The 72,089-nt window shown below is 45.6% G+C and overlaps 3 protein-coding genes across 3 annotated transcripts; all 3 read right to left on the reverse strand.

Moving 5' to 3' along the window:
• Nucleotides 1-8,773: 8,773 nt before the first annotated feature.
• LOC119391661 (glutathione S-transferase 4) lies at nt 8,774-17,875 on the reverse strand. Its single transcript, XM_049414922.1, has 5 exons — nt 17,669-17,875; nt 15,935-15,993; nt 13,715-13,856; nt 11,041-11,211; nt 8,774-9,022 (listed from the first exon to the last, which is right to left on the reverse strand). The coding sequence occupies exons 1-5, from the start codon at nt 17,807-17,809 to the stop codon at nt 8,885-8,887; spliced, it is 651 nt and encodes a 216-aa protein (XP_049270879.1). The 5' UTR covers nt 17,810-17,875; the 3' UTR covers nt 8,774-8,884.
• Nucleotides 17,876-29,662: 11,787 nt separating this feature from the next.
• On the reverse strand, nt 29,663-33,317 carry LOC125756100 (glutathione S-transferase 4-like). Its single transcript, XM_037659326.2, has 5 exons — nt 33,063-33,317; nt 31,648-31,709; nt 30,841-30,982; nt 30,154-30,321; nt 29,663-29,884 (listed from the first exon to the last, which is right to left on the reverse strand). The coding sequence occupies exons 1-5, from the start codon at nt 33,201-33,203 to the stop codon at nt 29,747-29,749; spliced, it is 651 nt and encodes a 216-aa protein (XP_037515254.2). The 5' UTR covers nt 33,204-33,317; the 3' UTR covers nt 29,663-29,746.
• A 10,291-nt stretch (nt 33,318-43,608) lies between these two features.
• On the reverse strand, nt 43,609-48,421 carry LOC119390771 (glutathione S-transferase 4). Its single transcript, XM_037658472.2, is given in 7 exon segments — nt 43,609-43,649; nt 43,652-43,745; nt 44,995-45,047; nt 45,050-45,161; nt 45,678-45,819; nt 46,319-46,377; nt 48,281-48,421. Coding segments are annotated over 7 exon segments (642 nt in total).
• Between the last annotated feature and the right edge of the window lie 23,668 nt (nt 48,422-72,089).

The following is a 72,089-nucleotide window of genomic DNA, read 5'->3' on the forward strand; positions in this document are numbered from 1 at the left end:
ACAGCTTCGCTGGACATTCACGTTCACGGGGCATGATGACGGCCAATTTCTTCGCATAGGCTCCCCAAGCATCGCTTAGTGGCGCTGCTCCTCTTGAAAGGCAGCGCGACCTCTTTCATAAAAATACAAACTGGGTGCAAGCAACGCAAGTTTTCCCTTCTCTCCAACGCGCTGCCGCTCGCTTCTGTGCACGTGCAGAGCTCTCGCGGTGCGCTTGCGGCGCCTCATAAGGTACCACTTGTGTGCGGCTTCAAAAGGATCTTAAATCTCGCCTGGCACTTCCGTAAAGCGAACTTGATAAAAGGAGAAAGGCTTGACAATCACGTTTACGGTGAAAAGCAGACGATCGACGACAACGATGCCCGAGTCAAAGCGAAATGCATTTCCGAAGTCGCGATTACACCGTGTAAGACGTACACCTCGAGGTAAGTCTCACTCTGTCATGTTAAAGATGAATAATGGTCCACATGCACTCCGAAATGAAGCCGTACACGCTATCGATGTTCTGCGGTGTGCACGACGAATCATATGATTTTTGTTTTGATATGGCGTGCTTACAGTAGCAGCCGTGTACTTTCGTGAACAAACGTTCGCGGCGTGCGAAAAAAAGAAATTATACGGCCATGGCACTGTTTCCTGAGAAGGTTAGAGTCAGGTCCTCCGTGCCGCTGGAGGATCACCCGCCGATTAAGACGCGAGTCAGCTAGCTGAGCTTCAACCACTGTGAAGCAAGATGAACTGCTCGCCTCGTTTTTTCGCCTCTCGCGTCGTGCTTGCACTCTCTCTTTATGAGAATATCGACTTGACAGGCGTATAAAACCTGCTGCACGAACGCGGCTAGAAAATCGCCCAAAGTCAGAAGGTGGTTACTTCAGGGTTGAAATTGCAAAGCATATATTAAGTGCCAGTTATATTTAGCGGCTTAAATATATATCACCCTAATAAAGTGACGAAAACAAAGCAAACCTGCAGAGCGATGTCAAAGCTTGCTGAAAGTGCACAGACGTCCGTTCCGGCGTGATAAAGCAGCCTTCCCGACGCGTGAATTGCAGGCGCCGAACTTCTGACAATGTTCCGTGTTCAGTTGAATTCAACCAACCGCGCAACGCTAACGCTATAACGCGAGTGTGAACGTTCAAGAACGACGGGTAGGTCTCACGAACACGGGGAATCAAAACACAAAGTTGTTTCACCTACAACCGTAACTGCATGGACTTTCATAATGCGAGAAGACAGCGAGTAATTATTGCTGTAGTCGCTGCGTGCATGCGCCGCGTTACGTTCCGATTGAGGTAGTCAAAACGAACGAAAGCACTCAACTCACACAGCCAAAATAGAAGGTGAGACAGCGCTGTCAGCTGTCCATGCTTGCCGCATTTATTTCTCGTGCGACACGCCCGGGAACCAATACAGTTTCACACGTGAATCGCGTGCCTTGGTGTTGTCTGCACTGTTGTGGCAAGCCACGACACCGCAATACTTCGGACCTCGCTTGCGCTTCCGCGGGGTCGCTTCTGCCAACGTGGAAATGCAGCTTCGCACAGCAACCCTCTCGGCTAAGCGTGCCAAGCTGTCGGCACGGCGCCCCAGTTCCCCGCACCGACTCAACAGCGCGTGCGCGGGCGTGTTCCCGCTGCCGACAAACAGGTTGAGTCGGCTGAGCTTGTACCAGTTGCGACAGAGCTTCTCTCCAGAGCCGCAGCGCGGCGCTGTCGTCGCGCAGCAAACTTGCACTTGGGTTCCCTATTCGCCACGAGATCGGGCTATAGGTGGCAGCACCATCGCCGCGTTTGTGTGGATAGGCGGTCGGCGGCACGTATACAAATGTACGCAGCGACGCTTCGCCGTTTGCGGTTTGAGTCGATTGTTAGCGAGTAAAGCGCGTTGACTGCAGCCTAATGGTGATGTATGTGCCCTCCATTGCCACACCGATGCACGCAACCGTCCTAACGTATCTAATATTGTGAGAGAAGTGCAATCTGCCAATCAATGGGGTACTGGCCTTCAGTCACATTCGTGTTTTGCCCTGTGCTCGATGTTTTACAGCGAAAGCTGTTATGAGATCACAACAAGGGCCGTTTTTGGCGCCGTAGTTGTCCGCCGCCGCCGCCGGTGACCGTAACCACTATCGCTCCAAATAAGAAAAAAAAACGAAATAAGAAAAAAACATCCATGATGGAACGAGGTTTGAACCTGGGCCCTCTGCGTGTGAGCCCAGTATTCAACCTCAGAGCCATGCCGGTGCTTGAAATTGCTTAGCGAAATGACCCTATACAGGCTTCATGTCGGGAAGGAACCATGTTAACATATGTTTTGTAGCGTGGTAGAAGAGTAAAATAACAACCAAGTGTCACACAACACGAACTTTGGAAGCAGGCGTCACACAATACGAATTGCGCAACGAGTGGGTTGTTGAATGCTTCCAAACCATTACAAAGGGCTCTGCCATAATTCTTCATCGTCATCAGCCACAGCATCAACAAAGTACACATGATGCCTTACAGGTGTTTAGCAGGTACCACGGTTCTGCGCACAATGAAGAAAAATTGCATAGTGGCTGCTTCCCTACTTCACAAAAATTATGATTTGTAGGGTAGTGGGTTCCTCGCAAGTGCACTTCTATTGGTTGCCAAGGGAGCCCATAAGGCTCCCATGATCCAGTTCCTCAGGGTCTCAATAAAATTAATTCCCTCTCTCTCTCTTTCTCACGTTAGCGTATGTTATAAAACGTGGTGGGAAAGTGCAATAACGACCGGGCGTCACACAATGGAAATTACGTAACCAGTGGGTCCTTTAAAGCTTCCAACCCATTACAAAAGGCTCAGTAATAATTCTTCATCGTCATCAGCCGTAGCATCAAGAAACTCTACATAATGCCTTACAGATGGTACCTCGCTTCTCCACAGAATGACGAGTAATGTCGTGATGGGTGGTTCCCAACTTCACAAAAATTATGATTTGTGGCGTAGTGGGTACATTCTTAGTGTACTTGTACCAGTAGCCACAAGAGAGTTTATAACGGGCTCTAGAAATGCCCTTCTTCGAGCTTAGGCTGTGACTGTGCTGCGCTTTTCCGCGCAGGCCTGGTGTTTTTTTCTTCCTTTATTTGCACGTGTTCAAATTGTGTTTTGCCTATACCACAATATAAACTGTGTTGCGCGAGTGAGTCATTGAAGTATTACAGCGAAAGCTGTTATGAGATCGTTTCAGTGGCCGTTCTTGGCGCCGTAGTTGTCCGCTGCCGCCGCCGTCGGTGTCCGTAACCACTATCGCACGAAATAAGAAAAAAAAAGGAAATAAGAAAAAATTTCCAGGATGGAACGAGGTTCGAACCTGGGCCCATGCGTGGGAGCCCAGTGTTCTACCTCAGGGCCATGCCGGTGTTTGAAACTGCGTTGCAAAAAGACCCTACACAGGCTTCATGTCGGGAAGGAACCACATTAACATATGTAATGTAGTGTGGTAGAAGAGGAAAATAACAACCAGGCGTCACACAAACGCGAATTCTGTAACCGGGCCTCACACAATGCAAATTGCGCAACGAGTGGGTTGTTGAGTGCTTCCAACCCATTACAAAGGCCTCTGCGATAATTCTTCATCGTCATCAGCAACAGCATCAACAAAGTACACATAATGCCTTACAGGTGTTTAGCGAGTACCACGGTTCTCCGCAGAATTACGAAAAATTGCATAGTGGCTGCTTCCGTACTTCACAAAAGTTGTGATTTATAGCGTAGTGGGTTCCTCGCAAGCGCACATCTATTGGTTGCCAAGGAAGCCCATAAGGTTCCCATGAACTATTCCCTCAGGCTCTCAATAAAGTTAATTCCTTCTCTCTCTCGCTCTTCGTTTCTCCGGTTAACGTATGTTATAAAGCGTGGTGGGACAGTTAAATAACGACCGGGCGTCACACAATATGAATTACGTAACTGGTGGGTCGTTTAAAGCTTCCAACCTATTACAAAGGGCTCAGCCATAATTTTTCATCGTCATCAACCACCGCAATTATAAAGTGCACATAATGCCTCGCAGATGGTACCTCGCTTCTCCGCAGAATAACGCATAATGTCGTGGTGGGTGCTTCCCGACTTCGAAAAAATTATACGTTCTTTGTGCGCAAAACGTTTGAGAAAAGAAGACAGATGTCTTCTTTTCTGAAACGTTTTGCGCACAAATAACGTATTTTTCCTTTTAGAATGCAGTACCAACCAGCCATAGTAGCCACCTTGTTGCCCAAAAATTATGATTTGTGGCGTAGTACGTACGTTGCTAATGTACTTGTATTAGCAGCCACAAGAGTGTTTATAACGGGCTCTACAAATGCCACTCTTCCAGCTTTCGCTGTGACTGGGCTGCGCTTTCCGCGCAGGCCTGGCGTTTTTTTTTTTTTTGGTTCTCGCTCTTGCGACTACAAATAAAAGATCCTTGATTTCTGCGTAATTAGATGAAGTAGAACTTTGTGCACTCTGCTTTTCTGTTTGCATGATATGCGTACTGCTGTAGAAATGCTTGGGTTCAGGTCTTTTTTTACCGCTAACCATCCTCTGCAGACGCTAGTTCATGCTTAGCGGTATCACAAGGATTTCCAAATCGCCAACACATCACGAGATGGTGTCGCTAAAATTCTGCATTCACACCTCGACATTTAGTACTTTTTTTTCGTTTAGGACTACGCCGAATGAACTACGTGACGTGCTTGAACGAGAAAGCGGTACCCACATTTAAATGATTTCGGCGAATGGACAGTACGATGGTTAGACTTAGAGCCGTATTGACACGGGCGTGTGTTCACTTATTAGAGTGCATACAAGTCTCGTAAGGCGGAATGCTTATGTATATCGTGTAGGCATACGTACAAGCATTTGATACTGTGCTAGCACAAAGAAATAAGCTATAATCTGAGGAAGCCCATGACGTACGCACATATGCGAACACGATGTGGCTAGCAGACGACGCAAGGAGCCATCCACACCGCGGGGTTTCGTCCGCTCGCCGCTAGGTTCCGACTCTGCTCGATCTCGCCGTCAATACTATTCGCCGCGAGATCGGGCTACAGGTGGCAGCACCGTCGCCGCGCAAGTATGAATAGGCGGTTGTCAGGCGCGTACACAAACGCACACAACAGCGCTTCGTTGTGAGCGATCTGACCCGATTTCCCGCAAATAATATGCGTTGACTGCAGCTTTCTGGTAATATGTGCGCCTCTTCATTCCCGAATTAATGCACGAAGCGCGCCGAACGTTACTATCACTTCTAAGAGAAGCGCATTCTGTCCACGAACGGGTTGCTCGCCTTCGGCAACAGTCAGCGTTTTCACAATGGATGACGTTTTCTTGTTCTATTTGTACATGTTTAGCTTGGGTTCCACCTACTACGCACTGCTGTAGCGCGACTGAATTAAGTATTTACTTCTCGTTCATCTGGATATTCCCAACAAAACGGAAGCCCGTATTCCTTCACGATGAGTTCAAATAGTAGTTCGTTTCTTGCGTGCTCAAATATTCATCCGCATTTCTTATTCGCTTCTCCATAAAATGTAGGACAGTTGACAGGTTTACTGAGGAAAGCTACGCGGCTGACAGCGCTTTAACACTACGGGTACGCGTACGCGCCCACGCACACGCTTGTTTTTATTCCAGTAACAGTACGCAAAGGTAACTGTACAGCACGGAACTTTATTTGATTGATTACTTGCGCGACAGTAGTGGAACAAAGACCCGGTTATTTGACGAGACCAAAGCACGTTTTTTCATGCGAATAATGTCCGCTGCCTTCCGTCAGTCTATGACAACGCAACACAAACGCTCAAGATAAGGTACACTGTAAACCACTTTGCACCCTTAAGGGGGTTTCAAGCAAGCAAAACCCCCTTTTGCCTAACCAAAATTTGCAAAAATCAGGGTGTAAGGGTGCTTTCCTTCCCCAAAACAGCCTTTAGGGGGTAATGCTCTAGCAAAACACCCTTTAGGAGTTAAGGGTGTTATGTGTTATCGAAACACCCATGGCCCATACCACAACGTGCCAGATGATAACTGGGACTCGCTGATTAAAATGTCGTTGGATCTTCGGCTAGTTTAGATTAAAAGATGTGTCTCTTTTAGGGCTATCTACAAGCGTACCATAAATTTACGCCTATTCTCTTAATGTTTATTGTTCATTTATACGGAACAGAAATATCTCCACCGGCACTGAACGGAGGCTTAAGATACTATGGCTATATATACCAGATGGTCAGTGTAAGGCTGTGTAGCACGAGCGCTCCGTCCATGTGGCATTTTACAATACGCTTTGTTGTGTGTGCGGTGTGGCGCGTGCGTACACCTTCTATGCTGATGTCATCTATAATTGCATGTTCCCTGACTGGCAGATTTTTTTTTTCACATTATTCAGAGATAAGGGTGTTTAGGCCATTGGAAACACCCTATTTTATGGTGTTTTGATACGTGAAAACACCCTTTTCCTAGGGTGTAAGGGTGTTAGTTATAGACACGGCAAAACCCCCTTCAAGGCCAACTCCGGCGATTTTTCGAGGTCGATGGATCTCAATGAAATTCGCTGGGTACGTTCCTTTGCACGTTTCCGTCATTTACGCCAAATTACAGGCTTGAGACATGCGCAGATTGTTTGCAAATGAATTTTAAAGATTGTCTGCAAACGCCCTCCTGGCTTCCCACAATTATTGGCAACATTGCGTCTGTGACGTCAGTATTGGTAAGGCGGCGGAAGTGACGCAGCCGAGGGCACCGCTAACTTCGGCGCTTCGGCCGCTACAGCGAGCGTCTGATGTGCACAAGGCGACAGACAGCGTTGGTTTGGCCGGCGCTTCGCTGGCCGTCCCGGCTGTCACAGTTTTCATACTCCGCGCCGGCGTCACCGGCATGCCTTGCACGACTTCCGGTGCGTTCGTAACAACGTCTACGTCACACGTAGACAGTACACTCGGTTGGGTTTCGGTTTCGGTGTTGCGCTTTTTTGCTTATTTAAAATTATTCTCCAATTTGCCGAGTATTTCTGCTATCGGGCCCGTAACAGGAGCGTCTCAGGAACATAAAAGCACCATTACTTTGACATGGCCGAAAAATCGCCGGAGTTGGCCTTTAAGCGTGTAAAGTGGTTTACTGTGAGAGAAAAAATAACGTGGCTTCGCGTGAAGTTACTGCGACATGAATCTGAAGTACGCCGTTTGGATTAATTTTGTCCATCAGGGCTTTTTAACGCGTACCTTAATTTAAGTACACGGGTATTTTTGTATATATTTCGCCACAGTTTAAAATTGCGCAAGGCAACTCAGTTTTGTGGTTTCCGTGTCATTACATTTTCTGTTCTTTTTAGGGGACAATTTAAGTACCCAAGTGTCAGACGTGACTTGACAGAAATATTTCTCTGTAGTAGGACCAGGACCTGTACACAACTAAAGCTCGTCGCGTAACCTATAAACGACAGTGCCGAAGTTACACACCTAACCACAACGCGCAAGTGCATGAGAGCCTTTTTTTTGACAACCGAGCCGCTAAAAGGCTCTATTTACATGAGACTCAATACTTCTCATCTTTAGGACAACGTCAAGTGCACTTGGCAATGCGCTTGGACCACAGAGCGGCACCTACACTGATATGACTCTCGTGAACGGAGGATACGACGACCACACACAGCACTCTCGACAAGTGCACTCACTGATCTTATTACAGTACATATACAGCCGGTCAAGGCCAAATGCTTCTTTACATCGTGTTAGGCATCCGTACGAGCGGGTAAAGTAGCACTAACGCAACGGAACAAACCGCCTTTTGAGGACCTGCATGACGTACGCGCACATGCTAACACAACGAGGCTAGCAGACGACGCATGGAGCAATCCACACTAGGCGCGGTTCAGCCAGAAGCCGCCAGGCGGCGACTCCGCTCGATCTCGCGGCCAGTACTTAATTATCAAACCCGTTTACTGGTGTCAGTGCTGTAGGACAGAAAATTCCTACCTTCTTGAAATGACACAATGCACGGATACCATGAAGCGAATTCTGCTTATGGCAAAAGAAAACCTAGCGGACAGGCGAAAAATACTACTTTTCCTGTTATCACAGAAGCGCGGCAAATGCACAAGCACTGGCGTGTCCAGGGGGAGAGGGGGAATATAAACTTTCCGTGCATTTGTGTCAGTTTTGCATGCGTGTATGCACACACACACACACACCTACAAACACACGCGCGAACATACAAAAGGGATGGTTGAACACCCCACTCCGAGAAAAATTTCTGGCTATGCTAGTGTGCAAAAGCCTGCGTATTGTTGAGTGAGCCTCGGACACATACCTACTAAACTAAGACTTGCGACGCTGGTGGAGTGGCTCATGGACTCTTCCCCAGACATCAAGAAGGCACTACTCAAACACTTGAAACTTCTAGGCCTGTCTGATGACTAGATGTTGCTTCAAGAGTTGAAGATCGGGCGACTTGGTTTGTAGTACTTGAACTGGTACAGCGCATTGCGGGAAAAAAAGAAGAAACGGCCGAGCCAGCTAGACGAAAGGACATACCGCTCTGTTCTTTCCTCTGGATGCCTCGGCCGTTACTTCTTTCTTCCGCGATGCGCTGTACCAGTTCAAGTAGACCTTGCTTGTTTCAGCGGACCCAGACAGAGGTTCGCTTTCTTTTTAATAAAGTTGTTATCTCTTTCTCTCTCTCTCTCTCTCTTGCTCGAGCCTTATGGTATGTTGGAAAGCATCAAATGCGTTCACACAAAGTGCCCACACAACTGAACTGTATGTGTAGAAAGATTATCAGTATTATTTTTTCTTTGCTTTTTTTTCTAAGCACAACGTGTTTCACATTTTATTACAGTCAACTTTGCCGAAGATTCATTCGCACGGTTTTCTAGACATCGTGGCTCACTTCAAGTTGAGCCAGCGCTCTTGCATGGCGGCGAGAACTGGCTTGTAGATCTCGTCGTAGCCAGAAATGTCGGGCAAAACGCGCTCGTAGTAATCGCGCAACTTCGGAAACTTGGCCTTGTCAACGAAACGCATCTGAAATGCAAAGACAGTTTACAGAATGCAATTGCAGTTTCTCGTTTGGTTCGCTGAAAACTGTAGCAGAGCCTTAACCCTTAGGGTATTCATAACATGTACGGCTTTTTTATTCTTCGTTTGATCATTCTATTGAGTTATGTTTCTATGTATTTATTCCACATTAGGGCACGCATCTGCAACGCAGCGAGCGCGGAGCGTCGGCGTCGCGAGGCGAGAGGGGGTTGAGGGGGGGGCGACTTCAGCGATCGGCGCTCGCCCGTTGCCGATCGGGCGAGGTGGCTACATACTACTACTACTACTACACAGAGGAGGGAACGACCCACACCCTAAGGAGCTTCGCCCCTAAAAAGCGAGTGTTCTTCACTTCGCCCGCTAACCTCTAGAACTGCCATGGTACATAATTTGTACCGTCTAAAGTTCAGTGTGTGGAAATGCATTCCATACGCTATAACACGCGCATGCTGCTACGCTAAAGCAGCCGTGCCCACTGACTCTATCTGTATGACACGCGCTGAAATAAAGGCCGTATGCGTTTGCAAATAGCGCATGTTTAAGTATATGACAGGAAAATGAAGGGTACTATGCCGAGTGCTGTGTTCGTCGTTCTTTTTAGATAATATTTTGCGCTTCATATTTCTGCAGCACTTACGTTGTGCTGATTAGAAATGAGCGGACCTCAGTTCCCGACATTTGCAACGTGACCTCGTCCGCCGCAGCTTTTTACAGAAACAGGTGCTTGGAAGATCAATGTGGGTTTTTGAAGTATTCGAGGTATGAAATAAACATCCGCTTGTATTGTTAGCTTTGTTCACATTCAATTCTATAGTTAGCTGTGCAAAATTCTGGGCGTTTAAAATTCTTTCATATTAAAAAAGCGGCCGCACTTCAAGTTACGCCTATAGAAGGGATGAGGGCGATGCGAAAAGCAATCTTTGCGAATAATTCTGCTACTGTAAAACCAGTAGATGCCGAGCTTACACGTGCAGAAGCAAGTTTCGGCGCAAAAATTACTAATCGTGACATTGCAGTGGCTAAGAAGAGAGGCTAAGCAGTTTATCATATAACCTTCGAAGTGACGCACAATGCTGTCACAGTCTTCACTTCAACCGCGCATCGAAAGCACACATGGTGTTCTACTTTCTGCTCGTTTCTGTAGCGTCGTAGTCATGTTGAGATAGATTAAGGTAAACAATTTTTTATGTAGGAGAATATCATGTATTGACCGGACCTTTCCATGTGAGCTGCATTAGATGCGTGTTCTAATAATATCTGGGGTTTAACGTCCCAAAACCACGATATGATTATGAGAGACGCCGTAGTGGAGGGCTCCGGAAATTTCGACCACCTGGGGCTCTTTAACGTGCACCTAAATCTAAGCACACGGGCCTCAAACATTTTCGCCTCCATCGAAAATGCAGCCGCCGCGGCCGGGATTCGATCCCGCGACCTTCGGGTCAGCAGTCGAGCGCCATAACCACTAGACCACCGTGGCGGGGCATGATGCATGTTCTAAACAATCCTCTGAAAGCTTCCTTTTATTCGAAGAATTCTTAACGAATATTCTATGTATCACTTCGTTTTTCCTTGGGTAAAATTTGGTAGTATACTTACTTAAAACTTAGTGGGGATTAGACATGTGGCTTTATTGTATTCGAAGGTGTTAGCATTTCTATGCGGCATTCTTTAGCTGACGGGAAGTATTCGTTCCGCTAATGCGGAGACATTGTAACAATGACGGGGTTTTCCATGCCAATCAACGGGATTATCATGAGGTTCATCCTTGCGGAGGATCACGGAATCACATCGATAACGTATCGGTCTTTGATGCGCACATAAATCGAAGTGGGCGATTTTTCTTAATCTTTTCTTTCACTTTGACCCGCCAAAGTACAATTGACTTTGCCAGGATCGAAGCTGTCTGAACTCAGCAGCGCAATGCCATACTAACTGAGCAACTGCGTCACACCTGCACGCAATGTTAATGCGCGCACATGGAAGCGCCATACGTAGCTTACCTCGAATATTCCAACCATGCTTGAGAACAGACAAAGATCAGCAAGTGTCAACTGGTCGCCAACCGCAAACTTTTTGTCACCTATGAGGTGCTCGAAACTTTTGAGCACATTTTCTTCGAAAAACGTCACTTCCTCGCTGGTTGGCTTTCTCTTTTCACTCATAAGGGGTCGCTGCACATAAATTACAATCTCAATTTTATTTTCCCACCTTGCAAGACCGATGAGGGGTTTGTAGATAAAAGCTGCCCAAGGGCAGCTTGTGAAGTCTACAAACCTAATGTTCAGCAGGAAAGCAGTTGTAGAGTTTATACAGTTGAAATCAGAGATAAATACACAAAGGAAACACAAAAGTATACAACAAACAGAAATATGTACACATAAGTAAATTTAATGCATGCTATTTAAATGCACAATGTTCAGTTATTCGCGCGAAGAGGAAATAATAATAATTGTTGGGTTGAAATTAATAACTGTTGGGCCTCCCATTAGGGGGTCCTGTCAGTATCTCCTCAGGATCCAATAAAGTTCGTTGTCTGTCTGTCTCTCTGTCTGTCTGTCGGGGTACTACGTTCCAAAAAAACGATATGATTATGAGGGACGCCGTAGTGGAGGGCTGCGGAAGTTTCAACCAGCTGGGGTTCTTTAACGTGCACCTAAATGTAACTACACGGGCCTCAAGCATTTCCGCCTCCATTGAAAATGCGGCAGCCGCGGCCGGGATTCGATCCTGCGACATTCGGTTCGGCAGTCGAGCGCCATAACCCCTAGGCCAGCGTAGCTTTTGCGCAAACAGGAAAGCAGCAAATCGAAACGAATGAGAACGTAACCGTTAATGAGAGACGAAAGGGTCCTGTCCATTGGTCGCCACGTATCCTTGGATAGCCGACTGCTATCCAGCAGCAGGAATCACAGCAGCAATTTGAAGATCGGTGTTTTGGCGCGTGCAATTGAATAGAGTAACGGCTCCGGATCATATACTAACGGTCATTGCCGCCCTCATTTAAGTCATCCTAATGAGCTTACCAGTGTATCGGATATATTTTATTGGAAATCGCCAGCATTACTTGGTCAATGGGAAAAAAAATACGGAAAATATATAAATGGTAAAAGAGGCCCGGTATTACATTATGTCTGTGATGTTACGACTGATTAAACCTGCAATATAATTATATTATTATTATATTGTATTTTATTTGCTACGCTGAAATTGGCGCTTCAAAATACAGAATAAGGCGTGTAAAACGTTGCGGCGAGCCTATATTGTTGCGTTTTTGATATGCCCAAGTAAAGTTTCAGGGTACATATTCCGAGAATGTGTTTACCAATAAATATTTCCTCTACTAAATATGTTATTGCTCATAAAATGCTTCCCTGTTTTTTTTTATTTTTGCTTCCAAAAAAACCTATTCTCCATGGCTAGAAAAAAGTGAACAATTTGTTATATCTATTCAGACAGAACTGTCTGGGACATTACAGGGTGAATAAGGAGGACAAGAGTTATTTTTGCGAGTACTTCCTACCCTAATATTCAAAATATCTAATAAAATAAGACAACGTCTGGGCGAGGCGATAGCGGGTTAGCACTTGCTGCTTCACGAAACTCACATAATGAGCTGAATTCCTGAAGCTTACGAAGACTGTACTAAAGGAGCACATCGATCTTATTCATCTAGTGTGTTGCACTCGTTCTATGCACTGCAAAGTTATAGTCACATATATTTACATCGGCAAATGTGTAACATGGATATTTTGCGGGGTTTATAAATGTATGATCTCCTTAACTTAAGGTGTCGCCAAAGTAGGCGTCCATTATCACTGAAGGTAGGCATGAAAACACGAATACAAGAGAAGGATGGAGAGTTGGCGGTACCATGCCTGCGCATGCACAGAAAAGTCGTGTGTTCACTTTCTTTTCCGCCGCAGTGCGCACTTTTCAGTTGACAGTTGGCGTTTGCGTTGTCGTCATGTATTCAGTTCTGTGCGTGCGGGAGCTTATATATCTACCTTCTTTTATAATGAATCCATGCTGGCTAGCACAACTTTCTGTCATTATAAGTAAGCGTAAATACACGAACCATGCATATGTTCGCATCGTCATACGTCATCGCGGAACACCTCACAGTTTGCTCTCAGATGTAAGAAAATAAAGCAAAGAACAAAAAAAACAAAAAAATCACACCATCTCCCGCTAAAGGGGACCAAGAGGCGATGCGAAGCAGTGTTTCGGCATGTAGAGCCCGCGTTTCAGAGGTGGAGTGGTGAGAGGGAAAGGGGACAGGGGAAGTGGAGAGGGGTAAGGGAAAGTGAAGGGGGAAAGGGAAGGGGAGAGGTGAAGTGGAGAGGGGGAGAGGGGTGCGGAGAGGGGAATGAGAGGCGGTGGGGAGAGGTATTGTGGAGAGGGGATGGGAGAGGGGAAGTGGAGAGGGTTTGCGCATGCGCAGTAAGGGTGGTCACGCCGCACACCACCACCACCGGATTGAACTCCGCTATAAGATGCTTCACATCTAAAACATGGACTGCGATAGCAAGGTGTCCGAAAATTGAAAACAATGAAGGCCTCATATTATCAGCTCGAGAATGAAAGCGTGAAAATCTTAGAATCCAGAAAATCTAATAAAAAGGGAGGCCCATCGTGACCGAAATGCAAGAATTTTGCAGCGAATCGGGTACTCACGAAAAAGGTCATCTTGTGAGGTTGGATTGTGCAGGCAACCGTGGCAAGGACCTGGTCGATGCGAGTGCGGTGCTTCACGCACTCTGGATACAGTTCTGACTTGGGGGCGTACTTACGCAGCAAGTAGTAAGCTATGGCGTTGCTGGAGATCAGACAGGAAAGTAGATAAGTGACGCATCTATTCGCTGAAATCACTATACGAAATACCTATATATTTAAGCTTTCAATGGCAGCAGTGGCATCCTAAATATGGGTGCACGCGCAGACAACGTTTGATGGAAAATCATGCATATACGCTAGTGAAACCTCTGATTTGGTGCCTGCAAAACCACGTATGCTAAATATAGGAAAATTACGTTGCATTATGGGAGGCACCTACATGACAGTTGCCGTGAACTTTATTTACTTCCCAGACATGAATCACGTGTTCGTTTTTTAACATGAGACTTGCTTAAGGCTATCTACTTTGCATGAGACTTGCTTAAAGCTGACTACTACACTGATTCAGATGGACTTTGAAGGTTTTCCGGTGAGAAGGCCATGGGCAGGGTCTCTCTCCAACGTGAGTTTCTGACATATATGTTCGTTTTATACGAATTCGCTCTAATATGCACCCGAGAACTCTTATCTCCTTTTCCCTTCAAACATGTGCAGATACCAGGACGCTATTCAAGATATCAGAATGCGGCTCGCATAAGGTGTTTTAAAAAGGCACACAATGGTAAAAGCAATCCAAGAGCTGGGACAACGGTGTATATTCACGTGAAGTGTAAGGTGCAGGTATGTCACGCGGCTTGTTTCGTTTGCCGAGTGTCTTTCCAACGTGTTCAATTTGATGCCGCCATAGTAAAGCAGACAGAACGTCTCAATATATGTATATATATATATATATATATATATATATATATATATATATATATATATAGATATATATATATATATATATATATATATATATATATATATATATATATATATATATATATATATATATATATATATATATATATATATATATATATCAAGACAGAGAGAGTATCAGTTTAGAATGCTCGGTAACATTCCGTAGTAAAAAGCTAGGAGCATGAACTTCATTTTTTAATGGTATCAGTTTTTATTTGTTTATTAGTATTTATTTCGATTAGCTACGTTCACACGAATGGAAGTTGCATCGGCGCGACTATCTGAAAGCACAACGATAGTATCTGAGAAAAACGTTAACACCTGTGGTGCAGAATTACTGAATCTGCTTGGTAACCTGTGCAAGTAGGCTGGGCCATCTACGCTGATTTTCGCTTATACAATAAAAGGTCGTTAATTAGAACTCGTTTAATTCGAACTTATATTTAATTCGAACTGACGCCCTGGTCCCGGCCCTTGCCTGGTATTCGTATGGGGGAACACTCCCGGTAATTCGAATGCGTCGGTATCCGCAACGGTTAATTCGAAGGAGCCCGTGGTTTTCATCGCTCCTTCCAGAAGTCCACCCAGAGTGATCACAATTTGTTGCAAAAGCAAACCAAACCAAACTATATTTACCAGAGATAGAAAACAACGAAACACTAGCATTTCTCAGCAGATGAAAATTCGGACGCTGCACTGGAGCTCTTGGGCAAGCTGCAAACGATGCTAATGTAGTCGCGACTGAAGAAACGCTAGCAAATGTAAATTACTCATTACTTTCAATTGTGTTTGTTTTAACCTTGTCATGTAAATAAGCGTTCTTCGGAGCATAAATAGCGCCTCATATTTCGACATTAAAGATCACTGCTCACATGAATGCAAGTCGGTGCTTTGGTCTGGCGTATCAAAAGCTGATCAATTAATTCTGTTCGATGTTAGAGCTCCATGAACCTAATAAACGAAATCATCTGCCGTAAACGTGTAGTAGCGCCTAATTCTCGATAACGAGTCCAGAGCTGTCTTATGTGGATTCTGCCGTCGTAGTTTGGCGCCATGTCCGTTCATTCTAGCGGCCGCCCGGTTGTTCGAACTCCGCTTAATTCCAACAGTTTGACAGACCCCTTCGAGTCCGAATTAACGAGCTTTTACTTTAGTACGTTAACGTTTCTTGTTTAGTTCTAGACCTGTGGGAGGCCCACATTCAGCACCCTAATTTATTTCATATGCAACGGATGCAACGCAGTTTCAGACCCTAAGGTACATACAATTTGTGCTAGTTTCCAGACTTATTGGAAAAAGATTCGTACGTGTACCGACCTTTCGTAAACGATAAATCCCGAATCATCAAGCGTCGGTACCTTGTGGAACGGGTTTATCTATAGAAAAAGAAAATGTAGTCATATGGTAATGTGCACTGTATACTAACGTTTTCGTGTGCAGGGCCGTCAGTTGAAACGGTGACTTCAGTCGTAATGCTTATTATAAAGTTACAATTTCAAAAAAAAAAGTTTTTGTAAAAAAGAGTGCCCAGCAGGTATGTTTATTCCCATCTGTCATTTTCGCCAGGGAATATTTGATGCAACGTTTTTTTTTTATTAAGAAAGAAGTGAGAGTCTATTTAGAAGTATTTTACAAAATGAATTTCATATTGGGTAAAATTACCCTGAATCTTAATGCACTGCATAAAAGGCGCCGTTTAAATGTGATATGACCGGTCATTTGCTAACATGCTGCAATCGAGCTCGATGAGGATTCATGTTTCCTCCTCTGAAATTGATTCTGAAAGTTGGCTGGCTCAATTTCCTCTCCCTCGATGTAAGCATGGATACACACAGCATGCATTTGCACACATCGTTATACGTTCACAGTTTGGTCTCAAAGGCAAGAAAATAAAGAAATCATGAGTATTGCTATAGCAAGCTGTTAGAGATTTCAAAGGAAAGAATGCATGATTTTAACAATGACAACTGAGGTTTTGATTTGATATGATTAGATGGCACACCGTACTTTACTTTAAAGTGGAGTTGGGCAAAAATAAATGAAATATAAATTAAAAAAAACTGTGCCCTGCCTGCACCACCTAAGTATCGCAGGCCAAAATCGATAAATTAGATAAAAGAACAAAATGTACTAAAATTTCTATTAAAAGAAAAAATACAAAAGAAACAGTAACAGTTTGATCCCACCACCCAGCGAAGCCGCCTCCAAGGGCATAATTCTCTAGATTACATACTACGGTTTCTCTTCATCTTGACTTACAACTGTTTTGACACAATGGATCTCCGATGAGCTCGTCTTGACTAACAAGTCTTCCATTCTTTTCTTTTACTCTTGTCTCTCTTGTGTAGGCTTTCCATTCCGGCACACCGTACTGGAGGGCTCCGGAAATATCGACCATCTGGTGTACTTCAACGTTAACTGACATCTCACAGTATACGCGGGCCTCTATTACTTCCCCTCCGTCGACATGCGACCGCCATGGCCAGGATCTAACCCGCGACTTTCGGGAGAGCAGCCGAAAACCGTAACCAGTGTACCACAGAGGCGCACGAGGTTCAACAATGGCTCTGCAAACTATTTTGCGGATGCACCGCCAACGCGGCAGTCGTTTTATGTGGAAATTGAAGAGCGTTACATTGCTATACAGGATAACAGATTTCAGAAATTCGTCACAAAAATTAGAAGGCTTGCCCGAAGATGCCTAGCGTCGGGCACTACAATAGCAGGCAAACGCTGGGATAGCTAGTGCTACACCCTGAAATGGTACTTCAAGGTAAAACGCCAATTATTAAAAAGTTATGCACTGCGCTTTATTTAAGCCCAACAAAGAACAGGGCCCGTATTCACAAAAACGTATTACGCTAAAAATTTTCGTAAGATAATATGTCAGCCGATCACGAGTCGGAATATGTCATTACCCAAACCGGCTAACAAATTTGAAACCGATTTACGAAATAAAAGTTTTCTAAATTCGGACGCACACGTATATATGCGGTTATAACCGACGCAATTCACTCTCAGATAACACGGGATGATACCATGATTCCTAACCTTAAGGTATTCTGGTGTCAGATGCTCCTTCTTGAAAAAATCAAGGTTCTTGAGCTCGAGCTCTGCGCCGACCTTCTTGGCCACAGAACGGACGAAGGCGCAGGGCGGACTGCCGATTATGCTGTACAGGGTGACGGGCATGGCGAATGGAGTGATGGACGGCAGTTACGGAGCCACAAACCTGGAACGAACAAAGCCGACGCGACGGCGACCGCTTTAGTGAGTGCCTTTTTAAAGGGCTCGCGATTTCCTGTGACAGTGCATAATCTGTGCACCTCGGCTTCCTGCTGAGCCACAGCTGGTGCCCATAGATCGTACGTTGAACAAAATATGCAATGAAAAAAAAAAAGAAAGAACCTGGCAATGCAGGCCGAGTGCGCGAGCACATAGCGTACGTAAGTTCTATTTTAGTCCAAGTCGCTATGGTACCCTTTCGGCTTCATGTATTCGCATATGCATCACATTTGGAGTAAATTGCGATTGGTATTGTTTTTATATGATTTGATCGATATTACACCAAGTACATAGAATAAATAAAACATACAAGCTTAGAATTATAGTCAGCATACTGTGTTTTTCAGTGGAATTTCTATTTGAAACAGTATATTAACACTCACCTAAAAATATTACGTTTGAAGCGTTTCAGGTGGTCTTTGAAAGCATGGCTTCTTTCTCGCAATAATTAGGCTATCATTCAGGTTTCGCGAAAATTTTAATGATGTTCTTTTATTAATCTTATGGATTGCCTTTTAAAACATACCCACTCTCGCCTCATTAATTAATTTCGAATATAGACTTAGCGCTGCCTCTGTATGTGTTCTTCGATGTATATTTGGAATAATTTCTTACACTTATATATATATATATATATATATATATATATATATATATATAGTGAAGCAAAACCTGTATTGTAAATCCGTCCATGTGCTTCCTAAAGTTGCTTTGTTTGATCCTCATACGAGACCTTCCCACAGTCAGTTTTTCTGCCTCCTTCTGAAAATGTTAAGCCTTTATATATGCATTTTATTTTGCAATTCGGTTAACACATAACATGCACTCGCGTTGAATTAGGACGGATCTCGATTGCCTACACTTGATCAACGGGAAAGTATGATGAAAAAATTGTTTAAGTGAAGAAAAGAAGGTCAGTTGGTTATCGCTACTGAACTCACCCATGTAGCGATGATGATGATAATGAAAACATTGCTTTATTAAAGTGCGAAGAAAACTAGGAGTGTCTCTATTCCAGGGCACCTATGACAAGCTCTGCGATAGCCCAGGCCCGCCGGACGAGCGCCCGACAACCTCGGGGGCGCCGTCACGAAGGGTGCCTTCCCACTGCTCTGTGGTACGGGTGGACCGAAGGATTGGTGGGAGGGGAGGGAAGTAGGCAGCGGTGCCCTCTACGGTGACGTGAAAGGTTGTGGGGATGACGCCATATCCTGGACAGGTGTCGGTATAGAAGTTAGATATAATTTGTGCAAGAAGTGCAGATTTGGGAAAGTTCGGGCCTGCAGACCCATGTAACGAAAGTTTTCTCTAATGCCGTGTTATACAGTCACTTAGTCATGTAGCCCTCCGGTAGGAATCACAGCAGCGCTTTTATAGCCTGCTGAAACCGGGACATTGAAGACTACAGCGCACAGTGGTGGGCAACAAACAGTCTCCTACCTGTTAACGTTTATGCTGTGGAAAGCACAGGTTTTTGGTGTCCCAAGAAGTGGCAGTTGTTGGGATGATGTTTACTACTTGCTGGTGTGAAGAAAACAGGTATTTTCGAAGAAGCCCGAAACGCTCGCTTCATATCTTGAATCGATGTGCATATCCAAAAGACAAACTCATAGATGACAGTAACATTGCTCACAGTGAAGGTAAAAAAATTATGATATCGAGATCATCAAAAACAGCATGCGCCGTAAATGCTTTCCTTCCTATCATAGGTGACAAAATCAGCTTATTATCTGGCCATGACAAAGCAATGTTCTCACGAAGACTAAAGCGAACCTGAACCTGACCGGGCTTACTTGAATAGAAACAAGAAATGTATTTCAATATATCAATACACCCAATTTATGTTTTAGATTGTAATCAACACATGTACGTTGTGTTTGTGTTTTTTCGGCTTGATAAGTGTTATATCTTTCTTTTTCGAAGGAGAGTTGAGAACTCCGACGAGATTGCAGCTTGTAAGGAATTCTGTTGCCACCATTGGATCCTATCTACTGCTTACAATGAAACTGGGAAAAATGTGTTTTGTGTGGAGAGTTCGTCTCAAAACCATCAGGCTCTGCTTACCTGTAGATAAGAGAGATATTTATTCTGACAGAAATGCTGAGAGACGTGTAGATCAAGATGCGTACGTGTGCTACTGTGATTTTCTTTAGGCGTACATTCCCTAAGGGAAAACTTACATTACAGTGGTTTTCCTCTCTAGTTAGTTCTAACGGGCCCGTCTGGTATACCAGACAGCAGTTCCCAGTGTTTTGCAGAAGAGTGACCTGTGCCTCAGCAGCGTCGCCACCGCCACGAGCTCGTCGTTGCTGTGATTGGCGGTACACGTCTCACCAGTGCCCGTTTACCCGCGTCCCCTAGCAGTGAACCTATTGGCAACTGGTCGAAATGCGAGGTGTGTTTCAAATTAGTGCTTACTTCAACGAATTTTCGTCGCAAAGAGAGCGTGACCGCTGTGGACAATCGGCCCGGAATGACCACGGTACTGAATAAGCGATTCAACAAATGACAACGTTCGTTTGTAGAAATTGTGAATAGGTAAAGTTTGCAATGACTGTATCGAACAACACCGTACTCAGTGAACGTCAACTCGTTAGCCATACTTGTCCGCTTGAAATTTGACGGCGTTCCTGCCAGCGCCGTCCGTCACGCGAGAATGAATACTTAATTTTTCGCAGTTTCCCGGGGCACCTTAGCGTTGTTCGATTTATTCTACTTCAAAACACCGGCGTTTCGTTCGGCCAGCAGCACCGCGGTGGGAGAAGTTTCAATGGCGGAGCTGAAGGTATTCGTTCCGCCGTTTTGCGTGACAGAAGAATAAGCTGCGCCTAGCGGATGCAACGCAATAATGCGGCCTGCGCGCGCGCTCTTCTTCATACTAGGATTGACTGTTAATAAAGAGAGTGTGCTCTTGGCGACGTAGATTCAAGAAATGAGGACAGTTATAGTACATATTTCTGTATCGGTTGTAATTTGGCGGATAATAAGGCCTGTGGCGAGCACGCTCGCTGAGGTTGACACGATGGATGCGCAATGTAGGCGTTTCTTTAATGCGTGTGCCTTCCGAAGAAAAAAGAAAGAAGAGAAGCACAGATCAGATAAACCGGAAAGAAAAGAGAGAAATAAGCAGAGAGGAACAGAAGAAAGAGAGGACCTTGCCAATTATGAGCATGCTAATTAGAAGCATGGTCATTAAAACCACGTTAATTAAGACAGTGCTGTTTCGGAATTTGGTAATCAGGAACTTGCTAATTAAGGCCTTGCTAATAATCTAGGTGTAGCGCAATCTCCCTGTTAGTCCAACTGTGCACCGCTAGTGCAAGCTGCCCATATTTCTGTTCTAAGCGTAAATTACACGCAAAACGCCACTTTTGCGCTGTTTCACTCCATGCTGCATTATACTCTCGCTTTCACATGTCCTTCAGGCGCAACCGTGAAGAAGGCATTTTTAATGTTTTTTTTTTCCTGAGTGCGTTCACTTACAACCATACTTGTTCAATTTACTGTTATAAACTGTGCTGCATCGAACGGAATTGATAGATGACGAGGGGCTCCTTGAAGTGCCCTTAAACACCAACGACGCACTCAAGCGGTTCTTTCCGTCGTGCGTTTATGCAATACATATTTCTTTCATGACCAATTAGAACGAAATGCAACAAAATAATACACTTATTCGAAACAAAACTGCTGTGGTACTCATTTGTCCTTTGCCCCTGCGCCCGCCCCCCTCCTCCTAAAGACATTCTTAGATTCACGAAGTATAGCACCTATATCTACTTGCACACAAATGAGATGCGAGAGAAAGGGAGGACAGCCGGAATGGACTGTGTCGAATGGCTACTTTATATTGCTGCAAGGGAAATAACGAAAGAAAGAGGGCGAGAATAACACAGACACAAAGCGTAGGTGCAATAAAGGTAGAAGTGAGAAGTAAAGAAATCTATAATGACAAAAAAAAAATAGCGTAGCTTGCATAGAGGCGCAATGCTAAAGAGACAGCCAAGCCGATGGGCACCTATGCAGTCCTGGATTTTGCTGTTTTTCCAAGTTTTGCAAATTTTCTCTTTCTTTCTTCTTCTCACTCCACTCTGTTTATTCTATGTCTTTTTTCTCTGTTTATTTCTATTTATTTATTTATCTTTATTTCTTTCTCTTTTGATCTTTCTTCCTCTTTCATCCCTTTATCTCTCTAGCTTAAGATCTCTCTATTTCTCACTGCGCTTCCTCTTTCTTCCTATCATTTTCTCAGTATATTTCTTTCTCTTCTCTTTCTTTGATTATCTCCGCTCCTATCTTTCTTTCTCTTTCTGTATTTCTTTCTGTCTACTTCACTCTTGCTCATTATTCCTATGCTATGCTTTACTCTCTCCACTCCTCAATACCCTCCTACTCACCATAACATCTCTCCTCCTCGTTCTCACTTCCCTTTCCCAAGCCTTGCTTCACTACACTATACAAGGCTACACTATGCTCTTCTAGCGTACCTCGATAGCCGAGTGGGTACGACGCTCACCTTCGGATCGAAAGTACGCGGGTTCGAATTCCGACAGGAACATCCTGTTTTCGCCAAGAATCTTTCTCATCATCTTTCTTTCTCTCTCTCCGTCTCTCTCTCTCTTTCTTTTTATCTCTCCCTACTAGTTCTCTCACCGATCAGGGTTATTAAGCCCACGCCGGAGAAATGCGCGCACGTGTTCAGGGAGGTAAGAAGAGGATGAAGATGAAGAAGAGGATGTAGAGAACGCCTGTTCATTCATGATAATCATCATTTCTGTTTCCGACACACAAATTACGGCGAGCTTAAACAGCTTCTCTGAAAATGCCACAGCATGGATCTTATACGTATAATCTGGCCAGTATAATTCTCACTTCAAATTCCTTCAACTTCATCCACAATCTTTGGAAACAGCCAACAACAGATAGATAGATAGATAGATAGATAGATAGATAGATAGATAGATAGATAGATAGATAGATAGATAGATAGATAGATAGATAGATAGATAGATAGATAGATAGATAGATAGATAGATAGATAGATAGATAGATAGATAGATAGATAGATAGATAGATAGATAGATAGATAGATAGATAGATAGATAGATAGATAGATAGATAGATAGATAGATAGATAGATAGATAGAGAACTTTATTTGGGTCCTGAGAAACGCTACTCTTAGAGGTAGAACGCTGGGCTTTCACGCTTGCTGTAGAAATAATTTTCTCTAATCGGGCATGGTGACGTGGAATTGAGGTACCCCTGTATGGAAAACTACATTTTTTTTCTTATCATTTTTGCCACTGTGGGCTTCAATACACGCACACAAAATTATGGCACTGCCATCTGCATCTCACCGGCAGGCGGTTCAGCGTAAGGCAGGAAAAAAACGTTTCTACAAAGCTTATTCAAACACAAATTGCAATCTAGCGCATATATGTGCATGCATAGTAAATCTGCCTTTTCCATCATCATGAATTTCAAGGCTGTAATGGTCCAGCCGTAGAATGAAGCTGTTGCAAATAGTTTGGTTAGCGTCAAAATAACCTATTCATTAGCAGAGACTTTGTCTGGGCAAGATGGTGCGACATTGCAAAATATAACAGTACGAAGGACGGGACTAAAGACACTCGCAGCACTCGTCCTGTGGTTTTTGTGTCTTCAGTCCCGTCCTTCGTGCTGTTATATTTTGCAACTTATTCATACTCTAATGAAACGCTGTGCGGGTTAGATTCCTGGCCACGGCGACCACATTTTGATGGCGTTCAATTAGAAAAAGTCCTATTTATATGTTGGTGCACCCTGAGAAACCCACGATGGTCGAAACAAATCCTACAGCTCCGCGATATGGTGCGATTCATGTTCATACGTGCCGCGTTTAGCAGGTCCACCCAAATTTTCTTGAAAATTCATCGTTTTTTTTTTGTAACAAGCGAATAGTGTCGACATCATCAATACTACGCAGAAACGATTCCGCACGCGCCTTCTTGGTTGTTGCTTTTTATTCGGATACAACGAAATGGGGGAGAATACGGGACAGCTAATGCTTGCACCGGATGTGACACTGCCCTTTTGAATGATACGACTGTCTGGGCGTTTTGATCGAAGCATCCGGTAAAATATATGTTTCGTCTGTTCTTTTTTTTTTATGCGCCCTGCCATCGTGAATAATTGTAACTGTAGTTCGCCGTATCTCTTCATGACTCATGGTAGACGTAAATTGGAAATACACGAGTGCAATTAAACTAGGAACGTTCTGTTTGCAAGCCGGCGCATTGAGTGCATGAAGTGCGCTTTCAGAACGCCACGTGGCAAATTGTTGCGGGAAAACATCTGTGCTATGCATATTATAAAGCGGGTCTCGGCCATGATCAGCTGCTTGAGAGGGACAATATTCTATGACTATAGATTTTAACCGAATGTACAGGGGTGGTCCAAAGTTCGCAGGCCACTATTCCATGTATTCCAATGGCAGAGTGGCCTGGGAACTATTGACCACCCCTGTACATTAGCCCAAAAAGGAGCAACAAGTGGATCACTGACCGATAATGGTTTTAAGAACAAGAAAACATGCACATGTATAATGCTACACTATAGCAAGGGACGATATGCGTGAAGGGAAAGAGTGAGAGAGAGGAAAACGTTTATTCGGTGGTCAGTAAGTGAATGTGGGAGAGTCCCTTATTCCAGGAACCCTCTGGCCTGGACCGCCTGCCGGGCCCGCGCGACGAGTTGGCGCTGGTCGACCAGGTACGGCTTGGACATCGCAGCCTTCCACGAAGGGAAAGAGACAATTTTTTTTGATCATAATGAAACAGAACAAAATAATTCATTTGAGAGCATCGAAGATCAGAGAACTAGGAGAGGTATTTTCGGCGAAGTGTTCGTGAACCAGTGCGGTACACCGGTACTTTCATTCACGGAGAGCAGCCACTAGACGCTGACCGTCCAACGTAGTCCTTCCAGTGCTCCCGGTAGCAGCACAGGGGTTCCTCCCACGGCTCCTTAAAAGCACGTCTCTACAGAAGCAAGCTTTAGGGCATCGGCACAGCATCCGAGTTAGTTGGTGCAGCTGTACGCAGGCACGTAGCCAGGATTTGTTTTCGGGAGGGGGGGGGGGCCAAGGCCTAATTGTTCGAAAAAAGTCTTTCCATTGCTAAAATAAAACAAACGTTGCCCGGGAATATAGAAGGCCGGACGAATTTCGGGGGAGGGGGGCGGGCCCCCCCCCCCCCTTGCCTACGTGCCTGGCTGTACGTATAGCTGGGAGACTGAGGTGTTCTCCGTGACTGGCTTCCGTATTCACTCGAAATTAAATCACTACAACCTTGCTCATTGTTGCCTCGACACGTTCGGTGTGGTGGTCTTGTCTGACGAATCGCGCGGCGCACGCTGACATGCCCGTCTTCTGTGCTTAGACCAACGTCGGTCGGCCGAAGCAGCTGGTGAGACGCCTGCCCCAATATCAGCGCGTTTGTTCAATTCATGTCGCGACACAGTGGCTTGGGACCCACGGCAGACAGGCCATGACCCCCGGCACAAGTCTGGATAGATTGCGGGGAGAAAAGGTAAGGGGCCCGGTCATTGTGGAGTTGGGAAAAAGAGGTCTTTTCAAAAGTCTTTGAAGGGAGCAGCAAGAATTGAGCACTGTGGGGCACGGTAAGAAGGAGTAAAAGTTGAGTATCCGGAGCCATACCGTGAATGGGGCATTTCCTGCTCCTCCTTTCATTCCCACTGATCTCCCAACACTACGAGAAACAGGACGGCTGCAGAAGGCAAGTTGCGCGGCGTTCTGTAACTCTCTACTTTATATCACTCGCCGAAGGAGGCAGACAACCCTTGGGCGTTGACGCTTTGCTTCTGTTATGTTGATTCCTGATATTTGTTCAATGCAAAGCAAGCGCAATTTGAGAAAAACCGGCTTTTTAACAGTGACAAAGTAGTGCGATCTATGAAAAGCGGAACACAAAGAGAGGATAGACGCAGCCTTTGAAAAAGAGCTTCCATCTGTGTAGTTGCGCAGCAATATGCAAATGAAGCAATAAACTCGAATTTTAAACGTTGACAAAGAGCTTCCATCTGTTAGTTGTGCAGCAATGAAGCAATAAACTCGAATTTTAAGTCGTTGAAAAAGACCGACCATCTGCGCAGTAGAAGAACAACCAAGTGTGCACGCTTCCTTCGTTCGCATCGTTTAGGAAACCGTGCCATTCATGTGGACGAAATGACCTTCGGACACTCTCTTCTTGTCTACAGCAATGTTCTCCACGAACCCGTGGAGAATCTGCTCTCGTCCAATGTACTCAAGGGTTTAAAAGAATTAGCCGGGCGCAACAACATAATGCCTCCTGTAAACTATATATGTGGTGCCGCTGTTAAAAACTACAAGATTGGAGGCAGGCGAGTGAAATCAGTTGCAAATTGCTCGCGCATTACAGATATCTTTTTTTTGTTTTGTAAATTATTTATTTGTCAGTTAGGATTATTTAACTAAATTGCTTAATATTGACATCAGGCAAGAAATGCGACTTGCAAAGTTCGAGAGCATCTTCAGAAATCCCCATTGCATTATTTGCGATAAAGAAAGTCTGACGTATACCATTTTCCCCAAGCTGCAAAAAAAGCCCGCGAAATACAAAAAGAACCACGTTAATAGCGCATTCGCGCGGTAGCGAACGTGCTGCTGTCAGCCGTGGTTTGAGCGAATGAAATCAGCTGCGGCCGCGACTCGCCGGCTCCCTTCCAGCGGTAGGCCGATAAGTTGGCGGTGGTTTCTTGGCCCGCGCCAGCCAGTCGGCGAGCGTGACGGTGCAAGTTGTAGCGAGCGCGGGCCATGAAACCACCGTTAACTACCGCGGTAATATCCCGTATAGCTTCTCTAACCTCATCATCATCGAACATTTTTGTGTCTGTGCAAGAAATACTCTATTTAAATCCTGCAATAAGTGGCACTTACTGCCTGTTGAAGGCATACCTTAACAGAAAAAAAACGCAATGCCCATCCCATTCACGTATTCACTCGCGCTGTCTCACAATAGTACGAGTGCTCACTAGCGGACGTCAACAGCAGTTTCCAAGTACGCGGAAAGCACGAATTTAATGGCTGGCACAAACAGTTTGGACAATTCTGTGTACAGCGCTTCACTGAACACCAATTCCGCCCCCGCAAGATTCGGACGCAATCAAGAGGAGCGAAGAAATGTCACGTACAAATAGGTCTCCACCGCTGACAACGACGGAGTCTTGCTCTTGTGTGAGCATATTCCCCGTAAGGGGTAGGCAGAACGTTAGGTGGGCAGATTAGGTTAAGAAGTTTGCGGGGATAACGTTGTCGCAGTAAGCACAGGACCGGGTTAATTGGCGTAACATGGGAGAGGCATTTGCACTGCGGCAGACGTAGCCAGGCTTTCGAGATGATGATCATTCCCCATAAGCGAGGAATAGTGTGGGGACCACTACTGATAGTTGACGGCGAAAGCGTAGCAAAGAGTATTTCTCACAAAAAAGTTCGTCTTCTGTCAAAGTAAGCACTTCACAACGACAGCAGCCATTATCTGCAATGGCGCCCACAGCGGCATTGTTTTGTCTCTGTAACACACCAGGTACGAAGTATATTGTGTAGCAAGGAAATATCAAAAGACTCTGTTATGATTGACAAGCAACAACGCTCAAAACACTTCTCCACATTGCAGCTAGCATTGTTATAACCGGGTAAAATTTCTTCTTACCTAGGCATATGACTTGTATGCACTTTGCATCCTTCCGTACTTATATACAGTAGTACTTTAATACTCTATAGTTTAGAAACGACTTTCAACGTTGTTATTTTTGCTTTCTTTCTTGTTCTTTTCTTGTTCTTTTTTTTTGCGGTTCTCAATTCGTATCTCCTCGTGTTTACTCCACACGGCTTTGAGAGTACAATCAATGAAATGTGGTGTCACGTCTGTATGGCTTTCTCATGCATATTTTATCTTTTCCTACTAATTTCGACCCACTGGAGACTACTTTCCGGGCATGTAAGCGACGAGCACATGCAGCAACTGACGCTAGTGCCCGTCAACATGAAAAATGACCAGGCAGAACAGTCGCATGAATCGTTGCAGTGAACGACGTCCACGGATGCTTGTGTGACACTGAAGTTCACACACTGTTTGATGCTCGGATGGCCGAGTGAGCGATATACCTGTGCACACCGAATTATTTTGCTATTTTCCGTCAGGCGGTCGCCGGGTTTCCTGTTTCAAGCTTTTTGCCAGCGCACATAAAGTTTGTAGTCTTTTTTTTTTTTCGCTGCAAGTGACCTAAAATCGGCGAGTGGCTTTTATTTTTTGTCAATCTAAACTCATAGCCACTTCCATTCGAGTCCGAAGTCTTTAACCAGCTGCTCCTGACGCTCAAAACACTTCGTTATACAGGTCGCCTCACTGTAAACATCGCCCACTGTACATAACATAGGTGCAGAGGATCACCTGTTAAACATAATTTGATTCTAAAGTCGTTAGACTGTATATTATATTTATTGATCATATTGAACTACGAAAAGATGAGTAATATATTCGATACCTAAAGTGCGACATGCACATAAGACCATAGGTACTGTTTGAAAGGTTGAAACGCTGTCGTACGAAGAGCTGCGGTCAACTGCAGCGAGAATCGCAGGTTGACCTTAAAATATGCGCGCTTATTCGCTTGCAGGGCATGCGACGATGAATAAGAGGCTGTTCATTCTTTCTGCCACGATGCGAGTTTGTAGGTACGTTTTTATAAACGTAACATCCACAATGTGACAAGCTGGTGTTCTTGTCTCTGCTTTACCTCTGCCCTGGTTGTATAGCGCTGAATCCACTCAATATGTTTGACATAATCCAACTCGCTCAAATGTCAGTTGCTCTACAAGCATCACGCTTGGCCAACAGCGCTCAGTCTTCTGTTCCCACATAAAGCAGGGGCAAGCAACTTCCACCTGCGTTCTTTATGACATTTACATGGAAGTCATAACGCGTTCAAGTCAGTCAGTCAGTCGGCTGGTCAGTAAAACTTTATTAAGGTCCAATGGAACTGCAAACTCGTAGTTGCGGGCCGCGCCCACGTTGGGACCGGAAGACCATGGGCCACACCTAAAAAATTTGCACGTGCTACAATGACACATCATACAGTTAATGTACCATAACCTGTTAGGTAGGAGACGGGCGTGAAAGGCTCAACGAGAAATGAGTCTACGCGGAAAGACGTTATCCGAGTACTGCCGCCAAGTAGGGCCTACTTCTCTTCATGGGTTCCGGTTTAGTGGCCGATGCAGCTCTTCGCACAACAAGAGGACTCATACGCGACAGAATCGCTAAGGCAAAACCTCACCCCATGAACGCCAATATATTTAAGACACCCTACAAGAGGTGTCTTGTCTGCTTGTAGTGCTGAAAAACTTGCGTTTTATGGGGACTAGAGCAGCCTAGCCTAATCAAGCTTTAAGAGTTCGCACGATGCACCTACAATGGGCGTGTTGAAACACCGCACGCACTTCACACGATGGATGTGTTGGTGGCTGATATGACTATCCTGCTCGGAAGGGGAGGAGTTGCGATCAAGTGTGTGCGTACGCAACTGAGAGCTATGTTTTGAGAAATGAAAAATAGCATTGCAAAAAAAACAGGCTTGTACTCGACAACGCCACCTGAGCAAGCTCAGCATAGGAGCAGTTGCGGGTAGAAATTTGAAGGGCGTGCCGGAATCGCAGATGAAGACTTGCGCAAATAGAAGATGTGAAAGAAAAATATTAGACTTTATTGGGCAGTAGGCAAAGTAAGTAGTCACGCAAATAATTTTCTTCTATTTCTTTTTTGTTAAATTCACTTAAGCTCGCTCCAGCGCTGCTGAAGGTAGGTGATAGACGGCCTGTAGATTTCTTCGAAGTAAGCAAGCTCGGGCTTCACACGCTCATAGTAGGCAGCCAGCTTGGGGAACTTGGAGGCGTCCGCGGAACCATTCTGAGAAGAACGAGGCACAGCAAATCAGGAGAGAAGAACAAGACATTGGCTCTGGGATGAGAGTGAGGAATGCTGAATGAAAAAAAAATAGTTATGGCAAGGTTAAAAAAAGAAGATGTCGCGACTAAAGACAGATGAGGTGGCCATGCCTTCGTGACGAAATGGTCAAGTAACTCATGTAAGGAATCGTAGGTAGAACAGAAGAAAAACGCGAAGCACTAGAAATATGCTGACCACTGAAAAGCGGGACTTAGGTAACGTGAACATACCTCGAGAGAGATGGCCAGGTTGGCGACCAGGCAAAGGTCAGCGAGTGTTAGCTTGTCGCCGGTGGCAAACTTGTCAGTGACGAGATATTGGAGACCTTTGAGGACGTTTTCCTCGAAGGAGGTGACCTCTTCCTCAGTTGGCTTCTTGTTCTCCCAGAAGCGGGGACGCTGCAAATGGAATTATAATGCGTGTGAACGGTCATGGAAGCGAAGTTCCGTAAGCATGTGAAACTGATGTTTGTCTCGGCTATGAAGAAAAAGAGCGAGCTGCCTTGGTATGAACAATGGATGTACTTACGCGACAGCAACAACAGGGACAGTTGGACGTTCTACCTGTTATAAGAAAAACTGGTGCCTGTTTAAGCAACAGGATCCAGAGACACGTTTGCTTCGTGCGACACTTAAGCGTGTCTGCTCTCAATCGACAGGAATTTTACTCGGTAAGTAATCTAAAAGAAATTGTGAATGGTAAGGTATGCTTGGATTATGCATTTAATAGCAGGTAAGACCCCCCATTGGGGCGTCAAGAATTCTCAAAAGCGCTGAGGTATCGCGAGTGTCAGACGATCAAGTTTGAGCGGTTTATGGCTGGCCTCGAAGGACTTTATCCGGGTAATCAGTGAAGCAGCTGCAAGTCAATGGCTAGTCTGGTGCACAGCGCAGCATTTTTTTAAAGAATACACTTACGAAGAACATCAGTTGATGCGGCTGGATAGTGCTGGCGACAGCGGCGAGACACTGGTCGATGCGTGCGCGCTCCTTGTAGCACTCAGGGTAGAGATCAGACTCGGGAGCGTACTTGCGCAGGAGGTGGTAGGCAATGGCATTGCTGCGACAGGAGAAAATGAAAAGGTCGTCAAGACAATAGCATAGCATGGCCATTGCGTGGAGTGAACAAAACGTTGCAACAGTGCGTACGAGTATTTCAGACGAGAATATGAAACTTCGTAGATTGGTTAGGACGTATGCGCTACACTTTAGATACCCCTACTGAACATTGTAGCGAGGGACTACGAGAAAGCAGAACGAGGCAACCCCACAGACGTTCGTGGGACGCCCCATTGCCTGAGCGAACAAAAGCACGAGGCAGGCTGAGCAGGAAGGCGCGACCCGCCGACACAGACGGGCCGGAAATTCGGAAGGCAGCGCCCATCTGGTGCCGATTCTTCGGCCGAGTCGGCACAATTGACGTATTGTACGAGCGAGTGCTTTGAAGTGACGGGAGACTGCTACAGTTGCAAGGTCGCAGAGAGCCCGCACAATGGAAGACCGAGGGGCATGCCCGCTGGCATGGACAGTAGTGCGGAAGGAGGCCATGGGCAAAGAAGCTGGCGGTTGAGGGGGTGCCAGTGAAAAAAAAAAAGTATGAGCGAAAGAGCCCGGGATAGATGAGTTTGTTCGGCGACGAGATTCAGCGTGATTAGTAGTGTAGCGGGTGAAGACTGATTTCGCTGGGCGATCGTTCCCTGCAACAGAAGAGCACGATATACTTGCCTTTCGTAGACAATGAAGCCGTCTTCTTCGACGAGAGTGGGCACCTTGTGGAATGGGTTGATCTGCAATGTAGAAGAACGGGCTTGAGTAAGAAGAGGCGCAGCCGCACATTGTGGTAAGAGTACGTGCAAGTAAAGAAACGCTAGCATATTGCAAAATAATCTGCAAGCGCCACAAAGGAACGCGTAATGCCGAAATGAAAAGCCACAGTGACGCTACAAGCATTCGAATGATCTAGCGTAAAAATGGGAATACGAGAGGAACGAAAAGCGCATGCTTAAATAGCAGATACAGGGAACGTCCGTATGGTTCAGATAAAAAGCCATGACCAGGATTACAAAGTGCAGTGATTAAGTGATGAAGTTTCCAGGAAATCGTGCAGTGCATCTGACAAAGCAGTAGCTAGACGATGACCACGAAGCGAACGCGCATTACGAGCGGCACTGGCAGAGAGGTCCCGATCAGGCTGAACAATGTTAGACACAGCGTCAGGTGACATACGCATACGACTAGCATGCCGTCATGCGCAAAATACACAGAGCGGAAACGAAGACCAATTCGAGCTGACGCAGAAGAGTTGTCAAGCGAAAGCAATCGGAGCAAAAGTTTGGAAACTGCGAAGCCGTCAGAATGGAGTGGATTGAAATGCGAGAATGTGAGTGAGCGCCACGACTGGGGATAGTAGGAGACAAGTGCAAGGAGGAGCGGTAGAATGGTCTTGCTGCGTCGCGCATACAAAAAAAAAGAAAGAACTGGAGCGGCAAAGCAGGAAATAAGGGGCCGCAATGGCAGTCGATAATGTTGAAAGCAAGGACAAGTGCATTAAGGAAGTAGAAAGAAAAGTGGCGATGCAATAAAGGACAGTGACATAACGAGTGCGTTAAAACACCGGCGGGGCACGGAGTGGCAAAGCACGGCTGAAGGCAAACACAGTACGGATGAAGGCGTTTACGTAATGGAGGCCTGCAATCGTGCGAGGAACAGTAGCTGAAAACCTAGAGAGAAAGCACGGAGTGATAATTCGGGTGCAAGAAACGCGTAACGCAGGCACATGCGCACATTAAACACACGCACTTCCAGCGAAGAAACGGCTAAGAGAACGTCAACACTCGGGAGGGTGCCTGAAGCCGAAGGAACAAAACTGCAACGGTTGAATGGGTACGAAAGTGTGCCTGCTGTGCAAAATATCAGCAAAGTACGACGTGCAAGGCAGGGGCACTAAATACGAGAAAAAGGGATTTTAACGCACAGCAAGAAGCTGTGGTACACAAATTCTGGCAGAAAGAAATACCGGTTCGAGCTCAGAGCACGCGAACGGAACTGTTAGCCGGCCCACGTGCGCTTGGAGATCGACACACACACAAATTCAAAGACCAACGCTCGTCAATCGATGGGAACAAGCCACGCCCACAAACCTTGAGGTATTCCTCGCTGAGGTGCTCCTTCTTCGCAAAGTCCAGGTCCTTGAGCGTAAGCTCGACGCCCAGGTGCTTGGCGAGCGAGCGTACGAAGCCGCAGGGTGGGCTGCCGGGCAGGTTGTACAGAATGGCGGGCATGGCTGCGAAGTACTGAGCGAAGGAGCGGGTGCCTACCACGAACCGTCAGCGGATGGGCGCGAATGGGTAGCGTCCCCTCCGGCGCAGGCCCTTTTTGATGGGCAGCCTGGCGGTGGCGAGTGCGCAACGCACGCTCTCACCCGCGGGCTGATTCGCGCGCGCCACCCCCTGGCATCTACAGATAGGAGCAGGGTCTGCTAAGAAAAAAATCGACGCAGAAAAGAAGAAAATGCGCGCAGGCTTTCTTTTCTGAGTCGAACAATGAAGTAACGGAGTTTTAGATAGAATAGAGCGTTTAGAAAGAAAAAAAGAAATGAAACGAGAGGGGGCGTATAATGTGGCGGCATAGCGCACGAGAGGCCTTTACCCCCTGCTTTCTTCAGATCCGCCTGTCTTGCTGAACGTGTCGTGCTAGATAAAACACGAGCCTGATCAGCAAGATAAAACATGAGCCTGATGAACACTCTCAAAGTGCCCACTCGTGTCAGTTGCCGGCACGCTCGATAATTGTAGTTGTTCCGAGCGAATTTCAGGGAGTGCGAACTTATCCGCAATAAATTTTATCTTTCATGGAAGTTCGCGAAAATATTGGTCCCGAGCTGAGGACTGCTGTCGATGCTACCGGTGGGAAATGCTATTTGGGACAGCTAAGCTAATCAATGCGAGAAGTTCGAATTTAAAGTGGTGCCCGTAGCAGAGAAGTGCCATGAATATGTACAGTACTCACGGGTTGAAATTCGAAAACTTAGGGATAAGTAATGCTCGTACTTTCATTTCCAGCTTCTACAGTTCATGTCATATGGGCGCAATCCTTGCTCGAACACAAACATCACAGACAACATTACGTTTACTGCCAGATTTGCAGCGACATGACCCCGTCATCACGAGCACTCGTTATTCTAAAAAAAACGATGTTTCGTTTCAATCCGTGAGTACTGTACATTTGTGGTTGTCCTTTAGTGATCTTATTAACAATTTCCAACGTCCGGTTACCTTGCGCGCTAACGTACATCGACGACAGGAGTGAAATACAAAAAAGGTAATGCTGCAACGCTTCTTTATCGGGGTTTCTTAGGTTAATTGTGAGACTTTTGGCGTCTATTATGCGGTGCTTTACGCGTTTTATGCGGTTAGCACAAGGGTTCTTAGGTGTACTCCAGGAACTGTGACTCTTCTTTTATACAGGTGCGAGTGATATGTGTGGCGCTCTCTTTAGAGAGGCACGTTGACTCTCCTTAGAGAGTCACATTGACTCTCTTTAGGAGTGTGAATGTGACAAAAAAGAGTCACCGTGACTCTCTCAAGAGAGTGCGACACATGTGACTCTCACATGTAAAAAATAAGAGTCAAAAGACACCTTTCTTTCTTAGAGTGTGGGCTAGATGGTTCATGAGCGTTGTGGCAGAACAGGGCAGACAACGAAACGAAGAGTGCCCTTTGTGCTCTTCGTCCCTTTTTCCGCGCTGTTCTGCCACAAAATTATCCAGTTATGTCACTCCATATTCTGCGTGTACTTCGCTAAGCCCTACGCATATTAATTTTAATAGATCCTGCGGGAGGAGCAACTGCTTGCAAGCGCATGTGTGGATCCAAGGCTGCTTTGCCCTGTGGACAGCACTGCTATAAATTATTCCCGTTACCAAAGAATAGATCAATCGACCTCCGAATCTTAAGGTACCAAAATATTCATCTGGTGGGAAGAAATTGGTATCATGATCATGTTAAAAACTCTTAGCTTTGTGGCGCGCGCATGAATGAATAATCATGGAAGTGTAACCAAAAGACAGGCAGCGTAGCGCACCTTTCGTCTTTACCTGTGACGCATTTCTGGCCGCAGCGACCGTTCGCGATTTCTCATTCTTTCACTAGTATGTTCAGTCATCTATTACGTGTAATGGGTATGAAATTGACACCGACGGAAACTTGTGGCTAGTTCGGCATATGCAAATGACCCTCTGTTATTCGTCATGAAGAGCACACTGCGCATGCCAGACACAATGGAAGGAGGCAAAAGAAGAAAAGTTAGTTTTGACTCTTTCCATTATCTCGCTAGCTTCGAAGGCGCAGAAATAACCGCAGATTTCTGCTGAGCTCGCATAAGATACACCAGAGTCAGCTGATTTCAACAACACGATAACATTCTTGTGTTTTGTCATCCTGTCAACGTGGCAGTGCTGCGCAGTGTGCTGTTTTAGCTGATAGTTCGGATACAGTTCCCCCTCAGTGAAGCACAAATTAGAGATTCTCGAACAGCAGCTTGGAGCAGATTAATTGAAGAATCTTTTTCTCCCGGCTGCCGAATCATTTTTTTGATATCGCACGAACCGTGATGTTTAGAGCACTCGAAGTTACACTCGACCCCTTAAATATCCCATGTGCCGTGAGATTCTCCCGAGAGCTGTCTCCAGTTAATATTGTTACTGTGATTATATTGTTACTGTGATGTGGTAGATGCAGCAAAATAGAACGTTCGGGTCGGCCAAAAACGATGTGACAAATATCGTGAAGGAAACAGTACAAGAGAAATGTTGTAAGCAGTCACCTGCTTTCATTGTACAATTCCCCCAAGCATTCTGATGTCTTTATTACAAAAATATCAGCAAGGGAATTTCAACTATATTTAAGACCAACGCTACATTGCAGCATAAAATTGAGCAGAATTTATCATGTTACTCAGGCGGACAGAACATGAAGATATTGATAAGTTTTGATATTTCAGTTTGGTAATACGTTTTGACATACCTCGCGCTTTGTGTATGCTGTCCTTATCATTGTGTGTGTGTGTGTGTGTGTGTGGTGTGTGTGTGTGTGTGTGTGTGCGTGCGTGCGTGTGTGTGTGTGTGTGTGTGCGTGTGTGTGTGTGTGTGTGTGTGTGTGTGTCATGTGTTTTTCATTTCAGTTATGTTGCCGTGCTGGCGAACGCCTCTCGCAATCTGTCGCACAAGCGCGCGTGTGACGCTCACCTAAGTGCTGGCTTTGCAACTTCATGCGCAGTTTTTTTATGCTAAGGGCGAGAACGATCGAGCAGAGGCATGCACGGAGAAGTCTTTCTCCTGTGCGTTTGGCATACATAAGAGCATGTTGGCAAATAAAGGAAACAGTACTTCTCTCTATGCTTTATACAGCTTTCAGAATAATGATTTACAAGCGATATGCGAGCCACTTCAGTAAAATTGGTTTTTGGACACATGCGCAAATTTTAAACAAGCTGAACCAGCTTGAAAAAAAAAATCACATCTCCATTAATGGCAAACACGACGAGTGGCGAAGCACTGGGTATCGTACCGATATGTCACCGTACGTCAGCCGCGCGTTGCCACTGCGAATGTCAATTCAGTGACATATATATATATATATATATATATATATATATATATATATATATATATATATATATATATATATATATATATATATATACAAATGTATTTAGTTGATTCCTCTTTAACGCTCTTCTATTTTAATCCTCTTGTTATATTTCGTATATTGTCTTGAGTTCTGGATTCCGTTTTCTCTTCATTATTGCCACTTTGTGGTCTTTGAAGTGGAGAGGCAATGGTTCTTTGAGTGAATCTAATCTAAAGTTGGCAAATAAACAAAGACACGGTCTATGCATGTTCCTCGGGTGGTTGTTGGTTGTTCCCAGTCATATGAAATGCATCGTAGAGCGTATCCGAGACATCATATACTGCATAATCCAGTCGCTTCTCCATAATGTCTACGTTGAAGTCGCCGACTAGTATAAAGGGTTTGTGCTTGTACTTTGTTTCGTTATCGTAATCGCAACATACACACATATGTTTCGCCTTTGAGGAGGAAATGCGGCAGACTTATAAAGCTGTCTGCGACTGAAGCTCTTACGAAAGCATTTCTTCAGGGTTTCACGTTGAAGACAAACTGTCTGGCACGACGCCTTTCACATGACGACTGGCAGGCGAAAGCCACCGTCTTGCTCTTCTTTTTCTTCTCAGTATATACTATTGATTCTTCACGTGACGATGTTACGTGTACGTCATCAGATGACGTGGTGATGACGTCACACAATTTGACAATTTATACACCATGATGGCGCCGTGTGACATTGTGGTCACGTGACTTTTGTACGGCAACGGACAAAAATTAATTCACTTGAGCATCCCGCGACTCCTGGCCGATTTTTATTACACAGATTTCTTTTTAATTCTTCGCGCTGACGACGCCGCCGACAAGGTCAAGCGAAGTACCGTTATGTCTCGCCGAGCCTCGCGAAGACTTCTGACTCGTGAGATCTATAAGGCTTTCGCCTTAATAGATCATATTCAGCAACCCAGCCCTTACCACCGTCAGGCCTCCGCATAGGTCGTATATACCACGGGCGTTCGGCGGTTCGAGACGCATTTCAAGGGTAACAAAATATACTCTCTTGGCTGGGAGGACACGTCTGCTGTAAATATGAGCGCTATGATCCTAAAAAAACATTCGCGTCAGAATTTCCTTCCTGGAAGGACGTCACAGGTGGAATAATCGTATTTCGGCGAAAGTTGTCGATTGGAAAGAATAATTCGCCGGTGCAGGTATCCGTAAGAGACCTGCAAAAGTAATCACAGCATCTTTGTGGTACTTGAACCTCTGACCCCTCCATTCCATCTCTGCTCGCTCATCTACTGGGCTTCCCAAACGGTTAGTACTGTGCATCACTAGACGTGATCACTGAGCAGAAAACGGCCGCTGCAAAGACGCCCCTCGCACCTCTAATGCTTCGAAAAATTCGATCGTTTCACCCTTTCAATGGCTTCCGGTAGTTGCTCGCAATATATGTGTTGCTTGACTCAAGAACTGATTTCCTGGCGATGGAATGCGACCTTGCGACCACTTTTATTGCTTTTTATAGTCGAGAAACTGCAAGAGGACCCCGTACCTCGGCTTCTGCAAAACTGCACGTAAAATGCGAGGCCGTTCACGGTCGTCAAGAAGACGCCTCAGACAGGCGGACGCGGTCAAGCGGTCTGGCACCTGCGTACTTTGCACAAGGGCATACCTCGGCATTGCGTGCGAGCGGAAAGAGTAGCAAGTGCTCAGAGTTTTGTCTGCTGTTCTTCTTGTCTTTTTAGCTCCACGGTCGATTGCCTGTTGCGCCGGTGAGCACCAAATAGGGGTGCGAGGAGGAGGGAGGGGGCAGGGTCTAGGGGTCCGAAATAGTAAAGAATAGGCCACGCACACCACAACAGGCGGATCGCGCTTCCTAGACGAGGTACCTCCGTGTCTGGCAATGAAAGAAATTTTCGTGCGGCGTTTGCTTTTTGCGTCTGCACCAGTCTCACTGTTCATTTTTCTTTTTTTTTTGTACTTGCTCACAGTAGGGTAACGGCGATTATCAGGAGTTGTCGTCATGTTCCACTCGGGCCACTGATATTCTTCGAAAACCTATGAAAAAAGAAAAAAAATTGACACCATGCTACCGATCTCCTTCCCACCACTGGTTAACCATAGTCAATGCACCACCAGCAATTTAATGCGCCCTGCCATCGCTTACACTCTACTTATATGCCAAGTTCGTGGATGTTACATTCTATACATGCTAAACTCATGTACGTGGTACATCTATACATAATAAACTACGGGTGCATGAAGCGATGGGCGCATATGTCCGTCAGCATCCAAATCACCCCTTAGAGCTAAGTCTCATGATTCATTAGAGTTAATTATGTCTACGCAGTTCTTGCATCGAAGTTCAAGCACCGTATGGTTCTTTAATCGTGGACACAGCCATAAGTTAGCGTGAAAGCTCACGGAATCATCGTGTCATTTCCCGTCAAGCGTTCGAACGGTTTCCTGTTCTGAGCACTTAGCGGCGCATTGCCGGAAGCCTGCAGTTTTTCTTTTGGCAGCTGAAGTCGACCTCAGAACCGATATATGGCCTGTGTGTGTTTTGCAGATTTATACCCAGAGCCACTTTCATTAGAGTCAGATGCCTTTATAAAAAGGCTTCTACTGAAGTTCAAAATACTTCGTTATGCAGGTCACTTCGCTGTAAATATTGCTCATCGTGCTCACCCTTGGTCTACATCACAGCTCGTTACACAGATCGTTTTGTTGTGGAGGCGTTCGATTTAGTTTCGTTGGACAATATCCAACATCAAAAAGAGCGATTATCTCTCTATGAAGAAGCGGTAAAACGACTTTTATGTACAATAGCATGAGTAATGTCCAATTAGAGCTTTCCCGTGAGAGTTTGGGCTAGACTGAGAACCCATTCAGCATTTTCTTGCACTTAATTTACTACACTGCGCCATCTCGCAGGTGACAGGGAAGCCTCTGCCACGCTGCAACACCTCAGAGATCTGTATACCATTAACGGCAGATGGTGCATATAAATAGATCGCCGTTAGTATGCTAAAGCATGCATGCGTGGTGGCCGAGCGGCTAAGCGCATCGCGCCCCGGAACGAGGGGTCGCAGGTTTGAATCCCCGATCCCACTCGAACTGAATATATTTTATCATTTCTTTATTCGCACCTACCTCGAATTTTCGCCCAAGGACAGCCCTTATCTTTTCCCTCACAACCAACGACGCCGACACCGACACAGGAATTTCTGCGAAAGGAGCTCTTTAAAGCTATCGCGTTAAAATATACGCTTATTATCCTGCACTGAATGCGACCGTTAACGAGGGCAAGTTGCTCAGTGTTCCCTCACTATGCGTTATTGCAAACTTTTTTTTTAATTGCGAAGCATTTATTAGCGAAATAAAGGCACTTTGACCGTTTCTATCTACGTATATATCCATCTATCTATCTATCTATCTATCTATCTATCTATCTATCTATCTATCTATCTCTCCGCCTACGTTGAGTGCTCGCCTGATCGCCTCCTTAGCTCGTTGTGGAACAAAATTGATATGAGAGAGTAAGAGGGTTTGACGAATATGACTGTCTCGCCGTGACATGAATAACGTGAAAATCTTGTCGCGTACGTCTTCGAACCCTTACATCCAGACACGTGTGGCACATACCCGTTTACCACGGGCCGCAGTGGACGGGTATGCACCACAGACAGGGTATTGACAATTTACATCTACGCAGGAACGCCGAGAACAGACATTGGTCATTTCAATGAGGAAGCTTGAAGAAAAACCAACATCAGCAGCGTTGATCCGACGAATGCCAAAGAATAAAAATCAGGATGCCAGCAGGAGTCGAACCCAAGCATTCTGCGTGACATACGGGTATGCCACGCAGGTCGTGAAACTGCTTGGAAAAATACCCTATGTAGGGGTATGGTCGTGCAACGTCAATTGTGGTGGCAGGGCTGGCGATGTAGTTTTATAACAAAATGTACATTACATATATACTCTTATGATACATACCTCATGTCGTTAATGAGAAACTAACAGACAATAATGCCAAGGAATGTATAGGGGATGTTTTTAGTAATAAATGTAAGGTAATTGTGAGAAAGAAAAGTGGACGAAAAGATAGCTTGCCGCGGGCAGGGACCGAACCGCGACCTTCGAATAACGCGTCCGATGCTCTACCAACTGAGCTACCGCGGCGGCCATCCCCCGTCCCACTTATAGGGTATATGTGTGCATTTAAACGTGGGAGCGTCAGTCAGCGCCGCCAGTAGCCATGACGGCGAGTGTGGAACACTCTTTTTCTGCCTTGTTGGCGTCACGTAGCACGTGAACTTATTACGAGCTGGCAGCTGACCAATAATCCCTCGCATACTACCTGAAAGCATCAAGTCTGCCAGAACGAGACCCTCGCTATGAATGAAGGAAAGAAGTGTTAATTTCAAGGGCTCGTTTTCTTTGTTATACACAATATTAATGAGAACTAACAGACAATAATGCCAAGGAATGTATAGGGGATGTTTTTAGTAATAAATGTAAGGTAATTGTGAAGAAAGAAAAGTGGACGAAAAGATAGCTTGCCGCGGGCAGGGACCGAACCTGCGACCTTCGAATAACGCGTCCGATGCTCTACCAACTGAGCTACCGCGGCGGCCATCCCCCCGTCCACTTTATAGGGTATATGTGTGCATTTAAACGTGGGAGCGTCAGTCAGCGCCGCCAGTAGCCTTGACGGCGAGTGTGGAACACTCTTTTTCTGCCTTGTTGGCGTCACGTAGCACGTGAACTTATTACGAGCTGGCAGCTGACCAATAATCCCTCGCATACTACCTGAAAGCATCAAGTCTGCCAGAACGAGACCCTCGCTATGAATGAAGGAAAGAAGTGTTAATTTCAAGGGCTCGTTTTCTTTGTTATACACAATATTAATGAGAACTAACAGACAATAATGCCAAGGAATGTATAGGGGATGTTTTTAGTAATAAATGTAAGGTAATTGTGAAGAAAGAAAAGTGGACGAAAAGATAGCTTGCCGCGGGCAAGCTATCTTAACAAGGCAGAAAAAGAGTGTTCCACACTCGCCGTCATGGCTACTGGCGGCGCTGACTGACGCTCCCACGTTTAAATGCACACATATACCCTATAAAGTGGACGGGGGGATGGCCGCCGCGGTAGCTCAGTTGGTAGAGCATCGGACGCGTTATTCGAAGGTCGCAGGTTCGGTCCCTGCCCGCGGCAAGCGATCTTTTCGTCACTTTTCTTTCTTCACAATTACCTTACATTGATTACTAAAAAACATCCCCTATACATTCCTTGGCATTATTGTCTGTTAGTTCTCATTAATATTGTGTATAACAAAGAAAACGAGCCCTGAAATTAAACACTTCTTTCCTTCATACCTCATGTCGGGTTCACGTCAGTTGTGGTTCCAGTATTGGTTCCACTTAAGAGCAGTCTAATATATGTATTAAATTTGTATTCCTATTATTAAGCAAACTATATTCAGCGTTGCTCGCCCAGGAGGAATTTGCTAAAGAAATGTACGTAATAAATTCACATCGTGACACCTTAAAATGCACTTCTTTTCGATAATACTGACGTGTGTGCCCTGAAATGAGTGCTGACGTTACGTCGGACTACAAGTTTCCCTTTAAACGCCAGTGTTGTCACGTTTTTGGTAAGCCCACAATGTGCATACAGCTGCTACACTTACAAAAACACGTCTCTCCACCTCTTGGCTCAAAGCCAAAAAATGCAGCATAGACAATTACTCGTTACTGCTTCGCATGAAACCGATTCCCACATGGCGTGGGATCTTCCGAATTTTTTTTCTTTATAAAGCAGCGATCACTTTTGTGACAGCGTTCACGCCTAGCCATCGATGCAATGTTCTTTCTGCTGACGCATAGAGCAGGGGCAATGTTAAGGATGAAAATTGCACGTTGATAGTTTCTCGTTCAAGACCTGTTAAATTTATGTATGCGACAATGATCGTTGTTTTGTTATCCTATAAACTGTAATGTGCTGCATGCAGTCGTAAAAGGCTTGCGAAAGTGTTTGTACGTAAAGCCATTTCATAAGCGCCATAGGTTATATGGGACGACTTCTTTAAATGCAATACATGTGCTAAACAGGCGTTATATATGGTTAGGACGGCTTCTTTGTCGAGTTGACAACATGTTACTTTTCATGCAACCCATGAACTCCCGTAGAGGCATTTTGTTCGGCTGAAAAGTCGTCTTCCCCTTTTATGTATATATCAGTAGGTCAGCCTAACCACGACCTAAAGGTGAGTTGGCACAACTCACCTAAACGGCTATCAATCGTTCGGAACATCACAACGGCTGGGCAAAATGGGGCCAGAGGGGAAATCATACGCGAGTGCTCCACTCTTATTTTGCTCTAACAAATATGTGCCGGCATTCTCTTTCCCGACAGTGTAGTTGAGGGATGGAATATGCTGCCGAATTGCAGCACATATTGCAATGAATTATTTACCATGTATTGGAACTAGCGTTAGTTATTGAAATCCAAATATGTATTGTTTTGATGCAGTATAGTTTTCCTTGATTTGTATAAATGTGTGTCACGCTCATGGATGCAATATGTCGTAGAATTGTATCTGCCTAACGGGCACAAGACGTCCGTGCCTTTAATGACCCTCAAGAGAGGATTGGCGTCATTTCTATACAAAATAAATCTATAAACAGATAGGTGAAACATCGCAGCTGTGAAGAATGTGCTAACCATTTCCCAATCAACCATCACGCGTCGATGTTGTACAAGTAGCGGCAATGATTATTTACTTACGCCACGTAATAGTCGTTATGCGACTAAGTGCAACATGCTTCGTAAGATGGCAGTTAGCATTGCAAAGCGACTGGCTTGAATGTACTAACACCACCTCAGTAAACTCAAGAGGTTGAAATAATACAGGTGTATACAAAAAGGGGGTGCACGAATAGCGTATGAATACTACGGGAATCAGGAACTGCGAAAAAAAAAATATTACACTTTATTGGGCAGGAGGCAAAGAAATAAACAGTCCCGCAACAAAGATATTTTTTTTTTTACTTCATTTAAGCTCGCTCCAGCGCTGCTTAATGTCACTTAGGATGGCCTTTAGATTTCTTCGAAGTAAGGAAGCTCGGACTTCACACGCTCGTAGTAGGCGACAAGCTTCGGGAACTTGGATTTGTCGACGGAGCCGTTCTGAAAGCAGCGTACATAGCCCTTGAACGGAGAAGAATACGACACTGCCTCTTGCGAGTGCATTATATGAGAGTAAGGCAGGCTCATTTGAAAAACACAGCTGCCATTCTCACAATATGGGGACATCTCTGTATGGCGCCGTCTCTCGGCGGCAGAAACGGCACCCTGCTCTAAATGAATGGGAAGGAGGTGAGAAAAATTGTATCTCACAAAAAGAAACTAGCTATCAAAACGACTCTCGATTCTATACAGCTTCTGGTAGACCAGTTCTGGTAAAAGTGTAGTATCGCACTACAAAGCGCGTTGTTTCCCACGCCATTCGAACACCGCCCGTAAACACATAGGTGGGCCCACATTGCAAAATGCTAAATATTCTGGGAAGCAGGACGCTATTTGCCGCTAAAGTAGAATTTCACCAGAATATTCAAGTGGGGTCTCTGCTGTATTGAACTAGGAGTCAACTTTTGTAAGTAGTTTCCTTGTTCGACTGATACGATTTCTTTTTTTTTTTTCGAGACACTTTGTTTACCTTTGATGACTTCACAAAACACTTATACCTGGAACGGAGAGTATTTCCCGCATCATACAAAAAGCTCACGAGACCACAGGGTGTGACACTTAGGATGCTCGAGAATAATTTATATCCTAATCTCGCTTTCATGCACTGTCTATTCCCAAGTAACTTTAGCTCACAGTGCCCTCCCTGCGGGGGGACGTGCAATCTAGAGCTCATGTTCTGGCGGTGCCCCTCGTTACTTGGGGACAAGGACCTCACAGAATAAAAAATGGAGCTCGGCCCTCAAGAACTCGGCGTATCAGCATACACTTTGGGCTGCCCAGAGAGCCTGCGATGCGGCGGTCAGGCCAGGTCTAACTGTCCCCACGCGGGAGGTCCCCGCGGTGTCGCCCTAAGGGATAGCACTTCTCAGGATGATTTAAGTAAGGTTCGTACCGTATACGATTTCATTTGCCTACTTCCCTACAGTTAGGGCAAGATACCGCTGCCACTGGCGAGATTATGCCCTACATGCACATGTCCTCACATCCTGGTCATGAACAAGGTTGCAAATGGACATTTTGAGAGGTCCAAGTACAAAAAAAAATCTAGTGACGCTTGTGTAACAAACACTCCAGTAAGTAAGTGCTGTCATTGTTGGGGGAAATGGATAGGAAGGAAAATAAAGCACGTGGAAAATGGGGAACACTCTCAAGCATGGGCTGCAGACAGGTAACGGAAGCAGAAACGTACTTCGAGGGTGAAAGTCAGGTTGGCAACCAGGCAAAGGTCAGCGAGAGTGAGCTATCTCCAGTGGCGAACTTGTCTGTGACGAGATGCTGGTAACCTGTGACAACGTTTTCCTCGAAGGCAGCGACCTCTTCATCCGTTGGCTTCTTGTTCTCCCAGAAGGTCGCGCGCTGGAAAGGGCATTGTGAAGGGTGTGGAGAGTCACGGAATTACTTTTACAAGCAAGTGTCAAGGGTTGTTCTCTGGGACATCAAGCAAAGACAAACAGCCGAATGGGCTCTCTCTGAACAACGGGATAATGCGAGAGTAACAGCAGCAGAACCTTTAAATTATTACCCGATGCAAGAAGAAAAACCGTGCGTAGTTCGAAGCCTCTGAAGGCATTATCATAGTCAAGAGTGACCCACCTACTAACGCTGATTGATGAAAGCCTTATCTGAGTAAGTACTCTACAAGAAATTCTGCCCACAAGGCATTTAGGATTGCCCACTTAATTGTCAGTGCAAATGGGACGTTGACATTTTTTAAGGGCTCCAAGGAATTCCCAATTGTCAGACGATCTCGCTTGGGCTGTTTATGATGGGTGAGGACCCCATTAGCCGGGCACGCTGGATGATACAGAGCAGTAATTATATGGCCAGATAGGGTAGTATCGACATAAATATGTGTTTCTAGAAAGCACTTACAAAGAACAGCAGCTGACGCGGCTGGACAGTGCTGGCAACAGCGGCAAGACACTGGTCGATGCGTGCGCGCTCCTTGTAGCACTCAGGGTAGAGATCAGACTCGGGGGCATACTTGCGCAGGAGGTAGTACGCAATGGCATTGCTGCGGCAGCAAGGGAAAACGAAACAACTCGTGATTGCACGAAGGCGGCATTGCGTGTCGACTGCATTGAGTGAACAAGGCACGTTTTAAAAGAGCAAGTCAGCATTCCGAGAGGAAGACGTTCAGTTTGTTGAATATTTAGGGCGCATTCGCTACTCCTTCTGTACCGTGCGCAATGTGCACAAACATACATTTGCACAAAGATACATCTGCGCGCCATGCGCGCACAAATGTATTCCAGTGAGGAAGCAGCCGCTGGCATGGACAGCAGCTTACAAGGAGGGCACGCCCAAAGTGAGACTGCCGCTTAGGACAGCACGGCCGAAAGGGGAGGTAGAGGATATGCAAAGAAAACCTAATTTATGCGCATCACGGGTCACGATGTCAATGGTTCCGACGAGAATTGCAGCAAGAGAAGAAAAATTACGGATAGACCAATGAGATGAGAGTAAGTAGGAGGAACTGAGGAAGACCATAGAGTTAATCATAGTAGACTAACCTTTCATAGATAATGAAGCCGGCGTCGTTGAGGGCGGGCGCCTTGTGGAATGGGTTGATCTGCAAGAAGTAAGATTGTAGAGGCACGGGCGGCGATCAGAAACAGAAAATGAGCAATAACGTTCCAATCACGCGTGCGATTTAACAGATATGGAAATAGCTACAAGTGAAAGTATATATAAACGTTGCAGCGGATACTTAGGTGGCAGATTCACTTAACGTCCTAGTTTGGTTCAAATCAGAACAGTGAATTTAGGATTACTGAAGCCGGCGATTAGGTGATGTAGAAGTCGTTTTGAAGAAAGGCTCATGCTATCTTTGAAAACGAGTAGCGAAAAAAGACCAGGATGCCAAGGTGCTGCCAGCAAAGCAGGAAGAACAGACTGTGTACAGGCTTTATTGTTCCTCAAGACAGCCTTGCATAGCTCAACCATAACGGCACAAGTCTTGCCTGACGTGATTTAAGGGTGGGTTTGTAGACGGCTGAACGGACGCCATTACAAAGGTTCAGCCGATGCCGAACGATGCTGACTGCAAAACTCCTATCAGACCAGCGAGGACTGGGCGCACGAACAGAACGGAAGCGGATCGGTTAAAATTTTGAAAACTGCGAATCTTCTGTAACGTATGGCTTTAGTAAAAAAAAAGGGATAGGAAGAAGCTGTCGTGGTTGTTGCGGTGGACAAGTCTGTAAAAAAAAAAGAAGAAGGAAATAGCGGATCCCATGCGTAGGTGGAATCGACGTATAGCGAAACTTTGAGTGATGTTTACGCAAAAGGAAACAAACAGTAGGCAAACTGAATAATAATTACAAATATCTTTATGCTAATGTATCGCAATGATGGAAATGCAAAGAAAGATGACCCATATATTTCGATGCATTACGGCGTCCTTGTAACGTTGAACACACATCAATTGTATTGAATTGAACACGCATCAACAACAGCGCATGTCTCTGTCATTTGTCCCGCTTGCCACTTCCACCACTAACTCGATATTTTTCCCGTACAGATACTGATCAGGGGCGTAGCCAAGGGGGGGGGGGGTTGGGGGGCGAGTTCAAACCAAAATTTTCAATTTTGCTTGCGTACATATACACGCACACACACATACGCACGCACATACATAAAGCATAGTTGAACCTCCCCCGAAAAAAATATTTCTGTCTACGCCCATGACACTCATAATGCCAGATCTCTCAACTGCAAAATCCAGTTCAACTAGCGACATTGCAGATTAATTCATGGGCGTCGTGGCATAACTGGTTTGCAAGTAACATCCATGTCACATTATCTTAAAAGTGTTATTGTGCCTGGTGAGGTTGTCACACTATTACGGCCGACACCGCCCGACAGTGGTAGTGTAGGACTCATAAAGCTAACTGAGAACTCAAAGGCAAATATATCTGAGACTAACCGCGACTGTGAGAGGTATAGTCCATTACAAACTAGGAAGAAAGTACGCGTTTGAATTGCGCAGCCCGGAAAACGTCCCGTGAACGTCACGAATGGCTATCAAAACCTTAGCTCCAAAAGATAGTGAAAAACTTTGTTATGGACGCAGGCACATGGCTTGCGCCAGGCAGGTATGCTTTGAGCTCCGATATCATTACGTCAAACACATGGATCACCATCAATGAAAGGGCCGCGAAAAACCTAAATTAGAGGTGCCTGAAAGCGAAGTAACAGGACCTGTCACAACGAGTGGTGCTGTATAAGAAAGCGTTTTAAGCAACGTTAACCACCGAATAATGTGGTGCGTGAAAACTCATAAAAGAGCTGAAAGCAAAGCGTGCCTGCTGTATAAAATGTCAGCATGATACCATGCACGTGGTTGTGCTATTTATTACGAATACATGATTGATTTCGAAGCGCCTCTGAATGTTATATACTGTTTGTCCAGTAGACTGACACACACATGTGCGCGCATGGTGAAAAGATGGGAACAAGCCACGCCCACAGACCTTCAGGTATTCCACGCTGAGGTGCTCCTTCTTCGCAAAGCCCACGTCTTTGAGCGTAAGCTCGACGCCCAGGTGCTTGGCGAGCGAGTGCACGAAGCCGCAGACTGGACTGCCGGGAAGGTTGTACAGAATGGCAGACATGGCCAGGGGGGTGAAACTTCCTATACCATCCATGGAACGCGATATTCGCTGGCAGCGCCGGACGAACACCTGGTGTTTGGGGGGCGGTACTAAAACATGGCGGCGCATTGCTGACACGCACTGGGGGACGCCATCTTGATGAGGACTGAGGATCGGAGTGGCGGGGGGGGGGGGGGCGATTTAGCAGCAAATTCAATTGGATACACCAGCAAGCCAAATTGAGCGAGTGGAAGGTATTCAGATGGCGAAGCGCGCGACGTTCCTCCTGTTGCGCAACCCGCCACATGATCAAAACGGCAATCGTTGTGTTCTGATGGATGAAGGTTTACCCATCCACCTATTTTTGCACCACTTATTCTAAGTAAGACTTTGTTTTTGTTTACGTCTACACCACAAATTAGACACGAATAAAGAGCAGAGTTGTGTTTGAATGATTATTGCCTAAACATACCATTCATACAGTAAAAGCACAGCTTGAATATTTTTACGCTATTGCTGCAACCGCATCCTGATATGCCGTGCAAGCCTAGAAAAACAAAGAGAGCAGCATGCCGATCGTACCTTTCGTCCGCCCGGGATCCTAAAGAATTTTATGCCGGTGTGGCGTGAAGAATTTCGACACCCTCAGCACAGCACGATTTGTGGATAACGGCGCGAAGCGATTCAAGCGTCTGTTTCGCTGAAGATTGCAAAGGTTTCGCCAGTTTCCTTGAAACAAACCTTACCGTGGTAAAAGCGGCCTTTGGGACACCGTAGGCCGTAGCACACATGGGCGGCGCGACAAGAAACGCCCCTTTTTCGCCGTGAGAGATAGGACGGCGCAGTTCCGTTTTCCACTCGGGTGGCGCTCGTATTTTCGCAATCTCGAACTGCAACCTTTAAGTTCGCTTGCTTATTAAAAACTCCGGAGTTAATAAATAACCTGGTTAATTAATGTAATAATGGAACAACAACGTTCATTCATGTTCGTATGTAGTACAGCCCCCAAACATTAGGATCGCTGCGGTCGCGGGACAGAAAAACCGCGAAGTTTCACCCCCCTGACATGGCTGCGAACTCAGCGAAAGAGCGGGTGCCAAGAACCGTCAGGGGGGACGGGCGCGAATGGTGGCGTCCCCTCTAACGGATGCCTTTTTGATGGGAAGCCTGGCGGTGGCGTGTAGCCTCCAGCTGAGTCGCACGGGCGGCCCCCTAGAACGCTCAGATAGAAGCGGAGTTCGAGAAAAAAAAGATATAGATGCAGAAAACAAAAAACAAAAATACGCATGCTTGCTTTTCTGAGTCGAGCAATGAAATGACAAGGTCTCAGATATAAAAGAAACGGTTACTATAAAGAAAAAATGAGAGGGGGCGGATTGTTGTGGCGGCGTGGAAAGGCATTTAACCCCCACGCTTTCTTTCTTCAAGTTCGCCTGTCTTTTTGAGCGTGTCGCGCCCGAATCACCGAGATAAAGTGATTCGCGCTCCCTAAGTGCACATTCGTGCCAGTTGCGGACGCCTGATAATCGTAGTTGTTGAGGCGTGTGACCTTATGTGTACGAGAAGTTCACAAAAACCATGAGCCCCAGATAGGATCGCCATCTATGCTACTTGTTGCAATTTGCGTATTTGGGACAGCAAGGCGAATTAACGTGAGAACGTCGCATAGACGCAGCGCCTGTAGCAGTGCGAAATTCTAGAGACCACGGTGGCATGTGCCAAACTGCGTCGCTGCGCCTGCTGACGGTGTCACGGGTGACATCGAGAGAGCGTATTTCGCACGCTGGTCCTTTTCTACGTTCCGCTGTTCTCGTCCGCGTTCTTAAAGCGCATGCGCACCAGACCTTTGGAAGAAGAGCATGGATGTCACTTCTGCAGTCGCTGCGGAAGGGCCTGGTAATATTGCGGCGAAAGTATACGTGGTTCGTACTATTTAAGTGTTGTTGTTACGATATTATCGTTCGGCGCTTCCAAGTCGACTGCAGAAATTGTCCCCTTGCGTACGTCACGCTTTATTCTGATCCTCGCACATATTATAAATGAGAGTTATTTCATTTCGATAGTTCGCCTTTCGTTTCGGTGACCTGTACTCTTCACGGTCGATGCGCTTGAAAAAAAAAAGTTGAGGCCTTCGGAGGTTCTTTTGGTGTAAAACAGCGTGGAAGCGTAACCTCCATGCTGTGAAGCGCACCGGCCGCATGTCACACTTACTTAAGCGCTGGGTTTGTAATTTAAATCATGCGAAACGTATTTATGCTAAGCATAAAAACTTGTTAGGCAATCTGCACATGGTCAACGTATTCACGCCAAGCCATGTACTTCTTAGTTTTCTCCTGTGAGTCTGGCGTATATAAGGGCACGTTGGATGGTAAGCAAACGTTGTGTGACACTGTATTTTATGATATCACTCAGAGTAATGTTAGGAGGCTAGATGGGGACCTCCTGGAGTCATCTGTAAAAGCGGTATTTCGCCACATACAGAAATGACGCTGCGCATGCGCGAACAAATCTCGTTTCCACGCAAGAAAGTTTGACCATGAAGCTGATAGAAAGAAATCTATTGCAGCAGCCGAGCCTATAAGTGAGGCCCCGGCATATGCCATTTGCACCGCGGGCGTGCTGTGGTTGTCAATGGAATCATTGCGAGCAATACTTACTGTCTGGGTGAAGAGGAAAGATCTGTAGTAAACAAGACCTCCCGGATTTTACGAAATACATCGTGTTCATGTTTTCTTCCTGGTAAGACCTCGCGCGGATAATTAGTGCTTCTGGACAACAGTTGCTGGTTCAAAGGATCATTGTATTATAGTCGACTTGCAGATTTCAGCAAGATATCGATAAAATAGTGCCTGTACGCTTGCGGTTGGTATAATTATGGCATACTTTATTGTGTACTTATGCCAACCAAGGCGAAGGCGAGGCGAGGCGAAGGCATAAAAAACGAATGAACATACAACGCAGGAACAGTATGGAGTTACACTTGCCCGATGTGTCATTGTCCCACATCGCCGCACGCGACATTGTCAAGCGTAGTGTCCCCGTTAAATGCACATAAATTCTATGTCTGACATGACACAGTGTCGTCGCACGGTGATGATTAATTTCTAAATGGGGATTGACTATTTTAATTAACACAATCGCAAAATATTCATTGCTACTCGGAAGCACCGAACTATACCACTCTACGGTGGAAGTATTCGTAGTGCTTTCAAAGCTATCACCGACCTTTTCAGCAACTTCGGTTACGTTGTGCCCCTTATGCGCGAAGCAGTGGAATCTTCAAAAGGTGCAACACCCATTTCACGGTAGCCCTTAGAGGAGCGCGCGAAGCGCGATAGAAAGAGCTGGCTGTTTCGAATTCCTTTCGGCAGCCGGGAACGGTGGTTCATAAGCGCAGCGCTTGCTATGCGAACGCTCAACTCGCGTTGAGCGTAAAAACGGCACCGTTTAAAACTCCCCAAAAGGCAAAGCAAGCGCTCTTCGCCTCATTCAAACGGGCAGGATGCCTGTGCGCGTGACCTCGAAGGTAACTGTTGTTGAGGTTACCGTACGCGCTCAAAGTATGATTCATGCCCGCCTCCGCCCGCAACCACTCTGACCCCCACCGTTCCATCCCGGCTCGCTCAGCTACAGTGCTACCTGAGCGGTTAGTGCTGTGCAGTCTGGAGAAGTACGCACGTGCTCTCTGAGCCAAAAAACAGCATCTACGGGGACACTCCTCGCGCCTGTAGAGCTTGTAAAAAAAAAACAAAAAACGATGTTTTGAACTTCTGAACGACTTCAAGTTGTTACTCCAAGATATTTGCTGCTTAACTCAGGAACTGCTATTCTTGCAGTGGAATGCGACCTTGCCATCACTTTTATTGCGTTTATCGTCAAGGTGCCCCCTTGAGAATTCCGCGTGCCTCGGCTTCTGCAAAACTGCACGTAATACGCGAGATCGTTCTGGGGACGTCAAGCAGACGCCTCAGACAGGCGCGCGCGGTCAAGCCGTCTGGCACCTGCGCACCTCGGCACTGCATGAATACGGGTGGAAAGGGTACCGAGGGCGCAGAGCTTTGTATGCTGGTCTTCTTGTCTTTTTAGCTCCGCGGTTGATTGCGTGTTGAGCCGGCGAGCAGCAAATAGAGGGTGCAAGGCGAAGGGTGAGGGAAAGCGAAGAGCGGTCAGAAACTGTGAAGCCACCGCACGCCAACGCGCGTAGACCGCGAATCGTAGACGAGGTGCCCCCGTGTCTGGCAACGAAAGATATTTCTTGCAGCGTTTCGTTCTGCATCTCCATTGCATCGGGTTTTATTTTTCGCTGCTTGCCGTAAATGTTCTCACGAGTCGCCACTCTGCGTCTCCAATCCTGGAGAGTGGTTCATGCCCCCCCCCCCCCCGCTGCCACGCGACTGTAGTTCGTCCAGCGCCCTTGTTCAAGGAGTACTGACACGATTTTGAGTCATCGCAAAAGGGACATTTTCCGTTTCCTTGGTATGCAGTGTCAACGCTGTCCAAACACCGGTGTCGAAGAGCACGTATAAATATTTTAATTTGAATTTGAAGTTTTCGTCACTGAGAATCTGCAAGCCAGCCCCGCTGCAATGGACATTATCCCGACGAGTCAAGACAGTTCCCCCGAGTTTGCGAGTTCTGCGTCCTGCATGCAGCCTAAGTCGCAGAAATCACTGTCAGGGTCACTGGACGACAGTTCACTCATCGTTGTTTATGTGCACCTCGAGCAGATGACGGATTTGCCACTAGTACGTCGCGAGTTTCTGTATCCCCGTGACGTCATAATGATATGAAACGTCACTGAAAAGTCACCCTCCAGATATCGAAACCGAAAGTGTCTTTTTAAGGTAGCAGTAATTAAAGTATATACGATGCATTCCCAGGCACCACAATTTCGTTTTAGGTTTCTCGACACCAGTATTTTTATTTAGAGCAACAATCCGAAAATATTTAAAATTCGTGTCAGTACTCATTTAAGTCTCATGAAAGAAAGAAAGCAGGAAATCTACCCTAGTCCCTAGTAGCGTAGCCAGAAATGCTTTTAGGGGGAGGGCTGGGGGGATGGGGTGTGGAGGGTTCAACAACCTTTATGCATGTTCGTGTGCGCGTATATATACTGAAAACTTTCAGGGGAGGGGAGGGGAGCGGTTAACTACCCCTGGGTAGGCCAGAGCTTGTCCCCTACTCGCTCTCTATCTCTGGCTACCCTTAGTGCGTGCCCGGCAGACAGTTTATTGAGCGTGCCACGGCTAACGTTACTGCGTTTCTTCTTTTACGTTTCGAATGCCGCATCTTAGATTCAACTGGGTGCTCTCACGCAGACCCCTTGAACGGCGTGGTACATCGCGACTGTCACTCTTTCCACCATCCTTGAGTGGTGCTTGTGTCCCCTGGGTAAATGTTTAAGCAGTATGTCGTGCCCCTTGCATGGCTCCTTCATTAAGCGACATTTATAGTCTGTGACAGCCTCAGAAGTCAATCTCATTACATATCGCACTCTATACTGCAGCCCTCCGTGCTCACTGGGTGACTCATCATGTCAAAAATTACGTCAGATCACAGTCATTGTGGGAATCAACTTTATGCGAAGCAGTCAGCGAGTGGCAGGCAATGCCGGATTGTTTGCTTTTAGCCATGAGTTACGATGTGCGTCGACGTCTTTGAGCAAATCGAGTAGTTGTGAGCATATTATGGGCGTACCAGGTACCCCGTGTACACTGACGTGTAAAGGAGCTTATGGCCTGACGTAATGTCGGCACTAACAACAGAGCACGGACGTCACGTTCATCGCGAGGAAATGCGTGCTGCGCTGCGCCGATGTGCATATCAGAAGCACCTGTTCTAGGGGTATTCGTGCAATACTCGACAACCGGCGTTGGTGTCATAGGTGAGCATATTCATGATATATTACATTGATATAAAAGCGGATAGCGAGCATTGCAACCACAATTGGCGTTGTCCCGACGAGATGCTGGTATCCGCGATGCGCAGCGCCTATAGGGGCTTCACTGAAAGCCGCGTAGCGGCGGCCGTTGGAACCGCTTGCGGGTCGCGTAGCGGACGCCTCCTTTCACTGCAAGCATGACGGAAGTGCGCGCGTGCGATTTGCCGCTTGTGCGCGTCCCTGATAATTATTTTTGCGGCGATAGTGTGCGCAAAGGAGCCGCGCTTCATAATAGTGGACATGTGTCCGATGTAACAGCTGTGTTGGACGACAATGTCACTATACGTGCCAAGTGTTTGCCACAAACAAGCGTCAACAAGCTTCCTTACGAAGTGGAGCTCATCGTAAGTACACCGCTTTCTTTACAACGTCCCGATCACTAATGCCTGCATGCGTTGACGCATGAACCAACGTTTTTTCTCGACACAGTAGCTTCGTTTACGTGCCATGTGTTTATATAGTAGATTTTGAGGGAGCGCTGTCGCGCCGGCGCATGGATTTCACGGGTGCGGCTACGCGAAGGGTCAGCGTTGGTAAACTTTGAAACCAGCACGATACACTTGCGAAAAAATATCTCGGCAGCTTGCGCTAGTGGCGCGGGACTGAGTCACTGCGGAGCTGGTGGTCACCTAGCTTGTAATAGCAGCTTGGCTAGGTATTTGCTGGGTGCCTTCAGAGAAGAACGTCGGTGCATGTCCGTCGACCACCTGTAATTTCGCTGAAAAAAATATATTTTGTTGTCTTCACGAATACGTTTAGCTCTTCGACAGCAATTTGTTCGGGAACAAAATTTTCGTCAGAATGAGATGCATCCAGAGACTCTACGGCGATCTGTTTGAAGCGGTTGAAACAGTTCTGGCACAAAAATGTCGGTTTCTCTGATGGATGAGGCTTCTTTTGGCGTGCGCGTTCAGGAGGAGTGGCGTCTTAGCCGCGCCAGACACACTGGCGCCGGCGCGCGCGCAGACTCCGCCACCGCTGCGCGCGGCTCACCGTTGTTGGTCTGCGCGTTCGGGAGTAGCGTCGTAGCCGCGCCAGACAGACTGGCGCCGGCGCGCGCGCAGACTCCGCCACTGCCGCGCGCGGCTCGCCGCTGCATGTCTGCACCTTCGGGAGGAGTGGCGTCGTATCCTCGCCAGACACATCCTCTCTGAAATGTTCATAAGGTTACAGAAAAGTTGAAGAATCAAGGAATTCATTAAAAGAATACATATTTGCAATATTCACAGTTTGAAAGCAAATGCTAAAAGTGGTCATATATATTGCTTGAAAACCAAGTGCTTTACTGAAGTCCATGCAATTTCACACACAAAAAAAAAGCAACCAGTAGCTAGCACCACTAGCAAGAATAAAAAAAAAAACACGAAACTTTGAGGATCGACCCCACGCATTGGCATGCAAAATTTTTTTCAGGTGTGATAAAACTACAATGAAGCAGCCCCAACATATACTCACCAATTACATGCTAAAGAAAACAGCAACAAGTAGCTAGCACCACCAGTAAGAATAAAGAAAAGAAAACACATAAGTTCCATAATCGGCTCCACTCAGGCGTGCGCAGGGTTCCCCATCAAAGGGGGGGCAAAGGATCATCTCAGGCGCCCCCAGGCCCCACTAAGTTAATGCAAGGGGCAGATTTTGCGCCCCCCCCCCCCCCCTCTTAGGCAAATAGGAAAACCCCACGCCCGTGCGCACGCCTATGACCCCACTCATAACACAGCTTATGTAAAGCGAATGAGCATTATGGGATACATCAAGGGTGTTTTTTATTAGCATGACAGTCATGTTACGAGGCATTCAAAGGCAGGTTGAATCGGTTGAATGTCCTGTCAAAAGCCTTCAGTGCGCACAGGTGCCATATTTTACAGCCAATATGCATACAGTTGAGGCGAGCGCACAGCGAACATTCTGCACAGGTGATCGCATCCCAGTGCCATCATTAGGTAGAATGCAGCCCATTTCATGCAGCACACGTGTGATTCCACGGCGCTTTGTAAAGGAGCCGTCACCTGCCCCACATTCTCTGGCATAGCGCTTCGCGCCATTCGTTTTTCAAGAGAGCCTAGGCATCGCGTCTTATCAGTGATAATAACTTCATGTGCACTGTAGCGTCTACAATGCAGGCGAGGCGACCAAATGTAAACGTAGTAGCGTTCGCTGAAGACGTAGCGACATAAATGGAGAAATAAACACACGGTAATCGGTCTAACACTACCGTAAAAAAAAGCGCGATTGCTTACCTTCTACGTCGTACAGCCGCAATCCACCGCCGCCGTCGCTCTCGCTCATGAAAAGCACCGGAAACCTGTAGAAGTGCGTTCCTGGCGATTTTTTCGGTGTGTTTGAGCAGCCGACAACGCAGCAGTTATTTTTCGACATCGCTGAAGCCCGAGAGTCCTTAAATCCCGTTGAAAAACACATCCATCCGTGCACTCGCGTAGACGCTCGCTGAAACACTGTTCGCCGGGAACCGCAAGCGCTTCCGAGCCATGGCGGCAGATGGCGTGGTCGGAGCTTTGCGCATCGCCTATAGGGCCTTTTAAATGCGAAGCATTTCTTAGCGAACCTCTGGCACTTTGAGCGTTTCTATCTACGTATCTATCTATCTATCTATCTATCTATCTATCTATCTAGCCGCCTACGTCTGGGCGCTCTCATGATCACCTCCTTAACTTGGTGTAGACCAAAATTTGCATGTGAGGGTAAGAGGATTTGACGAATATGATTGCCGGGTCATGGCATGAATAACGCTAAAATCCTGTCGCGTACGTCGTCAAACCCTTTCCACTAGACACGTGTGGCACATACCCGTTTACCATGGGCCGCGGTGTACGGGTATGCGCCACAGGTGATTGACAGTTTATATCTACCCAGGAATGGCGAGAACAGACATTGGTTACTTGAATGCTAAAGCGTTAAGGAAAACCAGCATCGGCAGCGTTCACTCAACGAATGGAAATAATGAAAATGAGGATCCCAGCAGGAATCGAACCCAAGCATTCTCCGTGGCAATCAGGTATTCTACCACTGAGCCATGCCAGGTCTATAAACTCGTTTGGAAAAACAGCCTACGCAGGCGTAATATCGGCGCAACGTCAATTGTGGTTGTGGTGCTGTCTATCTAATTTTACAAGAAAGCAATAAACACTACATGATACTCTACAATGTGTACTCCTACGATACACGCGTCATACCAGATTAATGTCTGTTGTTCCAGTGTTGGCTCCCCGTTTATAGCTGTCCTAATCAGCATTACATTTGTATACCTATCATTCAGCAAGCTATATTGAAGGATTGCTCGACCCCGGAGGATACATTAACGAAGTCACATATGATATCCACATCACCGCACCGTAAAGTGCACTTCGTCCACCAGAACGGCGCAGCGTCCTCTTCATTTCTTACGAGGTTGGGCGATGGCCTCATGGTGACCGAGGATGATGCCAGATTGCTTGACAGCCGCTTTGTAGACTAGGCTACGTAGGCCATATACGCCCAGGTAGCCTACGAATACGACAAACACCATCCACTCATGTTGGTCTACGTAGCACTATCCAGGCCTACCAGCCTCGAAGGCCTATACCTTACCAACGCGATGGGCGGCTTCAGGTTCCGACATGTCGCCGGCTCTGTCGACAGACAATTTGTCGACGAAATGACCACGGCATCCACGAATTCCAACAGCTCTACTATACCACATACTTCACTACACATGGACCCCTCGTCACCACGATCACGACCGGATCCTATAACAAGTCATGACCAGCTGCTGGTGCTCACTGATCACGGTGATGATGCCCTTGTTCAAGAACTGTCAAGAACTTCTTGCACACATGTACACGGGTTCGTGAAACGTGCATGCGTTCTCGGGACACGTATAAGCACTACATATCAGCTTACTGCTCTGGTGTTGGTAATACCCACGTTGCATACCCAACCGTAAACAACTGGTTATATAACACATATGCGGCACTTCAACATATATATGTGTGCGTATAAAATTCATACAAATCTTTAGCGTCATTTTGTAACGCGTCGCTCAGTAAAAAAAGTTACCCCACAGTCTCCTACCCGCCGCATGCTTCGCATAACATCGACTCCCACGGTACATGGGATCTGCCGAATTTTTTCAGAAGGTGTTTGCACTGACGTTGCTCGGTGGTAGAATACTAGACTGCCATGCAGGAGGCCTGTGTTTGAGCCCGGCTGGAGCATTGATTTTCAAATGCGAAGCATTTCTTAGCGAACCTATGGCACTTTGAGCCTATCTATCTATCTATCTATCTATCTATCTATCTATCTATCTATCTATCTATCTATCTATCTATCTATCTATCTATCTATCTATCTATCTATCTATCTATCTATCTATCTATCTATCTATCTATCTATCTATCTATCTATCTATCTATCTATCTATCTATCTATCTATCTAGCCGCCTATGTCTCGGTGTTCTTATGATCGCCCCCTTAGCTTGGTGTAGACCAAGATTGGCATGAGAGGGTAAGAGGATTTGACAAATATGACTGTCGGGTCATGACATGAATAACGTGAAAATCCTGTCGCGTGCGTCGTGAAACCCTTTCCTCCAGACACGCGTGGCACATACCCGTTTACCACGGGCCACGGTGTACGGGTATGCGCCACAGTTGAGTGACAGTTTCTATCTACCCAGGAACGGCGAGAACAGACATTGGTAACTTCCAGCATACGCTACCGAAGTTTATTCGCTCCGCACACAAAAATTTTGGGGCTTTCTAAGAAAAAAGAACCAGGAAATTAGCAACATTGTACACAAGGAGAATATAGTTAACGAAAATCACAACATTGCGCAATGTTTTGATGAATACTTCCATAGTGTTTTTTCCAGGTTTTGAATGCTACTACACCTCATAACCGTAGACCATACTTCTCTGCACCTGATATTGTATCAATAGCAGGTGTCGTTTATATGCTACTTAACCTTAAAACTTAATCCTCCCAGGTCCAGATGATATACCTAATGTTTTTTGAAAAGGTATGCAGAAGCATTAGCACCTTTCATAGCTCGTATATTTCAAGTGTCCTTGTCTTCAGCTACACTGCCTAATGATTGGCTTTCGCCACGTGTTGTACTTGTACTGAAAAAAGGTGACCCCACACTAGTAACAAATGATCGCCCTATATCAGTAACCTCATCATGTTGCAAACTACTTGAACATATAATAGCAAAGGAAATTAATAAGTTTTTAGAGGATAACAGCATACTGTCTTACTGTCAACATGGCTTTCGCAAAGGTTTCTCCACTATAACACAGTTAACAACATTTGTTCACGATTTCGCTAGTGTTCTTGATGGGTCCGGCCAGGTTGATGTAATATTTCTAGATTTTAAGAAAGCCTCCGACCTTGTATTACATAGCAAGCTTATTAGTATACTAGAATCGATTAATCTTCCAGCTTATACAGTAAATTGGGTGGCTGCATATCTGTCTAACCGCAGTCAGTTCGTTTCTAATAGTGGCCACTCTTCTGAGAAGCTACCAGTTTCATCTGGTGTGACCAGGGCAGTGCACTTGGCCCCTTATTATTCTTGATATTCATTAATGACATTACAAATGAAATTCATTCTCCTGTTCAAATTAATTATTTGCGGAGCTTGTGTACTTTATAATGAATTCAATGCCATGAAGATCAACTATTACTCAACTATAATCTCCAACATATTCTTCATGGTGTGATCGGTGGAGCACGGAGTTAAATGTCAGTAAAACAGTGTACTTGTCAATAACTAAAAAGAAATCTAAAACTTTCTTTTGAGTACAAACTGGGTTCCGAAAGGCTTGCGGAAGTGAACGGGTACAAGTACTTGGGAATCACTATAACCAACAACCTTAGTTGGAATACGCACATTACAACATATGCAACTCTTCGTTCAGAAACTTTGCCTTCTCAGACATAAGCTAAAAGATACACCCTCTTGCACTAGGTTAACGGCTTATACATCACTAATTCGGCCTAAACTTGAATATGCCAGCATTGTCTGGGATCCGTACACAAAAACTAATATCGATTCACTGGAAATGATTGAGCGTAAAGCTGTCAGTTTCATGTATCCTAAATATCGTAATAGTGACTCTTCCCTCTAGTTTAATGACGCAGAATGGTGTTCAAACACTACAGTTACGCAGAAAAATACAGAGACTAAAATGTCTGTTTCGCTGAAAAATAACTTATAGCCATAAACCCAAGTCCTTATATAATGCCACTTACTGCTCGAACAACACGGCATCGTCACGCTGACTCTCTAACACCCTATCGAGCACGCACTAATCTTTTCAAATATTCCTTCTTCCCGCGAACCATCACCGACTGGAACAACCTACCATTTTCCCCCTTACAAAACGCCGATTTCTTAGAACATGTAATTATTTGAACTTCTGACCGTGATGTACCAATTTCTTATACCTTCATTATCTGTTATTTCCTGTTTCCCTGATCCTTAGTCTAAAAAGCCAATGTGACTTGCCTTATTTTATGCCTCTATATGTACATCTATGTATGACGTGCTTTTGCAACATGGTCTTATTTCGAGTGTGTGAAATTTCCGTTTGATTATGTTTCTACTTTTGTTGCTTCAATTGGGAGTGCCCCTTCCAGAGAAATTATGCGGTTTTTGCCTTATTTTATGCTGCAGTTTCTTTTTTATATTTGTCAGTGTTAATTTCTGTTCAGTATGTGATTGCTCTCCCTTTATTTGATCTGCCTTCTCATGTACTTTTGCCCCTCCTGCTTGGGCCCCTATTTGGGGCTGCAGTATTTTGTAAATAAAAATAAATAAATGCGAGAGCGTTAAGCAAAACCGACGTCGGCAGCGTTGACCCGACGAATGGAAGAATGAAAATTTTGATCCCAGAGGAGTCGAACCCAAGCATTCTGCGTGGCAATCAGGCATTCTACCACTGAGCCACGCCAGGTCTATAAACTGATTTGGAAAAACCGCCTACGCAGGCGTAATATCGGTGCAACGTCAGTTGTAGTTGTGGTGCTGGCTATCTAATTTTACAAGAAGCAATGAACACTACATGATGCTCCTACGATGTGTACTCCTACGATATAGGCGCAGATCAGATTAACGTCTGCGTTCCAATGTTGGCTCCGCTTTTATAGCAGTCTAATAAACATTTCGTTTGTATTCCTATGATTCAGCAAGCTATACTGAAAGCATTGTTCGACCCCGGAGGAATACATTAACGAAAGGTACAGTATGTTATTCACATCATCGCCACCGTAAAGTGCACTTAGTCCACAAGAACGACGCAGTGTCCTCTTCATTTCTTACGAGGCTGGGCGATGGCCTCATGCCGACCGAGGATGATGCCAAGATTGATTGACAGCCGCTTTGTAGGCTAGGCTACGCAGGCCACATACGCCAGGTAGTCTACGAATACGACAAGCGCCATCACTGATGTTGGCCTACGTAGCACTATCCAGACCTACCAGCCTCGACGGACTATATGGACAGACAATTTCTCGGACGAAATGACCGAGGCATTCAGAATTTCCAACAGCTGCAATATACCTCATACTTCCCTACACATAGACCCCTCGTCACCGCTATCACTACCGGTTCCGATAACAAGTCGTGACCAGCTGCTGGTGCTCACTGATCACGCTGATGTTAACCTTGTTCAAGAACCATCAAGAACCTCTTCCACACACGCACACGAGTAGGTGAAACATGCGTGCGTTCGCCATCATGAGGGACAAGTATAAGCAATACATATCAGCTATCGTTTCTGGTGTTGGCAATACCCACGTTACCGTCGGCAGCGTTACCTAACTGTAAACAAACTGGTTATATAACCTAATATGCGGCTCTTCAACATATATGCATGCGTATAAAATTTAGCGTCATTCTGTAACGTTTCGCTCAGTAAAAAAGATACGCCACAGTCACCTTCCCGCCGCATGCTTCGCATAACATCGACTCCCGCGGTACGTGGGAATCTGCCGAATTTTTATTCTTCGATTTCATCCGGATATTTCACCCATCGAAACGCCACCGACGGCGGCATCGCATTTTCTGCCACACGGGCTCCTTCACGCTGTTACGTAAGATTTCTGAAGTCTGGGTCCCTGTATACTGCGGACCACATATGGCGCATACCCGAATATCTATAGGGCCGCGCTATGCGGGTAGGTGCCGCACGTGACTGAAGGAAAGGGTTTCATGACGTACGCGACAGGGAAGTCACGTTATTCTTTTCATGACCTGCGAATCGTGTTCGTCATGTACAAAGTTCATCCTATGCCAGCGCCAAGACGTAGGCAGATAGATAGATAGATAGATAGATAGATAGATAGATAGATAGATAGATAGATAGATAGATAGATAGATAGATAGATAGATAGATAGATAGATAGATAGATAGATAGATAGACAGATAGATAGATAGATAGATAGATAGATAGATAGATAGATAGATAGATAGATAGATAGATAGATAGATAGATAGATAGATAGATAGATAGATAGATAGATAGATAGATAGATAGATAGATAGATAGAAGAAACGGTCAAAATGCCTTTGGTTCGCTAAGAAATGCGTCGCATTCAATAATTTAGTACGCTAGGCTTGCGGCATTTTCACGCCCTAATCACCAATTAGAAGTATACTCAATCCTGAGTTCTGGTAAATTACATATAAATAATTTGATGTGCGTCAATACCCAGGGTGCGCATGGTTAGGTCTAAGAAAGCCGACATCTTGTTTCTGTAAGCGGACATCTAGTAAGATGTGGCCTTACAGAAAAAACAAAACATTATGTCATAGGAACATGGTAAGCCATGTTCCTATGACATAACTCCTGACCGTGTTTTGTTCTTGCTCTCTGCGGAATCATTACCTTCCAAGTTTCACTTTACTGTATTTCGTGCGTTTGATTGTACAAAATCTGCTATTCTCTATTGGTGTGTTACGTATTAGATAAAATCGAGTATATATTGTATGCGTAGCAAACGTTTCCAAATATGCCGAGCATGCAGCAAAGTGACTTGAACGCTACCTAGAATGTTTGTTAACACGCCACGACGTTCAGAGTGTGATACGTAATACACGAAGTGTAGACTGCACGAGTATGAATGTATTAAAGCCCTGTGGTGCAGCTACCGCATAAATTTATAGTGGCTGCACCACGGTCACGGCCCAGCCATGCCGCAGCCGCTACACCACCTTCCCTTCGCGGTTACTCTCTCCTGAATCACAAGAAACGGTATTGCCCCGAACTAATCGTACAGAGCGTATGCACGGACTTCAACGTTGTGAAAAGTTCACACGCCTCTGATGTACTGTCCGGAGTATAGCAGAAACATGCATGTTTCTCAGCTGGCATGTGGTTTGACAGGGCACCGATTATCGCACTTGTGCGCCTGATTTGTCAGCGCGTTATTTAGGTGCACTATACCGCGTACGGGGCCGTCAAGTGGAACAGCGGATGTGGCTCGTTTCGACGCGTCCCGTCAGTGAATGACCGCGGGGCCTAGCAGTGCGCCGCTTCATCCAACCACCGTAAAAGCGCGCACAAGTTGTATGCTCGAGAACGAGCTCAGCGACTTTCGCACTACGTCGCTTGCGAAATGAAAACGATAGCAAAGTGGATCGAAATTGATATTTTTTATTCACCTGAAGCAATACAGCAATGCACACTCTGTCATAGAAACATTAAGCAATGCCTTTATCTTCCTATTCAATATCAGAGAAATCAATATTCAGAAGCAAGCCAGACTACAATTTTTTTTGCGTAGCGTTTTATTCTGATCCTCACATACATTAAAAATGACAGTGATCTGATTTCGATAGTTCGGCTTTTGCTTCCGCGTCCTATCATTTTCTCAGTCGATGCGCTTAAAAGCAGCATCGATGGATCACTTCTTCGAAAGTTCTTTTTTATGAATCGTTAGCTGATGAACGTGTATTCATGTTCAGTAAAGTAGCTTGGTGAAACCACCAGTATTCGTATGCTGGCATTCAAAGAGAGTGATGTGGCCTAAACATTCGTCGTGGCTCCATATTTGCGCCTTTTTAGCTGACAGGAACCTCCATTCAGAAAAGTCACTGGTTGAATTACGTTGCCTCTGCCGCCCCTACCTGGGTACACTTCAGCTCTCTCAAGTTTCCTGCAGCAAGAAACATTTATTACGAATTTGAAAGGTGTCTTTCAGTACGTTTCTATAAAAGTCGTGCTTGTTACCGCGAACGGACGAACCCTGAAGGCGACATTATAGTGCTCCTTGAAAACCAGTCTATCGCAGAGGCAAAGCACTCAGCCTTTGCCGATTCCTGAAAAGCGATCCACAGCAGATCCTTTCCACCCTTGTATCCCTCTCCTTCGTCATACATACATACATACATACATACATACATACATACATACATACATACATACACACACACATACATACATACATACATACATACATACATACATACATACATACATACATACATACATACATACATACATACATACATACATACATACATACATACATAATTTAGTGTGGACGCATGACAGGAGTTACTGTAGTCACCCGTACAACTGCAGATGTAGCTATCGCGTCATCTCCCTTATCGCTACATATCAGCATCACAGGCACATCTACATCGCCGGTCGAGTTAAGTTTGCATAAAATTGTTGCTATCTGTCCATTTGCGATACAGGTGCTCCTTTCTTTAGCTAGATTGATTTATCATCTCTTTTTTTTTACAAAGCCACCCTTGGAAAGCGGCACTTTATATACAAGGCTCAGCCTGCTAAATTCACCTACGAGTAACGACAACACAAACCAGGTTTCACCTGAGCAGCGTGAACAACTATATTACTTGCAGAAAGCGGCGAATATTTCCGAACTGCCTATTTATTTCTAACGCCGTTAATATCATTTTTATATAAATAAACCGAAAAAGAAACAAAAACAAGACAACACGTACAAAGGGGCACCATGGAGATACGCCGACTGCAATATCGCGTCATCTAGGTTAGCTGAAGCTTCACGATTTAGACATTTTATCCAGTGCATGTTTCCATCATTGCACTGCCTTTAATTTCTTTCACTCACACCCACTCAACGAAAGCAGTATATTGTTCTGCAATAAAGAGAGTAAGGAGAAAAGCTGAAAATGATAGCATATACGTACGCGCGTGCCCACCCCAAGTCCCTGCCTCTCTGGCATGCTTTTTTTTTGGGGGGGGGGGGGTCCCTATTCACTTTTATCGATTGCATGCATCCTAGTAAAAGCGTCAGAACTATCGACGTAGGGTGAAAGTTCGCCCAGCATAGAAGCAAGCGCTGATCTTTTCTCGCCCATTGTTTGAAGCCTCCCTTTTTTTATCTGTGTTATGCTGTTCCACTATTGATACATGAAAGAGAACTTTATGGCGCGTCGATTATGCAACGTGTCGGCTGTTCTTCTTTCTTATGGTCGTTTGAATTAAACCCGCGCTGGCGATTTTTCATAGCAGATGGCGGCGCATCGTTTCTTAAAATTAAAAAGAATATTTTACTTTGTGTTTGCTTTTGGATCCAGTGTTTCAAAAACGATAAAGAAGTTAATCTGTGGTTGGTGTCTGTGGGTGCCGATCACCTTACTAAGCCAGACTTGCTAAGTGCCTATGTTTTTATCAAACGTGCGTAAGCAGATGTTGATGTCTGGAAGAAGCAAGGGTTTCTTTTCGGTTCTAACGTGCCATAAAGAAATTAACAGCCTGAAGACACCAAAGCCACGACAGTAAAAATTGCTGAAAACCAAGTTACCACAAGTAGTTCATAAAGTGTTACACATAAGCTAGATGTTCTGTAGTTAGAACACATGTCAAACGGAGTCCGTGAAAAAAAAATCTGTCATAAAGCAAAAAAACGTAGGGGCCATCGGAAGATCTCTATATACTAATAAACAGAAAAACAAATACACACGAACATATGTCAGGGATCAGATGCATTGTACGTCGACAAGTACTGCACACATCGATGCACATCGGCATAAGGGCTAATAATAGTCACGAAATTTTTAAAAAAAGTATCTCCCCATTATCTCTCGTCTAAACAATTCATTTTTTCTCCTTAGGCTCGGGTAATTTATCTTACGCTTGCTAGATTTAAATTTTTACTGTAAATTTCTTGTCCCGTATTTTTTATTCCGTAATTTGCTTCTGTAATGCGCTCTGTATTGAAGATATGTATGAGCAAAAAAAAATATTTGCTCATACGAGTACATTGGGTCATATATTGGGTCCTCTGAACGCCGTAGGGTCTTCCGATCCTCCCAAGTCTTTAGGTGCTCTAGGGCCCGCGGGGGAAGATCCGCCGGGCAGTGCGAAAGGATGTGGATAGCAGAAGCATGAGGTTCAGGGCAAAGGGTGCAGGCTGAGGTGAGGAAAAGGGGGTGATATTGCGATGGAATGGGAGGAGAGGGAAGAGTCTGCATTTGTAGCTGGCGACAGAAGATTGCCTGTCGGTTGCTGAGGGATTTGTTGTGTGATGGAGGATATAGCTGAGGCGCTGCCCTATAGGCCTTGGTCAGTTCGTTGAAAGTGTGCGCGTGCTCTCTCGTGAATCCCGGATCGAGGGCACGAGGCAGCTTTGTGCAACTCGACAAAACCTTTACCCATTAGTTAATTTCACATGAGTGAATTGCTTCGTGCGAGCATTTGCCTACAAATAAGTACCGAAATGATCGCTCAATTTAGAAACCACTCTAAGGTAAAAACTGAAGGACAGGCTCAAAGGGAAGGCGGCAGTACGTGGTCGAGCGTGATTTGAAGGTTATCGCGCGAGCGTCGACCAAGAGCTACAACAGCGCCAAGGCCCAGAATCCTATTTCAAGGAAAGGGAGGCATTAGGCAAGCTCCACTCACTCTTTTTGCTGTTCGCTAAGCTACGATCACTCCCGTCTGAAGAAGGCGCATTTGCATTTCTTTTTTTATGAATACGCGATATATTTTGTGCAACATAGCAAGTCGTTCAAATGACACAATGCCAAGCACCACCTTTACCATCTTTCCCATCAATTTCGTCATCGTACAAAGAGATAACAGTCAACGAAATACACGCTTGATCGCAGTGATGGAAAGCTTAAAATAAAACGAAATGGCGAACAGTCAGTCGTAGGGGTGATCGTTGTAACAGTCAACGAGCGAGAGAAGAATGCGAAACCTTAATTTTCGCTGTTCCTAAACGCGCCGCTAGTTCCCTGGGAGGCAAGGCCGGTCGACGCTCGCGTGATAGCCTTCAAATCGCGCTCGAGTGTACGTGACAGAATCCGGTGCATTGTCGTCTCTCGCCTCGTGGATGGGGGCGGATGCGGACCGTCTGGCCTGTCGGGGCGCGTTTATCGGCTATCGCGGATGTCGCGTGCCCTGGGGCACTCTATGCCTGCGCAGCTGCTTAGGTACAAAAAAAATAGATAAAAAAAAGAAGAACAATAAGGCACAAAAAAAGTCTACAGGCGATGCTTAGCCGCGTCTGGTGTAACTGTACCCAAACCGCTCGTAGAGGAAAGAAGCGCCAGCGCTCTCGAGGAAAACCTCAATCAGTAAAACGCGCACAGCCGGCCGTACGCAGCGTGAAATAAATAAACGCGCACCGTTAACGCGTACGGGAACTACGGCGCGCGCTAGTGTCGGTGCTAAGAAAAAACAAAACAAAAATGCTGCAGGCTCACTGACCCGTTCGAGACAGCAACCAGTGAGACGATGGCTCTGCGTTTCCATATGGCTGTGAGGTCCAAATTAATCACGATAATTACTAATTCCTGTCATATGTAATCACGCATCGCTCAAGTACCCTAAGCCACAGATTTTAAACAGAACTCGTTCATGGGCTAGTGTCTTGAAGAGATACTGTGAACTATAAATAGCACAAACTGCGGGCATCACAAAGTATAGACGATTTCGCTTATTGGTTTCGGTTCTCCCATATTGGACTCTTAAGATCGCGTTTCTGTGCCTTTAGCAACTAAAGGAACAATAGACGCACGCAGACGAAAACGGTTCGGTTTGTGCATTCGACGTTTCATTACCTGATGAATTCATGTCTCGATATACAAAAATGGGAAAACATTCGTTTAACAGCCCAAGGTGGGTGGCGCACATGTGTCCTACGTAAAATCGTCTACAGATAGCGTGAACTATAGATGGCGATTTGTTCACAAAATGTGGTATCGCATTCTTGTCACTGTGCCAACTTTTCTGTGCAACCTATAGTTCCACAGATTTCAATTCACTGAGCATTACTGGCGGATTTTGATGTCCGAAGACAACACTTAGGATATTAAATGCAGCATAGAACTATCTCGCACGACTGTAAGGTAAGCAGGGTTCCAGATTGTTTGGACACTCTGGCGCTCTTTACCAAGTGCCCAAATCCGAACGCTATTCCACCCCATAGGGCATTAAACAAACCCGTGACCTCCTGCGTGGCAGGAATGCTGTGGAAATCGCGATGTTGTGTATTTCTATGCCACCTCAAAATTCTTATGTAACGAAACACGTCGCTGCCGCTCCGTACATGACAAGGCCAGCTGACGTTATCATTTTGTGCATTGATGATAAGCTAAGAAACCGCGCTTTCCTTGCTAACGACTTCAAGCAAACTTGAGCAACAATTACAGGAAGCATGAAAAGTTAAGCACCGAGCAACGAGCGATGGAAGACACAAGACAATATAATAATACGCGGGACTTTAGAAGGCGCAGACAGAGCGGTATATTTATTTATTTACTACTCATCTCTCTTATTTTTTTGTTCTCCTCCGCCAAGTCCACAGAGCAAGGAAGCCCACTGAACGCTTTTCTGGTTAACCTCCCTGTCTTCTGCCCTATTCCTTCCTATTGGGAGACATTGTATGTTTGAACAGTATTTATTGTCACGATGTCCATTGGGCGACAGTATTCTTTCAAGAAGAATTATAAAAAATCGGCAGATCCCACGTACCATGGGAGGCGATGCGATGCAAAGCATGCGGTGGGAAGGTGACTGTGGCGTAATTTTTTTTACTGAGCGAAACGTTACAAAATGACGCTAAAGATTTGTATAAATTTTACAAGCACACATATATGTTGAAGAACCGCATATGTGTTACATAACCAGTTGTTTACAGTTGGGTAAGGCTGGCAACGGCAACGTGGGTATTATACCAACACCAGAAACCGTAAGCTGATATGTAGTGCTCATACTTGTCTCTTATGATGGAGAACGCACGCACGCTTCACGAACCCGTGTGCATGTGTGGAAGACGTTCTTGACAGTTCTTGAACAAGGTCATCATCCCCGTGATCAGTGAGCACCAGCAGCTAGTCATGACTTGTTATCGGATGAGGTCGTGATCGCGGTGACAAGGGGTACATGTGTAGTGAAGTATGAGGTATAGTACAGCTGTTGGAAATCGTGGATGCCTTGGGCATTTCGTCGACAAATTGTCTGTAGATGGCGCCGGCGACATGTTGGTATCTGAAGTCACCCTTCGCGTGTGTGAGGTATAGGCCGTCGAGGCTGGTAGGCCTGGATAGTGCTACGTAGACCAACATCAGTGGATGGCACTTGTCGTATTCGTAGACTACCTGGGCATATGTGGCCTACGTAGCCTAGTCTACAAAGCGGCTGTCAATCAATCTGGCATCATTCTCTATCAGCATGAGGCACGCGCCAAGCCTCCTAAGAAATGAAGAGGACACTGCGTCATTCTGGCGGACTAAGTGCACTTTACGGTGCGATGATGTGAATATCATACGTAACTTTGGTTAATGTATTCCTCCGGCGTCGAGCAATGCTTGAATATAGCTTGCTGAATCATAGGGATACAAATGTAATGTTTATTAGACTGCTATAAAAGCGGAGCCAACACTGGAACCACAGACGTTAATCTGATATGACGTCTGAATCGTAGCCGTATACGCATCGTAGGTGTATCATGTATAAAATTTATTGCTTTCTTGTAAAATTAGATAGCAAGCACCACAACCACAACTGACGTTGCACCGACATTACGCCTGCATAGGCTGTTTTTCCAAACCAGTTTATAGACCTGACATGGCTCTGTGGTAGAATACCTGATTGCCACGCAGAATGCTTAGGTTCGATTCCTGCTGGGATCCTAATTTCATTCGTCGGGTCAACGCTGCCGATGTCGGTTTTTCTTAACGCTTTCGCATTTAATATATGTTCTTGCCGTTCCTGGGTAGATATAAACTGTCAATCATCTGTGGCGCATACCCATACACCGCGGCCCGTGGTAAGCGGGTATGTGCCACACGTGTCTGGAGGAAAGGGTTTGACGACGTACGCGATAGGATTTTCACTTTATTCATGTCACGACCAGACAGTCATATTCGTCAAATCATGTTACCCTCGCATGCCAGTTTTGGTCTGCACCAAGTTAAGCAGGCGATCACGAGAGCCCCCAGACGTAGGCGGCTGGATATATAGATAGATAGATAGATAGATAGATAGATAGATAGATAGATACGTAGATAGAAACGCTCAAAGTGCCAAAGGTTCGCTAAGAAATGCTTCGCATTTAAAAAGAAAGAACTATCATGCATGTTGATGAATCCTGGCTGAGTGAAATCGCTCTGAAACATCTCATGACGGAAAATCTTAAAGCTGGTAATGCGACGGTGTCGGCAAAATTATAATCTTGATGCACTGTAACATTCCAAGCAGCCTAACCATGACCACAGCGTCATTGTTAGGGCAATAATTTTCCCTCCGAAAATCAAGTGAAATGAATTTCGCTGAATTCTCAATGCAACATCGATTAAGTCGTACGAAAGACAAGGCTTGATAAAATCCAAGATATCCGAGATAAATTCTATTGACCCGTTCCGTGTGTAAGATATTCGATTATCTCCGGAGTGAAACATGAAAATTCTTATTCAGTGTTTACGGTCTAAGCAATGCTTACACAAATCGCATTGCGCACAGACTTCGCCAGCTGAAATTCTCGAATACCTATAGGGGCTTTGATGACGAAGGTACATGTCACCTGTTGCTAGATGACAGGTTATCTTTTACCTAAGAAGGCACTGCAGTTGTAAGGGGATTTAGCGGCAGACGCTGCGCAAAGCATCAAAGAAAGCTCCACTTGTTTGCCGCACTTCGGAAGTGAAGAAAGCCATGCCAGCATGCAGAATGGGGCAGATAGCGCCTGCGCCGGATGTTCCAGACAACGACTCTGATGTTTACAGCTACAGTACCAGCTGTGAAGCCTAATTGAATTAGAGCTTCGGTGGCCCGAGGTATCATAAATCTTACAAAAGCCCCTTCATCCCAATCATGCAATTAGGAGCGCACCAGTTCCAGCGGGGTGCAATGACCGCGCCAACGCTGCGACGCACGTACGACGGTCTTTGTGTATAACGTATGTCCTGCAAGTCCTTACAATAGCCCCAAATACGAGCTGTACGCGACGCGGAAGACGTCTCAATTTATTCACTACAAATTGCAGCGCATCAAGGAATTAAACCAGCCGAAAACAGACGAACACAGGAAACGGTGAAGGAGACAGGAAAGCGGCTAGACTACCAACTCTTTTAATCACCAAAGCGAGGCTCAAATATATACACTCATGCGGTCACATGGTCATATCACTATCGCTCTTTACATCAACCGAACTAACCATATAGGCATATCACAAAACATGGCATGCTATTACCGTATGTCATCTTCGCATCCTCATTTCCTTCTCGTGATTACAAAAAAGATTGCAG

The sequence above is a fragment of the Rhipicephalus sanguineus genome, chromosome 4 (genome assembly GCF_013339695.2).
Source record: "Rhipicephalus sanguineus isolate Rsan-2018 chromosome 4, BIME_Rsan_1.4, whole genome shotgun sequence".
NCBI lineage: Eukaryota > Metazoa > Arthropoda > Arachnida > Ixodida > Ixodidae > Rhipicephalus > Rhipicephalus sanguineus.

What these genes read in the sequence shown, in the direction of transcription:
- LOC125756100 (XM_037659326.2), bottom strand. Translation starts at nt 33,203, where the DNA reads ATGCCCGCCATTCTGTACAACCTGCCCGGCAGCCCACCCTGCGGCTTC. An exon ending in TCAGCGAGGAATACCTCAAG is followed by an intron (nt 31,710 to 33,062) that starts GTTTGTGGGCGT and finishes TCTACATTGCAG; the next exon opens with ATCAACCCATTCCACAAGGT. An exon ending in ACCTGGCCATCTCTCTCGAG is followed by an intron (nt 29,885 to 30,153) that starts GTATGTTCACGT and finishes CGTTCTTCTCAG; the next exon opens with AATGGTTCCGCGGACGCCTC.
- LOC119391661 (XM_049414922.1), bottom strand. Translation starts at nt 17,809, where the DNA reads ATGCCCGTCACCCTGTACAGCATAATCGGCAGTCCGCCCTGCGCCTTC. An exon ending in TGACACCAGAATACCTTAAG is followed by an intron (nt 15,994 to 17,668) that starts GTTAGGAATCAT and finishes CTTTTTCTATAG; the next exon opens with ATAAACCCGTTCCACAAGGT. An exon ending in GCATGGTTGGAATATTCGAG is followed by an intron (nt 9,023 to 11,040) that starts GTAAGCTACGTA and finishes TTTGCATTTCAG; the next exon opens with ATGCGTTTCGTTGACAAGGC.